The sequence below is a fragment of the Gossypium arboreum genome, chromosome 7 (assembly GCF_025698485.1).
Source record: "Gossypium arboreum isolate Shixiya-1 chromosome 7, ASM2569848v2, whole genome shotgun sequence".
NCBI classification, from domain to species: Eukaryota; Viridiplantae; Streptophyta; class Magnoliopsida; order Malvales; family Malvaceae; genus Gossypium; species Gossypium arboreum.
In genome coordinates, this window is record NC_069076.1 from 41,345,463 (window position 1) to 41,417,551 (window position 72,089).

At 34.5% G+C, this 72,089-nt stretch overlaps 2 protein-coding genes and 3 long non-coding RNA genes across 6 annotated transcripts; all 5 read right to left on the bottom strand.

Moving 5' to 3' along the window:
• Window positions 1-34,048: 34,048 nt before the first annotated feature.
• LOC128295313 (uncharacterized) lies at window positions 34,049-35,700 on the bottom strand. Its single transcript, XR_008285672.1, has 3 exons — window positions 35,610-35,700; window positions 35,434-35,498; window positions 34,049-34,251 (listed from the first exon to the last, which is right to left on the bottom strand). It is a non-coding gene; the product is annotated as an uncharacterized LOC128295313 (long non-coding RNA).
• Window positions 35,701-37,386: 1,686 nt separating this feature from the next.
• Window positions 37,387-39,611, bottom strand: LOC128295285 (uncharacterized). Its single transcript, XR_008285637.1, has 2 exons — window positions 39,494-39,611; window positions 37,387-37,612 (listed from the first exon to the last, which is right to left on the bottom strand). It is a non-coding gene; the product is annotated as an uncharacterized LOC128295285 (long non-coding RNA).
• Window positions 39,612-42,484: 2,873 nt separating this feature from the next.
• LOC108473902 (uncharacterized) lies at window positions 42,485-43,597 on the bottom strand. The gene has a single exon (XM_017775717.2). The coding sequence runs from the start codon at window positions 43,291-43,293 to the stop codon at window positions 42,613-42,615; it is 681 nt and encodes a 226-aa protein (XP_017631206.1). The 5' UTR covers window positions 43,294-43,597; the 3' UTR covers window positions 42,485-42,612.
• Window positions 43,598-46,884: 3,287 nt separating this feature from the next.
• Window positions 46,885-49,939, bottom strand: LOC108483442 (probable LRR receptor-like serine/threonine-protein kinase At5g37450). 2 transcript variants are annotated; one of them, XM_053030412.1, is made up of 10 exons: window positions 49,868-49,939; window positions 49,665-49,764; window positions 49,425-49,572; window positions 49,275-49,346; window positions 49,109-49,183; window positions 48,876-49,019; window positions 48,706-48,777; window positions 48,544-48,615; window positions 48,390-48,464; window positions 46,885-47,990 (listed from the first exon to the last, which is right to left on the bottom strand). In XM_053030412.1, the coding sequence occupies exons 2-10, from the start codon at window positions 49,684-49,686 to the stop codon at window positions 47,954-47,956; spliced, it is 717 nt and encodes a 238-aa protein (XP_052886372.1). In that variant the 5' UTR covers window positions 49,687-49,764; window positions 49,868-49,939; the 3' UTR covers window positions 46,885-47,953. The 2 variants fall into 2 exon arrangements, with proteins under 2 accessions (XP_052886372.1, XP_052886373.1); XM_053030413.1 differs by lacking the exon at window positions 49,868-49,939 and having other exon boundaries at window positions 49,689-49,739.
• A 101-nt stretch (window positions 49,940-50,040) lies between these two features.
• LOC128295150 (uncharacterized) lies at window positions 50,041-50,903 on the bottom strand. Its single transcript, XR_008285472.1, has 4 exons — window positions 50,587-50,903; window positions 50,409-50,466; window positions 50,272-50,316; window positions 50,041-50,120 (listed from the first exon to the last, which is right to left on the bottom strand). It is a non-coding gene; the product is annotated as an uncharacterized LOC128295150 (long non-coding RNA).
• Window positions 50,904-72,089: the final 21,186 nt, after the last annotated feature.

Genomic DNA, 72,089 nt, shown 5'->3' on the forward strand with positions numbered 1-72,089 from the left:
ATCGCAAAGCCAACTCAGAAAATCGTAAGGACGTCAGAGATGGCCTCACACTATCAACGAGTTATCTCAGTATTTTGTGACTAGAAATACTTTAAGTCATGGCACGTATAGGGACTTGGCTATTTTGTGCGTATGTCCTTATGATATGATTAAAGAACGGCATGTGAATACTTGGTAATGATTAGTTTATGATATAGCTAAATAAGAACATGTTTTGATATTATGTATGCCTAAATAAGGTTTGATGCAAAGAAATTATGAAGGAGTAAGAGTTGGCCATGGAACAGTTAGGAAATAGCAACAGTGATGTGGTTTTGAAAAATCACTAAAAATTGTAGAAATGGAATTAATTGGTGAATTAGATATAGAATTAAATTTTTTTGAGTCTATTTCCATTAAAAACAAATGGAAACGTTATCCGAATTTTTTATAATGAGATAATCAATTTTTAGTGAAGAGAGGTCAGGTCCGCTGAACTTCAAAACAGGGGAAACTTTAATGAATAAACTGTACTAATTTGCCAAACCAAAAATTCTGGAAATAATATGGTAAGAAGATATATGAGTCTAGTTTCAGGGAAAATTTACAAATTTAAAATTTGAGTTTCGTAACTCGAGTTATAATTAATTTAGTGACTATTACACAGATGGACAGTTTTATTATGAATGGTGAAATAAATTGTTTTGATTTGTATAAGTAATTGGAAAATTTTTAATGTTCCCAGTTTGGTCTCGAACCTTTCCAATTGCACGATTTAGGGCCTCAAAAGCCCTTTTTAGGGATTCATTGGATGAATGCGAGCGAATTAATTTTTTAACAAAAAAATTGCCCCGAACAAGTAAGATAAGTCTGGTAACACCTCGTGCTCGACTCCGGCGACAGTCTTGGGTAAGGGGTGTTACAACACACCTACAAACCTAAGGGATGCATTGTCCTCAAAGCATGACCAAATATATAAGAGAACAACCAAAAGATAAATTTGTACAACAAACGTCATGGAAAAAGAAATGAAATATAAGGTACATGAAAGAAATAGAAAACTTAGCTGGCTTGGACTAGAATGTAGTTACTTCATTTGCCTAACGAGTGGATTTTCAAACACTTACTTTATACCGTCACTTCATCTTTTAGGGTTAATTTCTTCCTCCTCCTTATTATTTTTTGTGAGATCATCGATCAGACAATCAATGTCACGGTCCTGTGCAGTTACAGAATCTGGTGGTAAAGGTGGAACAGGGTCCTTACCTTTGGTGGTGGTAGTAATGCAGTGTCATCTTTTTCTTTTTCTTTATCCTTCTCAATATTTAGGGATGTCATCTTTTTGGGCTTTTTGGCAGCAATTTGAACGGGCTTATTGGTAGTATCAGAAAATGGGAACCAAGTGGCAGGGAAGACAGGAAATTCTAGCGTTGGCTTTGTAAAATTATTTGGCAGTGATCTCCTGAGAACCAAATCCTTACTCCTCACACAAGTCCAATATTGAACTTGCTGCTGCTAGGCCTGGACCATCTCTTCAGCCATGTAAAACTATTGAATTTCAAAAAGAGACATCCTCTACTCCAACTGCTTTAAGGAGTGCAACATTTACTGTTCAGGGGAGCTACGAGAAATTAAAGGTGCTATCACGGGAGAATGTGCAGTAGTAGAAGTGGTGACCTGACTATGCTGAGTTGCCTTGGCAGCATCAATGCCTTGGATCTTGGAAAAGATGGTCCTAGATAGTCCACCCTTGTTAAGGGTGATATCCTCATCTGCATTGAGAGGGACTCGAGCAGTTCGACATAGAGCAGTACTAAGGGAGGGGAAGTTTAAGTTACCAACATTCTTTTAAGCACATCAGTGTACCTCCTGAAAAATGATCCTATCAACATTAATTCTTCTCCCTTTTATAATGGAGTGTAGTAAAAGCATCCTCTCCTTTGAAATAGTTGTATTGTACATAGACGACATAAGTCGACTCTTTAGAAAATGATACCACACTTTCCAAATAGGCTTCAACAAAGCCCTCTCAATGGTATAACACTCATGACTGGAAACAGTCCATTATGTACCTTCCATACATAAATCATCTAATACCTGGGTTAAACCCTCAGCAGTGACATTGTTAGCAAATGGCGTGTGTTCGTCTTGTACACCAGCGAGACCAAACTATGCATTAATGTGATCTTCATAAAAAGGAATGAAAGTGCCCCTTACGTAGATAAAAGGAGAATTCAGACAATTGGCATAGGCATAAAATTCATGAACAATATTCCCTAAAATGTCATCGGGGTGTAAACAAAAATACATCGGGGTGAAAACAAAAATACTCTAACCTTGCTTTTCTACTATAGAGTCATATCCCATATATGGTTCATTCTTGAACAAGAACCCTTTCTCAAAACAAAAAGGGCGTTTTGCGATGTTGTTATTGTATTTCATGGCCACGACACTGTTAAATAATGTCTTTGGTTGAGTAGCACCAGCCCTTAATGGTTTAGCAGTTTTGAAGGCAATTTTGACGCAAAGCATTGAAAAAGAATGGTAGAAATCTTGAAGAACGTATTGGAAGAAAAGATAGGAGAGATTGAAGAGAAAGAACAGTAAAAATGGAAACTTTAGGAGAAACTAAATAGAGGTGAGCATTTGAGAAGAGGAAAATAAGGGAGATAGTGATGACAATTCAGCAAAAATGAAACTTGCTAAAAAAGCTGTGTGACGTGGAGGAGGAAAGAAAGAATTAAGAAAATTTGGGAGGGGAACGTGAAGTGCCCTAGCCCTCAAACAAAAAGTTTAGCTTGTTTTCCATGTGCTTGTAAACAGAAAAATATATAGGATTTTTCCTATGTCATTTATCACCTTTTTACTAAAAATTGTTGTTAAAACTAAGTAATTGTTTAATAAATTAATGAAATATGTGAAAATATGAAATTAGGACATCGAAATTATTAAAATGTGATTTTATGCTTTATTATATAGTTTTCATGCAATAAATGGCTTAATTTATATTAATTTGAATAAATTATTTTTAAGACATAAAATCGGCCATGCATGATTAAATTAAATAATAAAATATAAAATTATATTTAATAATTCATTTTAATATATTTCATTAATAATTTGGGTTTTAAATTAACTAATTAAATTGGATAAATTTTATTCTTTGGTCCTCTAACTTGTTGATTTATTCTGGACAGATCTGATAGCTTTGCTAGATTATAAAACCGTCCAAATTGGGGACCAAGTCAACCCAAAATTCAGCAGGACATAGCTGTCCATGAACCACTTTTTGGTTTAATTTCACAAAGTCCTCGAAGAGTTCAAGAAATTAGAGATTTAACTGAAGATTTGCACTTGACCGAGTCTCAGTCCTGAGTTGTTGTGGCACTCAAATTGACCAAAAATCAAGCAAAAATTAGCTCAACTTCCTCAATTTATGGTCGGCCACCCATGAAAGATGCTTCAAAAGATGAAAACTTCTATTTTTAGTAAAATATCCCCTTCTCCTCACCTATAAATAAGACCTCATTCTCACATTTTTACTCATCCCTCATCACTCATCCATTATTCCTCATTCATTCTCTTAGCATTCTTCTATTCTCCCCACGCCTACCATCATCTTTTCATAAAGATTTTAGCATTTGAGCCTCTTAAAGAACCCTTGGTCAGCCACCTTGGAGAGCCATCAGCAAAGGAACGAAGGAGCCTCGTCAGTCAGAGTCTTGGGTGATAGCCACTCTGAATTGGGTTTAATCTTTCTTTTCTTTAATTTAATTTAAAGATGTTTGTTGTGACAGCCCTAATTTGACCCTAGTCGGGAAGTGGTTTGCGGACCACAAAATTGAGTCACAAAAATAATTAAATGTTATATTCTGTAATTATTACATGTGAAAGTGCATGTGTGAAAATTTCATACTTTGATTTTATCATTTGTGAGTGAAATTATGAAATAAGACTTATGTGAAAACTTCTGAAAATGCTATAGGCTAATTTGTAGTGGCCACATAAATAGTAGTGCAAAATAGGAGGATTTGCATGTCAAACCTCCCATTTTATGTGTAGTGGCCGGCCAAGGTGATGGGTATTAGATAATATATGTTTTTTAGCATTATAATAGTTATAATGGATGATGGTCATGATGAACAACATGTGCAAATTTTTTTATTGAAGTTATGGCATAAGTATGGCACAAATTAATATATGCCATTTTGTGTCATAAAATGTTTAGGAATAAAGAATAATAAAAATAACAAAAGGGAAGTAAAGGAAGGTTTTGTTCATTCTTGGTTCTTCATAGCGAAAATTGAGAGAGCAAATAGGGAGGAAACCCTTGAATATTCGGTCACTAGGAGGAGGAAAATTGAAGGTAAGTTCTTGGTACTTTGCTTCTATTTTGATGTTCATGGGTGCTTCTTGATTATACCTTAACTCATGAAGCATATTTTGATTTTGGTTGTGTTGTGAGCATTCGGTCATGAATTGAAATGAGGGAAATGGTTGTTGTTTCATGTTCTTTTGATGAATAATGGAAGATAGGTGAAGTTGAGCCAAGCAAATAAGCATGCATGTGCCTTAGATGCTAAGGGGGAAAATCGGCTAACATGTTGTGTGTGAACTTGGATAATATTGAGTAATCTTTGTGCTTTAAAATGATGAAATGGAGTTTATGCTTAAGTGAAATTATAGGTATGTGATGATGGATTTGTGATATGCATGTTTAAATAACATGCATGCAAGGTATGTGTGAAAGAGTGATTTGGTAATAAATCTGCTTGGGACAGCAGCAGTAACGTGATTTTGGAAAATCACCATAAATTTTGGGAGATGATTTAGAAGCATAATAAATTATGTAATTAAATCTTAATGAGTCTAGTTTCTTATAAAAGAAACCGTGTAAACAAAAGAATTTCCGATAATGAGATATTTGAAGTGATGTGCGACAGGGTCAGAATGACTTCTAGATCCTCTGTTCTGCCTTATAAAATCATTATAAATTGTACAAAAATGGTCCTAAGATTAAATTTATATTCTTAGACTCCTTAATGAGTCTAGTTTCAAATGAAATAAACAAGAACATATTTTGAATTCTGTACAATGAGAAATTTGATTCATAGTGAAGAGTGGTCAGATTAGGCAAACAATGAAACAAGGGAAACTTTAAGAAAAATCTGGTATTGATTGGCCAAACCAAAAATTCTGAAAATTTTATGGATAAAATATATATGAGTCTATTTTCAGATAAAATTAACGGTACTTGATTTGGAGTCTCGTAGCTCCAGTTATAAATGCTCAGGAAGACAGCTTGCAGTGGAATTATGATTATGTGGTAAACATTGACAAAAAAAAAATTGTCAATGAGTTGCTTATTGATTTCTTATAAGCTTACTACGATCAGTAGGTGTGAAAGTCGAATGTATATATATATATTTATTATATTTTGAAAGTGATGCTTGAATAGTTGAATAATGACTAGTTTAAAATCCTTGAATTTAAGCTCAAGAGCATAGAGGGGCAAATTCGGATAAGGGAAAAAAGAAAGTAATCGAATAGCCGTTGTAATCATTCGGCAACCTTCAAGGTATGGTCTTAAGTGTTTAAGCTTGATTCCCTTTTATATGCCTAAGAGTTAGATTAATATGGCAAGGAGAATGTAAATTTTATTTGGTTAATGTGCCGAATATGAAATGATTTAAGGCTATAAGCCGATTATGACTATTATGCTTAAGTTGAATTGGATTTGGAAATTTGATGCACTAAATGAGTGTTACAATGAATAAACTATGTCGTATATGTGCTGGTAGAGATATCACGATTTGTGATTATTAAATATCTAAAGGAAACCATGATGTGTATAAAATTATTATTATTAGTCCTTTGTGGTAGCCGAATATGGCTTGGCACTAAAGTGATTAAATGTGAACTTCGATGAGGTAAACTGTTAAGAGTGTGGTGCTATAAGTCTATGGGCTAATACGATATGTGGATTCGTTCCGTAAAGTAAATTATTTAGGTACAAACAACCTAATTAAGTAAATGTGAATTAAATGAATTTGATGATTGGTGTGAATCAAAATGTAAATTATAGTGTTCATATGAAGCTTACATCCGAATGTAGTAAATGACTACTAATGTGATATGTTGAATGAGATGTGTTAATATATGATTAAATATGCATGATATTTGATGTGTATCTGGGCTTAAAGACCATGGGCTATATGCTAGAATTATATCCGGGTTAAATCCATGAGCTTCGTCTTTGGTATTATATCCAGGTTAAATCCTTGAGCCTAGTCTGGTATTATATCTAAGTTTAAAGTCCCGTAGGCTTCGTCTTTGGTGTTATGTTCGGGTTTTATACCTGGCAGGCCAAGTGTTAGTGAATTTGATAAAGTATATGACTACGAGATCCTATGCTAAGATGATAAATTGAACTCGTATTACACATTAAGTGATTCTTGTATGTGATACATATATATATTATATGTGAGATTGATCTGACGGGTGAGAAGCATATGAAAAGATGTTGTAAATTCATATGTATATTTGTATATGTGTGCATTTAGTTATTATGTAAAGTTACAAGATAGTTTTCGATATGCCATTTAACTATGAATGTTGAAAGTAAGTATGGGTAAGAAATGATACACTAGTGAAATTTGAAAGAATTAAAGTTAATCCGGAAGCTTGTAAATACTATGTTTATATGAGTTTGAGTATAAACGGAGTAAAATTATATGTGTTTGTGCATAATTGGCCAAATAGTATTGTACTCGAGAAAGTGTTATGTGATTTGAACATTTGGTTTGTTTTAAGTTCAACTGCTTAAATTGCTTAAGACTTACTAAGCTTATGAAAGCTTACTTTGAATGTTATGTTTCTCTATTTATTTTGTAGATCGTTGACTCTTACTATTAGCTCGGGGATCGTCAAGACTTCGTCACACTATCTACTATTGTAGTAATCATGTGATTTGGACTTAGCTTATGGCATGTATAGGATAGACTATAAGTAGAATGATATTTTGACTATTGTATATAAGCCATGCGAATATGGCATCTTATGGAAGTTTACTTTTATAAGTTTTAAATTCGATCTTTGTTTGTGTCTATTAGTTATATAAATAAATGATCTTTTATTTAAGAAAGGGTTCAAAATTTTACCGTTCGATCCGATTCTAATTTACGTAACGTCTCGTCCAATTAGGTGACGGTTATGGGATAGGGTGTTACATTTTATTGGTATCGAGCTACGGTTTGGTCAATTCTAGGACTAACGTGTACGTGTGAGTCTAGCTATACATGCCATGAAGTGATAAAATGATAGTGTGATGATTTACGAGTTAAAATGTGTTTTTAAGTAATATAATGAATTCGATCCCGATCAAGCTGTAGCAGATAGTATTGAGAGGATTGAAACATGCTTATGATGTGTCAAAATTGAGAAATGTATGAATAGAAGTATGATATATATTTGAAGTATTGAAATGCAAAGTAATTTTGCTGAAAGTGTTATGAAATAAATATAGAAAAGTATATTAGGATAATAGTGATGTATATTGTATGCATGAGAAGTTATATTTTGGTTCAGGATTTTATGTAAATGGGCAAAATATATACATATATATGTCATCTATTAGAGATGGAATTCTTGTGTAGTTTATGCTTTGTTAATGCTATTTATGATGTTATGTTTTAAATATGTGAATGAGAACTTTGAAGAGAAAATAATGTATTTGGAATGAGCCTACATGTAAATGATATCTATGGTATAATGTCAAGGTGTATATGATATGTATATATTGAAACGAAGTAAGTGAATTACAAATATGATATGCTATATGAAATGTACTAAAATGTGAATAAATATGCATGAAACTCGGTGATGTGTATTCGGGCCTTTGTGCCTAGCAGGCTTCGTGCCGGTGATGTGTATTTGGGCCTTCGTGCCTAGCAGGCTTCGTGCCGGTGATGTGTATTTGGGCCTTCGTGCCTAGCAGGCTTCGTGCCGGTGATGTGTATTCGGGTCTTCGCGCCTAGCAGGCTTAATGCCGGTGATTCGAGCAAGGTTTAAGTGTTCATTACTATATGAATTCAAAGTCAAATGAAAGAATACGTTTAAAGTGTACATAAATGATGTTTTATAGACTTGGTTAAGTCATTTCAATGTGTAATAACGAATGAATATGAGCATTATGTGTGCGAATGATTAGAGGCACTGTGTGTGCAAATTCCTTTAACCGAGCACTATGTGTGCGCGATCGGTAATTGAGGCACTGTGTGTGCAAATTCCTTTAACCGAGCACTATGTGTGCGAGATCAGTAATTGAGGCACTGTGTGTGCGAGTTATTCAACCGAGCACTATGTGTGCGAGATCGGTCAGTGGGCACTAAGTGTGTGAAATGAGATTCATGTAAGACCTAAATGCAGGGACGAAGGCATTGATTTGAGATGTTGTGTAAGACCATGTCTAGGACATGGCATCGACTCGATATGTGATAACATGTAAGACCATGGTTGGACTATGGCTTAAAGTAAACGACATACTCGAGACAAGTCGACGCTCTTTAAATTGACAAATGTTAGGAAGTAGAATTGAAGTTAGATGTTGAATTTTAATTAGATAATCGATATTCGGTATTTGAGTTTGAATTGGGGATTAATAGATATAAATTGACGATTGATTATTGTTTTACTGTAATTTTGTTATAAGTGGATATGAAAAAAAAGTGGTGGATATGTTGTTAAGGAATGGATTTATGTTATATGTACACTTAAGTGCTTAGTTGAAAATGTGTTATGGATTTAGTCTATGAGATTCTCGGTATATGAAGTTATATGTGCTATTCTTTGAATGGACACTATTTTGTTAATCTTGTTCAAGAAATTATTTTGATTAAGTTCGACATTGAAAGTTTGTAAGAATTTTTATGAATGCTGATAATTTTGGATATCTGAGTTATGCGCTAGAATAAATCTCATGCCGATGTATTATATTAGGCTTTATGCCTATTCAACTGTATCTGAGTAACGTTAACTATGATTGAATGTGATAAATGAACTAAATGTTCAAATGCGTGGAAGTTGACTTTTCTTTTGGAAATGAGTTAAGTTGAATATTGAGATGTGATAAAGTTATAAAGGATATTCATTGGGATGTTTGAGAATATGTATACTTCGGCCGAGTTACTGACTTATACATGAATGAAAATGTGGGTTATGAATATATGAGTTGATGTTATGTATTATACATGTTAATATGTGATTTATATGTGTTTGAAATGCAAGTATAAATTCAATTAAGTGATTATTGCTTATGAAATCAAGAAAATGCGATGTATGTGTATACTTGTAGAAATGTTTATGTATTTGTTTTTAGATAAGAAAGTGATTTTATAGATCGATGTGAAAGCAGTAATGCATTACAATTGTTATTGATGAGCTAATGTGTATATGGACATAATTCAATAAGAGGACGTTATCCTAACCTAGTCGCTACTAAGATTTTCGGGGACGAAAATCCCTAAGGGGGGAGAGTTGTGACAGCCCTAATTTGACCCTAGTCGGGAAGTGGTTTCGGGACCACAAAATTGAGTCCCAAAAATAATTAAATGTTATATTCTATGATTATTACATGTGAAAGTGCATGTGTGAAAATTTCATGCTTTGATTTTGTCTTTTCTGAGTGAAATTATGAAATAGGACTTATGTGAAAATTTCTGAAAATGCTATAGGCTAATTTGTAGTGGCCACATAAATAGTAGTGCAAAATAGGAGGATTTGCATGTCAAACCTCCCATTTTATGTGTAGTGGCCGGCCAAGGTGATGGGTATTAGATAATATATGTATTTTAGCATTATAATAGTTATAATGGATGATGGTCATGATGAACAACATGTGCAAATTTTTTTATTGAAGTTATGGCATAGGAATGGCACAAATTAATATATGCCATTTTGTGTCATAAAATGTTTAGGAATAAAGAATAATAAGAATAACAAAAGGGAAGTAAAGGAAGGTTTTGTTCATTCTTGGTTCTTCATAATGGCGAGAGAGCAAATAGGGAGGAAACCCTTGAATATTCGGTCACTAGGAGGAGGAAAATTGAAGGTAAGTTCTTGGTACTTTGCTTCTATTTTGATGTTCATGGGTGCTTCTTGATTATACCTTAACTCATGAAGCATATTTTTTATTTTTGGTTGTGTTGTGAGCATTCGGTCATGAATTGAAATGAGGGAAATGGTTGTTGTTTCATGTTTTTTTGATGAATAATGGAAGATAGGTGAAGTTGAGCCAAGCAAATAAGCATGCATGTGCCTTAGATGCTAAGGGGGAAAATCGGCTAACATGTTGTGTGTGAACTTGGATAATATTGAGTAATGTTTGTGCTTTAAAATGATGAAATGGAGTTTATGCTTAAGTAAAATTATAGGTATGTGATGATGGATTTGTGATATGCATGTTTAAATAACATGCATGCAAGGTATGTGTGAAAGAGTGATTTGGTAATAAATCTACTTGGGACAGCAGCAGTAACGTGATTTTGGAAAATCACCATAAATTGTGGGAGATGAGTTATAAGCATAATAAATTATGTAATTAAATATTAATGAGTCTAGTTTCTTATAAAAGAAACCGTGTAAACAAAAGAATTTCCGATAATGAGATATTTGAAGTGATGTGGGATAGGGTCAGAATGACTTCTAGATCCTCTGTTCTGTTTTTATAAAATCATTATAAATTGTAAAAAAATGGTCCTAAGATTAAATTTATATTCTTAGACTCCTTAATGAGTCTAGTTTCGAATGAAATAAACGAGAACATATTTTGAATTCTGTACAATGAGAAATTTAATTCATAGTGAAGAGTGGTCAGATTAGGCAAACAATGAAACAAGGGAAACTTTAAGAAAAATCTGGTATTGATTGGCCAAACCAAAAATTCTGAAAATTTTATGGATAAAATATATATGAGTCTATTTTCAGATAAAGTTAACAGCACTTGATTTGGAGTCTTGTAGATCCAGTTATAAATGCTCAAGAAGACAGCTTGCAGTGGAATTATGATTATGTGGTAAACATTGACAAAAAAAAATTGTTAATGAGTTGCTTATTGATTTCTTATAAGTTTACTACGATCAGTAGGTGTGAAAGTCGAATGTATATATATATTATATTTTGAAAGTGATGCTTGAATAGTTGAATAATGACTAGTTTAAAATCCTTGAATTTAAGCTCAAGAGCATAAAGGGGCAAATTCGGATAAGGGAAAAGAGAAAGTAATCGAATAGCAGTTGTAATCGTTCGGCAACCTTCAAGGTAAGTTCTTAAGTGTTTAAGCTTGATTCCCTTTTATATGCCTAAGAGTTAAATTAATATGGCAAGGAGAATGTAAATTTTATTTGGTTAATGTGCCGAATATGTAATGATTTAAGGCTATAAGCCGATTATGACTATTATGCTTAAGTTGAATTGGATTTGGAAATTTGATGCACTAAATGAGTGTTACAATGAATAAACTATGCCGTATATGTGCTGGTAGAGATATCACGATTTGTGATTATTAAATATCTAAAGGAAACCATGATGTGTATAAAATTATTATTATTATTAGTCCTTTGTGGTAGCCGAATATGGCTTGGCACTAAAGTGATTAAATGTGAACTTCGATGAGGTAAACTGTTAAGAGTGTGGTGCTATAAGACTATGGGCTAATACGATATGTGTATTCGTTCCGTAAAGTAAATTAATCAGGTACGAACAACCTTATTAAGTAAATGTGAATTAAATGAATTTGATGATTGGTGTGAATCGAAATGTAAATGATAGTGTTCATATGAAGCTTATATCCGAATGTAGCAAATGACTACTAAATGTGATATGTTGAATGAGATGTGTTAATATATGATTAAATTTGCATGATATTTGATGTGTATCTAGGCTTAAAGACCCGCAGGCTATATGCTAGAATTATATCCGGGTTAAATCCATGAGCTTCGTCTTTGGTATTATATCCGGTTAAATCCATGAGCCTAGTCTTGGTATTATATCTAAGTTTAAAGTCCCGTAGGCTTCGTCTTTGGTGTTATGTTCGGGTTTTATACTGGCGGGCCAAGTGTTAGTGAATTTGATAAAGTATATGACTACAAGATCCTATGCTAAGATGATAAATTGAACTCGTATTACACATTAAGTGATTCTGGTATGTGATACATATATATTATATGTGAGATTGATCTGACGGGTGAGAAGTATATGAAAAGATGTTGTAAATTCATATGTATATTTGAATATGTGTGCATTCAGTTATTATGTAAAGTTACAAGATAGTTTTCGATATGCCATTTAACTATGAATGTTGAAAGTAAGTGTGGGTAAGAAATGATACACTAGTGAAATTTGAAAGAATTAAAGTTAATCCGGAAGCTTGTAAATACTATGTTTATATGAGTTTGAGTATAAACGGAGTAAAATGATATGTGTTTGTGCATAATTGGCCAAATAGTATTGTACTCAGAAAGTGTTATGTGATTTCGAACATTTGGTTTGTTTTTAAGTTCAACTGTTTAAATTGCTTAAGACTTACTAAGCTTATGAAAGCTTACTTTGAATGTTATGTTTCTCTATTTATTTTTGTAGATCGTTGACTCTTGCTATTAGCTCGGGGATCGTTAGCACTTCGTCACACTATCTACTATTGTAGTAATCATGTGATTTGGACTTAGCTTATGGCATGTATAGGATAGACTATAAGTAGAATGATATTTTGACTATTGTATATAAGCCATGCAAATATGGCATCTTATGGAAGTTTACTTTTATAAGTTTTAAATTCGATCTTTGTTTTTGTCTATTAGTCATATAAATAAATGATCTTTTATTTAAGAAAGGGTTCAAAATTTTACCGTTCTGATCCGATTCCTAATTTCTGGTAACGTCTCGTCCTATTCCGACGACGGTTACGGGATAGGGGTGTTACATTTGCTATGTGTTCTTTGTTCTTGTTTACAACAATGTTAGCTTAATTTTATTTAAGCTAGGATGATTGCTTTGTTTAAATAATATTTATTAGATTCATGCTTATAATGTTTGTGCCTCAATCGATCATGTTTTCAATTAAAATCAAGTTTGTATTTTGTTCATACGTGATTGAAATGCACCTGAATTAGCTGAGCGATCCTAGCCAGACGATGGCTAGTGGACGCATAATTGAAATGTGCATGCTCAATTTAGATCTAACCCAATTAAATTGCAGGTAGCATAACAACCCTAACCGAGCTCTGTTATCTGCATAGTTTTTAGATTTGTGTGATTAAACTGTTTGTCAAACTTAACACGTCTCTGTTACCTCACACGAATACTAAGAAACCCTTAGTAAATAAGGATCAATAAAATGCGTATTTACTAAGTAAAGGATTCCGAAAGGAACTAACGTGGTTTCCAAATTCATGAAAGATAGAGTTGTCATGGAATGTTTTTCTGAATATTATTAAGCATGTTGATAATAAATTGAGTTTAATTAAAGTAATTGTCCTAGTTTATTTATGTTATAATTGTTTCAATTTGTGTTTAATTTTGCTAAAACCTATTTCATTCATATAGTTTATATACTTGGGTTAATTTGCATTAGGGATCATTACATTTAGTCTAATATATTTTAATCATCACTTCTCAATTAAATTGTGTTTTTATTTACCAAATTGTTAATATAATTTTACAAATTAAGTGACTTAGCACAAATACAATCTCTATGGAGACGATAACTTGATACTTACTTATTACTGGATAACGACTGTGTACACTTCCACAAACCTATGCATTACAGTGCTACTAAGTAATAGAATTTTCCCAACTAAAAAGCACAAATCTATCCCTTGGACTTTTCTACCCGGTCAACCCATATTACCTCGTACCACGTTATCCAGCTACCTAGTTTTTCACGATGCTACAACAAACTCCTCTTAATATCACAACTGCTAAGTTCACATTCTTTATTTTGTCTTTAGGAATCATAGAAAACTACTAAAATGAAAAACAGAAATGGAAATAATATTAAATGAATACTAAAAATAAAATTAAAGTAATTAAATAAAAAGAAAGATAAAAGAAATTGTTAGCTCAAACATCTTGGAGGTTAATGGAGTGTTTGTCTCGATCCATATGGGCAACCAGTAGTGCTCTAAGCATTGCCTATTAACTTTAAATGTGACCCTCATTTTTAAGACTTTGATATTAATAGCTCCATGAGGATATACTTGGGCTACTTCAAAAGGACCTAGCCAATGAGATTTTAATTTACCAAGGAACAATTTGAGCCTAGAGTTGAATAACAACATCTGTTGTCCTGATTCAAATTGCCTTGGCATTATTTTTTTATCGTGCCAATGCTTGATCTTTTCCTTGTACAACTTAGTATTCTCATATGCTTATGCTCGAAACTCCTCTATTTCATTCAATTCTAACAACCTTTGATGGCCAGTAGCGACCAAATCCATTTTCAGCTTCTTAATAGCCCAAACTCCTTTGTGATCCAGTTCAACAGGAAGGTGACATGGCTTGCTATAGACAATCTTAAAAGGTGATATCCCTAACAGTGTTTTGTATATGGTACAATAGGCCCACAATGCTTCATCCAATCTAGTAGACCAATCCTTACGAGTAGCATTCACCACTTTTTCTAATTTTTTTTTTAATTTCTCTGTTAGAAATTTAAGTTTGTCCATTTGTTTTGGGGGTGATATGTTGTGGCAATCTTATGTTTCACCCCATATCAATCCAAAGCATTATCTACCAACTTGCAATCAAAATTAGACCCCTCATCATTAATAATGGCTCTAGGTGTACCAAATCTTGTGAAAATGTTCTTGTGTAAAAACTTCATTACTGACCTTGCATCATTAGTAAGAAGGGCAATGACCTTGACCCACTTAGAAAGATAGTCCACTGCTAACAATATGTACAATTTACCCACTAACGGTGGAAATCGACCCATAAAGCTTATTCCCCTTACATCAAACAACTCAATCTCCATTATACTTTGCAATGGCATTTTGCATCTCCTAGATAGATTTCCTATTCTTTCACAACGGTCGCATGACTAATAGAATTCATGAGCATCCATGAATTGAATTGGCCAATAAAATATTAATGGTAGTACTTTTCCAGTAGTTCTCATCCCTCCAAAATGTCCTCTATACGGAGCTGAATGAAAATGTTGCAGAGTGGTATGTATTTCATCATCAGGAACACACTTCCTAATTATTTGATTAGCACAATGTTTAAACAAGAAAGTTTCATCCCAATAATAGTGCTTGACATCATGAAGAAATTTTTTTCTTCTTTGACTGTTGAGATCAGGTAGCAACACACCACTCACTAAAAAGTTCACTATATCGACATACCATGTAACAACCCGTTTTTAGTCAATTCAGAACAATGGTTTCAGGACCACAAATTTGAGGTCAAAATATTTATTTTATTATTATTTTAATGTATACAACATGAAAACATGTTAGTGTGAAAATTTCGTTAAGAAATTTTACCATTTGATTAGTCATTTGATAAAAAGGACTAAATCGCGTAAGGTGCAAAAGTGTTGTTCTATTAGTTAAAAGTGTCTAATAGCTATGTAATCTTAAATTTAAGGTCCTTAAGTGGAAATTAGACCATTTTTATAGTAATTGGACAATATTGGACATTAAATGGATAATTTAAATGATTTATATTAAAGGTTAATTTAGTAATTTGGTTAATTAAATAAGTCAAATAACAAAACCACAAAGTGGTCATCTTTTTCCATGTTTTCATCCACTGAAAATTAAAAGAAGAAGAAGCTATGGAAGCATTCTAGGGTTCGGTCACTTTAAAAGCTAAATTGGTTAGTGAATTTCATCCCGTTCTTAATGATTTCTACGTTTTTGAGATCATTGTAGCTAGGTCTATGTAACACCCCGAACCCGAGACCATCGCCGGTGTCGGACACGAGGGGTTAACAAGCCAAGTTCACATATTTTGCCCACCAATTTGACATTTCCAGTCAGGCTGGAAAACTGCGTCACCGTCGCCTTAAAAATCATATCTCGAGTTTCAAAACTCGGAAACTGGTTTCATAAATTTTCCCTGAATTTAGACTCACGTATCCATCCATGGATTTATTTCTAGAATTTTTGGTCAGGCCAATTGGTACAGTTTATTAGTTAAAGTCACCCATGTTACAGGGATCGACTGCTCTGACCTTCGCGCATTGCAACTTGAATATCTCACTGTACAGGACTTTAATACTGGTGCCGTTTGTTTCTAATGAAACTAGCCTCAAAATGGAATCTGTACATATAAGGCATGACTCCTAATTCTTTCTGGATAATTTATAGCAAATTTTTAAAGTTGCGACAGGGGACCCAGAAACCGTTCTGGCCCTGTCTCACAATAGCTTTAATATCTCTTAACATGTAACTCCTATAACCATTTCGTTTCTTCCATATGAAAATAGACTCATCAAGGTTCATTTACATAACTTATTCACTAATTAATACCATTCCTACAAATTTTGGTGATTTTTCACATTCACGTCACTGCAGCTGGCAGCACCTGTTTTTAAGGTAGGTCTTACCTATTTTGTAGTCTCCATGAACCAACTAGTCTTGCCATACATAGGTTCATATATGATCATTTTAACCATACCAATGGCTGATCATGTGACCAACACTCCCATTTCCAATGCATAATCACATCATGACACCATATATAAACATACAAACCACAAATAGTCTAAGTTCATGCTTCCTTTTACGAGCCATTTTCGCATGGCCGTACACATATACATTACCACATTTTTAAACCAACAAGGGGTAGTCCTATACATGCCATTTCAAAGTTCAACCAAAATTTATACCAAAATAGAGGCGTTGATAGTGTGGATGACTTCGACTTTATTGATCCCGAATCCGATTGCTATCGAGCGAAATCTATAAAACAGAGAGCCAAAGCAGCGGGTAAGCATTTTTATGCTTAGTAAGTCTCAAGGAATATAATCAACTCTAATTACAGCAATACATTCACATAGCCAAATGCATCATTTCATTAATACACATTCTTACTTCACACTTCATCATTATATACTTTCACAAAGCATCAATGAATTCAATAACTGAAATTCATTAGTCAATTGAGCGAATGTTGCTCAAACATGTCGACTTTCAATGCACATATAAACGTACCTTATTCTTTGGGCTTCGAGTGTACTAATTGAATTTATTACAGCAACCAACACTCACCTCCAGCCCAAGATTCTTGAATATAACCGGATATAACCACGTGCACAAATGCCTTGGTCTTAGCCCGGATAGAATGTCTCGCACGAATGCCTTGGTCTTAGCCGGATGTAGCCACTAGCACAATTGCCTTGGTCTTAACCGGATATAATTTCCAGCATAATTGTCTTCGGGCTTAGCCGGATATCATTCAATTTCTCATGCACACATACATCAATAATCATTGGACATACATATTTCATTTTCGTTACTAAGGCTCAAACACAATTATAATCACTAGCATAATCGCCCGGGACTTAGCCGGGTATTATTGAATACTCATACACACATAAATCAATAATCAATACATCCATATTTCATTCCACATAATTCAAGTAAGGTCACTTCTTGAGGACTTACCTCGGATGTTGTCGAACGGCTTTTACGGCTATTCGATCACTTTTTCCTTCCCTTGTCCAATTGTGGCCCTCTTAGCTCTTGAGCTAATTCAAACAAATTCAATTTATTAAAACCTCATTGTGCTAGCTTATGGCGAATATGACAAGGAGTTTAAATGGTCATATGGCCACTCTTTAGCTTGAATACACAATGGTCATGCACATTTTATACTACATCAAGCAATTCAATACAATTTATTCGAGCATCAAGGAAAAGCTAAGGCCTTCAATAGGCTACCCAAGGCCGAATATTCATGTACATGTTGAGGCCAATTATGCACTTAATACCTCACAAAAACAGCATGCATTTTACTAGTTAATGCTTTGCATATTGTAGCTCAAAACTTATAATATAGCATCAAGCACTCATATGTGTGCTAGGCCGAATGTGCTTGCAATTTCACAATCATTCTTCAACATCTTCTTCTTTAAACAACCATATTCATCACTTAGTTCATAACCAAAACATCATGTGCAAACATATATATACATATATGAGCATGGCGAATTTCAAGGTGTCCATAGCCATCCAAAACACAAATTTTAACTAACATGCAAGAAGCATGAACCATGCTCATGAATGCATCATGGCGAATATGACAATCATGCCCTTTTCAACTTCAATCATGATTAAACAAAAGAAAACTCAAAATCTTACTCAAAAGTAGACAATCCATCATTGCATGCATCATCATCAAGCTTCACACTTAGCATGCAATGGCTTTATCACCATAACAACTTTGGCCAAATACCATTTCCATGGCATAACAAAGATTTGAGCCATGGCTAACATGCACATCAAGTTAGCAACCAAAACATGCATGAAACTCCTAACACAACCTCATACATACCTTAATCTTGATGCAAACTTAGCCAAATCTCCTTCTAGATCTCTTCCAAACCAAGCATGAAGCAAAAATCCTCCCCCTTTTTCCTTAGTATTTTCGGCCAAGAAGTGAAAATGGATGAACACAACAATTTTTTTTCTTCCTTCTTTCTCAACTCACGGCAAGGGGGGGGGGAATGCTACTCTCTCACACACATTTTTTTTTTCATTCTTTTCTTACCCATGTTTATTTGTTTATTATTTCTCCCTAATGCCCAACAAAACATGTTTCATGACATGTTTAGCCCATATCTCTTTGTCATGGCCGCCATCACTTGTAAAAGGGAATTTGACATGCAAGTCCATTATTTTGCATGCATGCTTTAATTAGTCATCACACATTTCCCTATCGTACTTTCAAAGTTCACTACTAAGTCCTTTCTAGTGGAATTCACCTTTATAACACTAAATCAATCATCATAAAATGTCATACATGAGCACACACATATTATAGGCATCAAAATAAATTTTAATTATTTTTATGCCTCGGTTTTATGGTCCCGAGACCACATTCCAACTAGGGTCAATTTTGGGCTGTCACAACTCTCCCCACTTAAGAAATTTTCGTCCCGAAAATCTTACCGTAAATAGGTTTGGATATCGCTCTTTCATAGAGTTCTCGGTCTCCCAAGTAGCTTCTTCTATCCGTGCTTGAACCATAACACTTTCACTAGCGGAACACCTTGTTTCGCAACTCTTTCACTTCTCGTGATAGGATACGAATCGGTTCTTCCTCATAACTCATATTAGCTTGAATTTCAATTTCTGATGGACTAATCACGTGCGATGGATCGGATCTATAGCGTCGAAGCATCGAAAGATGAAAGACATCGTGAACCTTTTTGAGTTCGAGGGCAAAATCAAACGATATGCCACTGGACCGACTCGCTCGGATATCTCATATGGCCCAATGAACCTCGGGCTCGGCTTGCCCTTACGGTACCGAATCGAGTATCTTTTTCCAAGCGATACCTTGAGAAACACTTTATCACCCACGATACTCGATATCCTTACGCTTCAGATCCGCGTGCACGACTTTCGACGATCGGAGGCTATCTTCGACTTTCACGGATTACTTTCACTTTACATTCGGCATCTCTAATCAAATCCACCGAAAATCTTGCTTTCACCGAGCTCGGTCAAAACAATGGTGTACGGCATTTACGACCGTACAAGGCCTCGTAGGGTGCCATCTTAATACTTGATTGAAAGTTGTTGTTGTAAGTGAATTCAATCAACGGCAAATACCGTTCCCATGAACCACTAAACTCGAGGACGCAACATCTTAACATATCCTCAAGTATCTGAATTATCCGCTCGGATTGACCATCGGTTTGGGGGTGAAAGGCGGTCTTGAAATGCAACTTGGTACCCAAAGCTTCTTGCAACTTTTTCCAAAATCATGAGGTAAATCTCGGATCTCTATCCGACACGATGGAAATAGGCACCCGTGTAATCTCACAATCGAGAAGCGTACAATTTGGCTAATTTGTCCATTGAAAAATCCGTGCGACGGGACAAAGTGGGCCGACTTAGTCAATCTATCTACCACGACCCAAACCGCATCCTTCTTACTTGCTGACAATGGCAGTCCGGATACAAAGTCCATTGTGACTCGATCCCATTTCCACTCGGGTATCGTGATTGGCTGAAGTAATCCTGAAGGCACCTGATGTTCCGCTTTCACTTGTTGACATATTAAACATCTCGAAACAAAGTCGGAGATGTCTCGCTTCATACCATGCCACCAAAACCGACATTTCAAATCGTTGTACATCTTCGTACTCCCCGGTGGATTGCCATTCGGCTACAATGGGCTTCATTTAGAATTATCGAAATGAGTTCCGAATTCTTTGGAACACACAGACGACCTTTGAACCTCAAACAATCGTCATCATCGATTTGAAACTCCGAGTCCTTGTTCGGAACACACTCAGCCCGTTTTGCAGCCAACTCGTCGTCGACTTTCTGAGCTTCTCAAATTTGATGTGTCAATAAGGGTTTGGCTTTCAATTCAGCCACTAACACACTGTCGGATCGAACAGACAAGTGCACATTCATCGCTCGTAAAGTGAATAATGATTTACGACTCATGGCATCCGCAACCACATTCGCCTTTCCCGGGTGATAGTCAATGACCAGCTCATAATCCTTTAACAGCTCGAGCCAACGTCTTTGTCGCAGATTTAAGTCTCTTTGGGTCATCAAATATTTGAGACTTTTGTGATCCGAGTACACATGGCACCTTTCACCAAATAAGTAATGTCGCCAAATCTTTAAGGCGAATACGATGGCGCCAATTCGAGATCATGGGTCGATAATTTTCTCGTGTGGCTTTAATTGCCTCGACGATAGGCCACAACTTGACCTTCTTGCATCAATACGCAACCTAACCCAAGGAGGAGGCGTCACTATAGATGACAAACTCTTTGCGATTCGGGTTGCACTAAAATTGGGGCTTCGATCAAATAAGTTTTCAGTTGATCGAAACTTTTTGGCATTTCTCAAATCCATTCGAACTTAACATCCTTTTGGAGTAGCCGTCATCGCGTGGCTATCATTGAGAAGCCTTTTACAAATCGTCGGTAATAACAAGCAAGCCCCAAAAGCTTGAACCTCAAGTAATATTTCTGAGGCTTCCAATTAAGTATGGCTGAAATTTTATTCGGTCGACTCGAATACCGTCTGAGATACCACATGACCCAAGAAGCTAACCTCTCTTAACGAACTCACACTTGCTGAACTTAGCATATAATTGCTTATCCGTAAGATTTGCAAGACTAACCGCAGTGTTCAAACATGTTCGGTCTCATTTCTTGAATAGACCAAGATGTCATCAATGAACACGACTACGAATCGATCCAAATATGGTGCGAAGATCCAATTCATTAAATCCATAAATACCGAGGGCATTAGTGAGCCCAAACGGCATCACTAGGAACTCATAGTGACCATATCTCGCTCAAGGCGGTCTTGGGTACGTCCGAATCTCGGATTCGCAATTGATAATAGCCCGATCTCAAATCTATTTTCGAGAACACCGAGGCTCCCTTCATTGATCGAACAAGTCATCAATACGTGGCAACGGATATTTGTTCTTTATTGTCACTTTATTAAGTCGGCGATAGTCGATGCACGTACCGCATGGTTCCATCCTTCTTCTTCACGAACAACACTGGCGCACCCCAAGGCGAAAAACTCGGGCGAGCAAAACCTCTATCCACCAATTCTTGCAACTGAGCTTTCAACTCCTTTAATTCCGTTGGTGCCATACGATACGGAGCTATCGAAATTGGAGTGGTACCAGGTACCAATTCGATGCCAAATTCTATTTCTCGAACAGGTGGTAAACCCGGCAATTCTTCAGGGAAAACATCCGGGTATTCACAAACCATTGACACAGATTCGGGTTTCTTTTCTAATTCCTTGTCATCGAGCACATACGCAAGGTACGCTTCGCACCCTTTTCTTACATATTTTCGGGCCAACATTGCTGATATTACAGCTGGCAACCCCTTTAAGTCCGTAGACTCAACCCGAATTATCTCATTATTCGCGCACCTCAAATCGATAGTCTTGCTTTTGCAATTTACAACCGCATCGTGCATGGTCAACCAATCCAAACCAAGAATAACGTCGAACTCATCGAACGGCAAAAGCATCAAGTCCGCCGGAAAACAAGAACCTCGGAACACTAGGGGACTTTTCTTGCACACTTTGTTGACAAGCACGTAATGACCCAAGGGGTTTGACACCCGAATTACAAACTCAATAGACTCAATAGGCAAAGTCTTACTGGATGCTAAGGTTTCACATATATATGAATGAGTAGAACCAGGGTCAATCAAAGCAATCACATTTGTATTGAAAAGAGTGAAAGTACCGGTAATGACATCTGGAGAGGCAGCATCCTCACGTGCGCGTATGGCATAAGTCCTTGCAGGAACACGAGCCTCAGATCTGATGGTAGCATCTCTAGATCCTCTCTGACCGCCACTGTCATTGCCCATATTTCTAGGTGGCCTACCTCGGCGATGGTAGCACCGGGTTTCCACTCTGACTTACATTCTGTTCATGCATCCTCGGGCAATCCTTCATAAAGTGGTCGGCCGACCCACACTTATAGCAGGAGCGATCACGAAACCAACAGCTCCCCGAATGCCATTTGCCACAATGTGGACACTCCGCCCTCTCGGCGATCATTTCCACCATGGCGATCGAAGTGACTCGTGTGGTCACAGGGGTCGATCGCGTCCTCGTCTAGAAAAGCCCGAACGCCTCTAGACCGGCTCGCATCATCTCGAAATCTCTTGATGCTTGTTGAAGAGACTTTCCGAGGACCTCTTTCGAATTCTCCGGTTCCCACATCAGCTTTTGTTTCTCCTTTCTAAGCTCTTGACTTTACAAGCTCGCTCAACAAGTACTACGAACTCTCGTATCTCGAGAATGCCAACGAACATCCTTATATCATCATTCAGCCCATCCTCAAAGCGTTTTACATAATAGCTTTGGACGAAATGCATTCTCGCGTCTGGCTAGGCCTCACAAATTTTCGTTCGTGAGTGAATCGACATAGAACCTTGCTTAAGGTCAAGGAATTCTCTTCACTTTTGGTCGATGAATCTCGATGATATACTTTTTTGAACTCGGTTTGAAAGAATTCCCAAGTCACTTGCTCTCTAGGTACCACGAAGTCGAGTACTCCACCAATAGTAGGCGGACTCACGTAGCAAGGAGATGGTACACTTTAAGCACTCATCGGTGTGTCAGGATAGCTCATCGAGCACCGGATAGTGTTATCCAACCAAAATTCAGCTCGCTTCGGCATCATCATCATCCGTAGCCTTAAATTCAGTGGCCCCATGTTTTCGAATCCTATCGATCGGGAGCTTACTTGACCTTATTTGGTCATCACGGAGGTATTGTAGGTGCGGGGTTGCATTTGTCGGGAATGGAGGTTGTGGAACAGTAGTGTTAGTTCGAATGTATTGATTAAACCATTCGTTCATCACACTATAAAAGGCTTGCCTAGCCTCGTCATTCGGATTGCTGGCCATAGGTTGAGAGTCCGCCGGCGCTGTCCCTTGCGCGGAGCAGCGCCACACTCTCCACATCATCAGCTATCGCTCGGTTGGGATCGGGATCCATTGCTATAAACAAACACAAAGTCAAATTGTCAGAAATCACCACACTATCGATTCATCATTTAATGGCATGTATAGCTAGACCCCAAACACATCACGGTAGTCCTAGAATCGACTAAACCGTGACTCTGATACCAATAAAATTGTAACACCCCGAACCCGAGACCATCGCCGGTGTCGGACACGAGGGGTTAACAAGCCAAGTTCACATATTTTGCCCACCAATTTGACATTTCCAGTCAGGCTGGAAAACTGCGTCACCGTCGCCTTAAAAATCATATCTCGAGTTTCAAAACTCGGAAACTGGTTTCGTAAATTTTCACTGAATTTAGACTCATGTATCCATCCATGGATTTATTTCTATAATTTATGGTCGGGCCAATTGGTACAGTTTATTAGTTAAAGTCACCCATGTTACAGGGATCGACTGCTCTGACCTTCGCGCGTTGCAACTTGAATATCTCACTGTACAGGACTTTAATACTGGTGCCGTTTGTTTCTAATGAAACTAGCCTCAAAATGGAATCTGTACATATAAGGCATGACTCCTAATTCTTTCTGGATAATTTATAGCAAATTTTTAAAGTTGCGACAGGGGACCCAGAAACCGTTCTGGCCCTGTCTCACAATAGCTTTAATATCTCTTAACATGTAACTCCTATGACCATTTCGTTTCTTCCATATGAAAATAGACTCATCAAGGTTCAATTACATAGCTTATTCACTAATTAATACCATTCCTACAAATTTTGGTGATTTTTCACATTCACGTCACTGCAGCTGGCAGCACCTGTTTTTAAGGTAGGTCTTACCTATTTTGTAGTCTCCATGAACCAACTAGTCTTGCCATACATAGGTTCATATATGATCATTTTAACCATACCAATGGCTGATCATGTGACCAACACTCCCATTTCCAATCCATAATCACATCATGACACCATATATAAACATACAAACCACAAATAGTCTAAGTTCATGCTTCCTTTTACGAGCCATTTTCGCATGGCCGTACACATATACATTACCACATTTTTAAACCAACAAGGGGTAGTCCTATACATGCCATTTCAAAGTTCAACCAAAATTTATACCAAAATAGAGGCGTTGATAGTGTGGATGACTTGACTTTATTGATCCCGAATCCGATTGCTATCGGCGAAATCTATAAAACAGAGAGCCAAAGCAACGGGTAAGCATTTTTATGCTTAGTAAGTCTCAAGGAATATAATCAACTCTAATTACAGCAATACATTCACATAGCCAAATGCATCATTTCATTAATACACATTCTTACTTCACACTTCATCATTATATACTTTCACAAAGTATCAATGAATTCAATAACTGAAATTCATTAGTCGATTGAGCGAATGTTGCTCAAACATGTCGACTTTCAATGCACATATAAAGCGTACCTTATTCTTTGGGCTTCTCGAGTGTACTAATTGAATTTATTACAGCAACCAACACTCACCTCCAGCCCAAGATTCTTTGAATATAACCGGATATAACCACGTGCACAAATGCCTTGGTCTTAGCCGGATAGAATGTCTCGCACGAATGCCTTGGTCTTAGCCGGATGTAGCCACTAGCACAATTGCCTTGGTCTTAACCGGATATAATTTCAGCATAATTGTCTTGGGGCTTAGCCCGGATATCATTCAATTTCTCATGCACACATACATCAATAATCATTGGACATACATATTTCATTTTCGTTACTAAGGCTCAAACACAATTATAATCACTAGCATAATCGCCTTCGGGACTTAGCCGGGTATTATTGAATACTCATACACACATAAATCAATAATCAATACATCCATATTTCATTCCACATAATTCAAGTAAGGTCACTTCTTGAGGACTTACCTCGGATGTTGTCGAGCGGCTTTTACGGCTATTCGATCACTTTTTCCTTCCCTTGTCCAATTGTGGCCCTCTTAGCTCTTGAGCTAATTCAAACAAATTCAATTTATTAAAACCTCATTGTGCTAGCTTATGGCGAATATGACAAGGAGTTTAAATGGTCATATGGCCACTCTTTAGCTTGAATACACAATGGTCATGCACATTTTATACTACATCAAGCAATTCAATACAATTTGTTCGAGCATCAAGGAAAAGCTAAGGCCTTCAATAGGCTACCCAAGGCCGAATATTCATGTACATGTTGAGGCCAATTATGCATAATACCTCACAAAAACAGCATGCATTTTACTAGTTAATGCTTTGCATATTGTAGCTCAAAACTTATAATATAGCATCAAGCACTCATATGTGTGCTAGGCGAATGTGCTTGCAATTTCACAATCATTCTTCAACATCTTCTTCTTTAAACAACCATATTCATCACTTAGTTCAACACAAAACATCATGTGCAAACATATATATACATATATGAGCATGGCGAATTTCAAGGTGTCCATAGCCATCCAAAACACAAATTTTAACTAACATGCAAGAAGCATGAACCATGCTCATGAATGCATCATGGCGAATATGACAATCATGCCCTTTTCAACTTCAATCATGATTAAACAAAAAGAAAACTCAAAATCTTACTCAAGAGTAGACAATCCATCATTGCATGCATCATCATCAAGCTTCACACTTAGCATGCAATGGCTTTATCACCATAACAACTTTGGCCAAATACCATTTCCATGGCATAACAAAGATTTGAGCCATGGCTAACATGCACATCAAGTTAGCAACCAAAACATGCATGAAACTCCTAACACAACCTCATACATACCTTAATCTTGATGCAAACTTAGCCAAATCTCCTTCTAGATCTCTTCCAAACCAAGCATGAAGCAAAAATCCTCCCCCTTTTTCCTTAGTATTTTCGGCCAAGAAGTGAAAATGGATGAACACAACAATTTTTTTTCTTCCTTCTTTCTCAACTCACGGCAAGGGGGGGAATGCTACTCTCTCACACACATTTTTTTTTCATTCTTTTCTTACCCATGCTTATTTGTTTATTATTTCTCCCTAATGCCCAACAAAACATGTTTCATGACATGTTTAGCCCATATCTCTTTGTCATGGCCGGCCATCACTTGTAAAAAGGGGAATTTGACATGCAAGTCCATTATTTTGCATGCATGCTTTAATTAGTCATCACACATTTCCCTATCGTACTTTCAAAGTTCACTACTAAGTCCTTTCTAGTGGAATTCACCTTTATAACACTAAATCAATCATCATAAAATGTCATACATGAGCACACACATATTATAGGCATCAAAATAAATTTTTAATTATTTTTATGCCTCGGTTTTATGGTCCCGAGACCACATTCCGACTAGGGTCAATTTTGGGCTGTCACAGTCTAGCTAGCCCAGGGACTATTTTGCAAAACTGTTAAGGATTTTGAATGATGCCATTGATGAATACATGTGTATTTTGAACTTTCTTGATAGATTATGAATGCTTGTTCATAGATATACAAGTTTTGTTAAGTGATTTTTAGTGAAAATGCAAAATAGGGATTAAATTTAGAAATGTTGAAACTTTGTCGTTAAAATGTGAAATAAATGGAAAATATGGGCTGCTAAGGGTATAATGGTAATTCGGCTAGCATGGGTTCATCTTGAATTTCATGAATTTGTGATTTTGTGTAATAAGGACTAAATAGTAAAAAAGTAAAAGTTTAGAGGCTAATGTGTAAAATAGCTCAAATGCATATTTTGGATTGAATTGAACAATTAAAAGAATAAATAAGCTGATTTTGATTACTTATAGATCAAGAAAAGGGGAATTCAGACTTAGATCGGGGAAAAAGTAAAGTAATTGAATAGTCGGTCCATTTTGTCATTTTTGTACATGAGTAATTGAACTTAAATGTGCATTTATTTAATTGATGGATGTATTGTGATTGTATTTATCTTATTGGTAAAATTTGGAATATTTCGAATTGAATATACGATTTAAGTAAGGCGAGTTGCCTAATAAGACCATAGCTGGGCCATGCCAATCGGAAAATAAGACCATAACTGGGTTATGGCAAGTGAATGTAAGACCACGGTAGGGCCATGAAAACGTATATGTAAGACCATAATTGGACTATGGCATTGGAAAATCGATATCCTTTATTGTAAGCATTTATAAAACTGGAGTGATTTGGCAAGTGAATTGATGAGAAATAGTTATGTATCGGTACAAGTATGTACGAAAACTATTCATGTAACGAATTAAAGGAAGCCGAGAACTTATCCTTAACTATGTGGTTAAACTTTATGTTAACTTAGTGATTGATGCTTTAATGCAATTTATGTTATCTATTTAGATATGTTAATGAATGATAAGATTATTTCATATTTACATACGAACTTACTAAGCTTCAAAGCTTACTTTGTTTACCTTTTCATGTTTTATAGTCTTACAAAGCTGGCTTGGATTTGAGGATCATCAGAGACTTCATCGCACTACAGGACATCTATTTTGGTACTTTTGAAGTTGTGTATATATGGTATATGGCATGTATAGGCTTTGGTCAGTTTTGTATGTTTGATGGAAATGTATTTTGACCATTAGAAGTAGTTTATAAATGTTACGTGGTTTGTTCTAAATATTGCCATATGATATGGTAGATGTTGAATTATGGTATACAAGTGTTTAATATGGTTGAGGTATTTAGTTGGTTGAGATATGTTTGTTGTGGATTGGTTTGGATGATGAGTTAGATGAATTATAGTACATAATTTATATATGTGAGTTATGACTAGTAAAGCAAGTTGATAAGTATTTGAATAGGTAAATGGCATTGAATTGAGTATTGAAATGGTTGAAATAGATATAGTATGATTTGTATATTGGTTGATGTTGTTTGGCTGCATATTTGTGTTTTAAAATGGTACCATTTGAGTTATGTAGGTAGATGAAATTTTGGGAGGCAAATTGGCTTGGTAAATAGCCTATTTTTGTCCACACGAGCATGTGTCTCAGTTGTGTGTGACACACGGTCATGTTACATAGCTGCGTGTCCCCTGGTGTTGAATTTGAAACCAAATCAATATGTTCTACACGGCCTCCCACACGGGTGTGTGACTTGGCCATGTGGCATAAGTCAGTATACGCTACAAGATTGGCACGGCCTAGCACACAGTCTGGCACACAGGCGTGTGTGGCCATTTTTAGGGCACACGGGCGTGTGTGTTGGCTGTGTGACCCAAGTCAGAGAGTTACACGGGGTCGAACACAGGTTACGACACGACCATGTGCTCCCATTTTGAATGTCTACACAGCCTGTAACACGGGCGTGTCTGGTTGCCATTTGAGACACACGGCCTGGCCACACAGGTATGTGTCCCCTGTTTTGTGGAAAATTTTATAAGTTTTTTAAAAGTTTTATAAGTTATCGGTTTAGTTTCGAACCACTTCCAAAGCATGTTTAGGGCCTCGTACGCTCGTATTAAGGACAAATTGATTGAGATTGGATGACGATTGTATGATTTGATGAAATGTATGTGAAAAGTATGTTTAATTATATTGTGAGTCTGGTAATGCTTTGAAACCTTATTCCGGCGATGAATACGAGTGAGGGGTGTTACATACTAAGGTAATGTCATGGCAACGAATAGCTATTCGTATGGAAATTCTTCTTTAATAAGTGTGTAATGACCATCTTCATTTCCAGATTCTAACATCGAAATATAATCATCCACTAGATTCTCATTCCCTTTCCAATCTCTAATTTCCAAGTCAAACTCCTGCAGCAAAAGTATCCACCTAATCAACCTTGACTTAGTGCAAAGCCATCTTATGATTCTGAATTCCCCTCTTGAAGGTTGCATCTTCAGAGAAGGTCCTTGTTCTTTTCTGGCAGTCAGAGTGATGGCTCAAAAGTCACTTTAGTTGCCGCTAAAATCGAATGTTCTTTCTTGCTCATTAGATACTTAATAGTAGAGTCATTTGTGTAGACTATGACCTTTATACCAACTAGATAATAACAAAACTTATCAAACGTGAACACCACAATCAATAATTCCTCTTCTGTGGTGGTGTAATTAAGCTACGCATCCGATAAAGTTCTTCTAGCATAATATATTTGTAACAGCCCAATTTTGATGGTGTCAAAAATAGTGGTTTTGGAACCACGATTCCGACGAGTGAGTTATTATTTTAATATTTATTTAATGTATACGGGATTTTTTTAAGGTCGTATTAAAGTTTCACTAAAAATTTTAAAGTTTAAATGGTTAATTAGGTAAAAAGGACTAAATTGAAAAAAGGTGAAAAAGTTGAATTCTATTAGTTAAAAGGGCTAAATGGCTAAAGAAAGGAAAGTTAATGTACTTAGATGGTAAATATACCAAAATTAAGTTAGAAGATAGGTATGGACAAGGTTTTATTGAAATCTTTGATTAATTTTAAGGTTAAAGCAGTAATTTAGTAAATAAAAGAAGATGTTATCTACTCCATCTTATTTCTAAAATCTAAATTAGCCATTAGAGAAGAAGGAAGGTTTGGCCAAGCAATTTGTTCTTGCATGGTATGTAACACCCCAAACCCGGCTTAGACGATATGGCTGAATCTGGCGGTGTCACATTAAAGTGTTTTTCGAAACCATAATTTCATTGAAAAGCCCGTTATATAATAAAACTTTATTTTATCATTAACAAAAATTTGTAAATCATATTAGATTGTTATTACACTTTAAAACTATGTTTGTTGCGAAAGCTTTAAAATTATATTAAGAAGATGTGGTGTTTTTGAAAAACAGTTATCTTTTGAAAACACGTCTTCTTCCTACAACTAGCAGTTTATATCAAAGCAAGTAAAAATCCCAAATTAAAAGTTAAAACCTTAGAGAGGCCTTATTACATAAATAAATACCCAATTCGAAATTTAATAGTAAATAAAAGTCAAATATAAACCAGGAGCAATAGTGTGGCCACCTCCAAATTCCTCGCAGCACCTATCCGTCTAAGGCTAGGGATTTCCTGTACAGATAAACAGAGGGGTGAGTTTACAAAAACTCAATGTGTAATCCCCTAACAAACAAGCAGTCAATCATTCAGTAGATAGATGCAATTTGGGCCTGAGCAAATTACAGTATCAGTATCAATGTGGGCCTTAGCCCATTACAGTAACAGTATCAGTGCAGAATGCAATCAGAAATCCTACCCAATCCAACCTCTACACACCATTCTGTACCACCAAACACACCATGTGGGGATAAAATTGACCCACCCAGCCAAACACACCAAGATTACTACCGGTTGCAGCACTAAACAGTATTGTAGCAAAGCTGCCAATAATATGAACAGCTTAAAGCCATTAGTAGGTCCATAGTAGTCTTGGGCGACCCGTGCGACCATATCAGTACTGTACACTTCCTCCAAAATAACAATTCCAACCCCATGCAACATGTTATGCATGTATCATAATATCTTACATGGATGCAACATACATATAACATGGCATGCTCAAATACAGTCATACACATTGTAGGGCAAATCAGTCATTTTACCTTACAGGGGTATTACAGTCATTTTACCCTACAAGAGTATTACAGTCATTTACCCTACAGGGGTATTTCAGTTATTTTACCCTATGGGGGTATTTCAGTCATTTTACTTTACAGGGGTATTTCAGTTATTTTACCCTACAGGGGTATTTCGGTCATTTTACCCTACAGGGGTATTTCGGTCATTTTATCCTATGGGGGTATTTCGGTCATTTTACCCTTAGGGGTATTTCGGTCATTTTACCCTACAAGGGTATTTCGATCATTTTACCCTACAAGGGTATTTCGATCATTTTACCTTATAGGGGTATTTCGATCATTTTACCCTATGGGGGGTATTTTGGTCATTTTACCTTATGGGGGTATTTCGATCATTTTACCTTATGGGGTATTTCGATCATTTTACCCTAAAGGGGTATTTCGATCATTTTACCCTATGGAGGTATTTTGGTCATTTTACCCTATGGGGGTATTTCGGCCCAACATAGCCCAAAATGGCCTAAGCCCATGAGATCGCCCATGGTGGCCTCTCGTAATCTAGTACCCTAGTTTATACATTTGGGGTTACCACACAAGCGATCGCACGCCCATGTGGCATCAACGGTACTATTTTTGGCTTTTGCCGATTTACGGTTAAGATAGTGATTACACACCTGATATAATTTTTGATCGCAATGCTGTCCAGACACAACACTCCTAGAACAAACAGCAATTCCATGCCCAAAATTAGTCACCCTTAAAATCCATACCAATTAAACAACTACAGACAAACTTCAGTTATATTGCTTGCCCCTATTGCTCCAAAAGAAACAGCCTACAATTCCACTGGTAAACCGAGTCCATTGCAATATGATGCTGTCATAACAATGTTCAACACAACAAAGGATTAGGAGTATACTACACTTAGGAAAAGAAATCTCCCCCCAAATCAAATGGGGAACAAAACCTCCCTTACCAAAAGACTTACCAACTGATGCAGCCCACGGAGAACAGGAATAACCAACACAGACTTTCCTCTTTTTAGAGAGAAACCTAAAGGCAGGAGAGGGGAGAGAAGAAGTATTCGGCAACAGTACAAAAGAAGAGGGTGACTGCTAATAATTGGTTGAGAGAAGGAAAAGGAACTAGAAGCAATCGGTTAAAGTACAGAAAATCAAGATGTCGACTGTTAGAGATGAGCCAGATAAGAGAACAGTAGAGGAGGGAAAGTATTCAGCCAACACAACAACAGATTGAGGGAGGGGAGAAGGGTATTCGGCTAAACAAAAGGGAGAGCACGGTAGGTTGAAGAGTAGAGGAGAACAAAATCGTAAAGTGTAGAAAAAGATTCTCTAATGGTCCAAGCAATAATTGGCCTCAAACAAGGAAGTGAAAAGAAACCAAAAGAAACTATAGAAAATGATATGGGGAGAAAAAATATTAAGCCAAAGCCGAATTCTTCCAAAACTGAAATCACTAGGTGTCTACAATCCTAATTTGGCACCAACACCTCCTCCACTTCAAATCCCTTTGATTTCTTCCTAAAATCTCTCATCATATCTCTCCTCAACTCCCTCCTATAATCCCTCTATGACCAATTCAAAATCCACTCCCCTCAGCAGTGTTTCGGTCAAACACAACCTCCTCGTATGGCCATCAATAAAAATAATCTCCATTTGCACAAGCATGGATTCGAACCTCAAAGCACACGCACACTCCAGACGCCACTATCCACTAGACCAGCAGGTCCATTCTGTCATGTTTTAATAATTTTTACTTATAACCCTACTAACCAAAGATAGGGGTTTTGTCCTTAAAAAGCAAAGTTTTTGCATAAACCAAGGCTTGAACCCAAGACTTCTCAAACACTTCCAAAACACTTAACCACTGAAGCAGATACATATTTTTGTCACTTTCTTACACAAATAAATATTTATGTGCAATCTCCTAGCTGTTCCCATGCTCAAGACCTAATACTTCTAGGCCTAAATTCAGGGCGTTACAATTCACCCCTCCTTAAAAAAGTTTCATCCTCAAAATTTCCAACTATCAGATCAGTCGCATAACACAAGCTACACCACTACACTCCCGCTGCGCATTCTACTTCCAAAATAGGTATATGGCCAGACGATGAGGACCCAACTTGAGCACCTTTACGACCTATTGTACCTCGTTCGCGTGTACCTTTTGTGCTCATTGTCTATTCGCATTTTATCTTGTATTAATAGTTTTATGCAGATCGATTTACAGTTCTAGTTGTTTATTAATAGGTATCTTATGGAAAAATAGTATCAGTATTTAAGAGTTTGTTTTCGCGGTACAGTGTCTATCAATGTCTACTGGTTTACTACAGTTTTAGTGTACCCTACTAAAGAATTTGTAGTACTACCCACAGTAGTCTCAGTAATCCTACCTATAACAGTTTTAGTCAAAATCAAAATACAGTTTTCAGATAGAACTTACAGGATCAGCGCGGAGACCCGATGTACCACACATTCAGTAAAACCTTTCAAAATACCTCAAATCATTTGAAACAGTTCTTTTTGAAAATTCCAAATTAGAAGAAACCCAAATCCACAGCCCAATTTTACAACCTGGCTCTGATACCACTAAATGTAACACCCCAAACCCAGTCTAGACGTTATGGCCAAATCTAGCGGTGTCATATTGAAGTGTTTTTTGAAACCATTATTTCATTGGAAAGCCCGTTATATAATAAAACTTTATTTTATCATTAACGAAAATTTGTAAATCATATTAGATTACAAATCATATTAGATTGTTATTACACTTTAAAACAATGTTTGTTACGAAAGCTTTAAAATTATATTAAGAAGATGTGGTGTTTTTGAAAAATAGTTATCTTTTGAAAACACTTCTTCTTCCTACAACTAGCAGTTTATATCAAAGTAAGTAAAAATCCCAAATTAAAAGTTAAAACCTTAGAGAGGCCTTATTACATAAATAAATACCCAATTCGAAATTTAATAGTAAATAAAAGTCAAATATAAAGCAGGAGCAGTAGTGTGGCCACTTCCGAATCCCTCGCAGCACCGATCCGTCTAAGGCTGGGGATTTCCTGTATAAATAAACAGAAGGGTGAGTTTACGAAAACTCAGTGTGTAATCCCTTAACAAACAAGCAGTCAATCATTCAGTAGATAGATGCAGTTTGGGTCTAAGCCCGTTACAGTATCAGTATCAATGTGGGTCTTAGCCCATTACAGTAACAGTATCAGTGCAGTAATGTAATCAGAAATCCTACCCAATCCAGGCTCTACACACCACTCCGTCTTGCCAAGCACACCATGTGGGGATAAAATTGACCCACCCAGCCAAACACACCAAAACTAGCACTAGTTGTGGCACTAAACAGTATTACAACAAAGCTGCCAGTAATATGGACGGCTTAAAGCCATCAGTAGGTCCACAGTTGTCTTGGGCAACCCGTACAACCTTAGGTCTATAGTTGCCTTGGGCGACCCGTGCGACTATATTAGTACAATACACTTCCTCCAAAATAACAATCCCAACCCTATGCAACATGTCATGCATGTATCATAATATCTTACATAGATGCAACATACATATAATGTGGCATACTCAAATACAGTCATACACATCGTAGGGAAAATCAATCATTTTACCTTACAAGGTATTACAGTCATTTTACCCTATGGGGTATTTTCGTTATTTTACCCTATAGGGTATTTCGGTCATTTTACCTTACAGGGGTATTTCGGTCATTTTATCCAATGGGGGTATTTCGGTCATTTTACCCTATATAGGGGTATTTCGATCATTTTACCCTCAGGGGTATTTGTTATTTTACCCTACAGGGGTATTTTGGTCATTTTACCCTATGGGGGTATTTCGATCATTTTACCCTACAAAAGTATCTTTCATTTTACCCTACAGGGGTATTTTGGTCATTTTACCCTATGGGGGTATTTTGGTCCTTTTACCCTACAGAGGTATTTCGGTCATTTTACCCTATTGGGGTATTTCGGTTATTCTAGTACCCATGTTTATACGTTTGGGGTTACCACACAAGCGATCGCACGCCCATATGGCATCAACAGTACTATTTTTTGGCTTTTGCCGATTTATGGTTAAGACAGTGATTACACACCTGATATGGTTTTCGATACGCAATGCTCTCCAAACACAACACACCTAGAACAAACAGCAATTCCATGCCCAAAACCTTAAAATCCATACCAATTAAACAACTACAAACGAACTTCAGTTATATTGCTTACCCTTACTACTCCAAAAGAAACAGCCTACGATTCCACTGGTAAACCGAGTCCGTTGCAATATGATGCTGTCATAACAATGTTCAACACAATAGAGGATTAGGAGTATACTACACTTAGGAAAAGAAATCTCCCCCCAAATCAAATAGGGTACAAAACCCCCTTACCAAAAGACTTACCAACTGATGCAGCCCACGGAAAACAGGAATAACCAACACTGACTTTTCCCTTTTTAGAGAGAAACCGAAAGGCAAGAAAGGGGATAGAAGAAGTATTTGGCAACAGTACAAAGGAAAAGGGTGACTGCTAAGAATCAGTTGAGAGTAGGAAAAAGAACTAGAAGCAATCGGTCAAAGCACAGAAAACCGAGATATCGACTGTATGGGAGGGAGTAAAAGTTTTGGGAAGAAAGTGAAGAGGTTTAAGAGCTTGGGGTAATAATGTAAATTATTATAGTTTGATATTCGGTTTATCTAAATTATTTGATTTATTTGAATTTGAAAATCAAACTCAATTCAAACTCGAAATTTGAAAAAAATTTAAGTTGACTCAAATAACTCAATTCGTTTAACTTTAAATTCGAAAAAAAATTTAATTTTTTCGAGTTGAATTGAGTTTTGCTCACCCCTAACCACAGCCAACAAAAACACTTACATAACTAATTTGAACTCGTTATCGAATAAATAAGTGACATCCAAAAATAACCATTAAATTTACCGGTGCCGGAGCTGTAACACCCCTAACCCGTATCTGTCTCCGAAATAGGGTTTTGAGGTATTACCGGATAAGGCACAAAATTTCGAACATTCACATATACACATATGTTAATATTCACATAACTAAAACATAAATCTGTTTAAACATTAAACACATAATTTAAATCATAATACAAATATCAATAAAAATTCAAAGTCATATAAAATATATGCGGCATTGGCTTTTGAAAACATAATCAATATACATTCGTATAATATACCACATCGCCTTATATCATAGTATAATATTCATTATCATAAAAGATAATAGCTAGCAATACAACATGGCCAAATATATTTCTTTTACATTGCAATTTCATGCACATATTATCATATTAATATGGACTATTTTTAACATAATTACCAAATCAAAACATACTAAAATTTATATGCATAATACTAACCATTCAAACATCATCTATTCGGTCATTAATACACATACAAACAATTCATACCATTTCTATATGACTTAATAAACCAAATTTATAAATATTAATGCCAAATCAAAACATGCCGATTTCACAAGTTATACATCATATCAAAATATCATACATACGACCAATTCTTCTCTTATCTATTCAACTAGCAAAATTAACTTATACACATTCATTAATGTTTAATTAACAAATGAATCTATATAGCTATTTCACATACAATATATACTCATTAATTTATCTCTTACTAAGCCAAATTTATAAAACCATACTTGACGTTTCTCACTACCAAAACATATAACCAACACCTCAAACATATATACCTTGAGATAATATAAATATCAAACCAATACATCATATACTTATATATATAAATATATATAAGTACCAAATCATGTTTGAATTACTAATACAATTCATATCAATTTCTTCCATATACCAATACCAAATTCACTAAAATACCAAATCATTAATCCACGCTTTAACCAGCTTATCAAACCAATTTCACCTATAATCATTTATAATATATCACTTTGCCGAAATAATTTTAACCATATCACTATGTACATATCCAACACCTCACATACATATAATATGCGTATCATTCAACTAACATAAGAAATAACCTAACTCAACTAGCATACAAATTTACCTTATAATCAAAACACGTACCTAGCCTTAATAAAACAAGCTAAACATAATACATATATAAATGTATATATATTCTTTATCCAAATCAACCAAACCACATCCAAAATCACCGACCATTGTTAATGCATATGAAAAATATAAACTTGACTAAAATTTCATATACTTACATAACATATTAGCCATTTTGGCATGGCTTAATATATACACAACTTCAAACTTAACCAAATATAATCTAGCCTATACATGCCTTAGGTTCAAGTTCAAATTTATAAAGTACCGAAAATAGTCGATAGTGTGATAGATTTCTCTGACGATCCCCGAGCCCGTTACTAGATCCAAAACCTATAAAACAGAAAGTAAACATACACACAGTAAGCTTTCATAGCTTAGTAAGTCATAAGCAAATATATATCTAAGAATGAATATTAACATTATAATAATAAGGTCAAATCAGCCTATTTTCAATCAAGGGTACATAATTATGCTCGTAACGCATGAATCATCTCATAAATATTCACATTTTATAGTCATAAGGCTGAATATGTTCAATCATATATACATAAAATTCCATTTGCATCATACATAATTTATATCACATTTCAAATAACTATCTTACCTTATTTTCATATAAGCATTTAACAAGCACTTACCTGAACTTTTTAGCTCGATTACACATTCGATCATAACTTATTCTTGCCCGTTGAACCATTCGGAATTAATAGGATACTCGGATAATCACACATATCATACAATGCCAACGTCCCAGACGTGGTCTTACATGTAATCACATATCGATGCCACTGTCCCAGACAATGTCTTACACGTAATCACATATCGATGCCAACGTCCCAAACTGGTCTTAAACATAATTACATATCGATGCAAACGTCCTAGACGTGGTCTTACACATAATTACATATCGATGCCAACGTCCCAGACTTGGTTTTACACATAATTACATATCGATGCCAACGTCCCAGATGTGGTCTTACACATAATTACATATCGATATCACATATACATCCATGTATCAACTTTAACTTGACCAAAATACACATATATTCATTAACAAAGTTATCATTCACTTCCAAGGTCACAATATCATCATATAGCCGAATATATATATATATACATTCATTTATGTATACTCATGATTCACACTTTAATATCACATATATATATCATTTAGCTGAATATAGATTTGCAATCAATATACATATAATCAACATTTTAACATGTGTAATTCATATCATCACTTCAAATACCAAAACTTATTCATTGCTTAATCATCAAACATAAATATTTTTTTTACTAGAATATTAGCCAACTCAAAATATACTATCTCATTTATCATAATTCAAGCCAAAAATTTCTCCTATTTAATACAAATAATTAATAAATAAACATTTTGCTAATTGATAAATCTTCAATATAACATTTGTAATATACATCATCAAATCCTTATAAACCAACCTAACTAATTTATTACATGATCGAATATACCATTATAAAACCATATTATAAGATCATATAACTCACAAATCATACTATAATCACATTTTTCTTTTTCATTACTCAATGCCAATTCATAATTTATTACTAATTATTACAATTATGTATAGATCACAATATTGAAATTTAATAACATTTATTTGCTTATAAACTTACCTTGGACAACGAAATTCGAAACAAGATAATTATTAGTCAACTTTGGTTTTCCCTCGATCCAAATTTGATTTCTTTGGTTTTTGATTTAAACATATTCAAATTAAACTTATTCAAACATAAATTCATTCAATTTCATCCGAAAGCACATAAATGGGAAAATTACCATTTTTCCCTTGACATTCACACTTTTCACAAATTAGTCCCTATTGCACAAAACACAAAATATGCAAAATTTCATTATACCATGCTTAGGCCGAATATTCATCTTCCTTATAAAAGTCCATATATTTTATTTATTTCACATTTAGTCCCTCAATTTATTATTTTTGCAATTTAGTCCTAATTACTCGAAATCATCAAAAATTCAAATACAAAATATGTTAATCTATAACATATCTTTTATTTTCCAGCATCAAACAACAAAAATCACAAGCTTTCAACAATGGAAAAATACAAAATCATCATCAAATTCAAAAATTGAGACATGGGCTTGATAGATAACATATCAACGATCTCAAAAACGTAAAAATTATCAAAAATTGAGCTAAAACTAACCTTGAATCAAGCTTGCTAATGGCCGAATATAGCTTTCTTTTTCTTTTGGTATTTTCGGCTTTTGAAGAATAAAAATGAATGCATGCAACTTTATTTTATGTTTTATTATTATAACATTATTAACATATTACTAAATTACCCTTTTAAAATTAATATAAAACCATGATTTTTAATACCAAAACCGTCCATCCATTTTAACTATGGTCTAATTGCATTATAATGCATCATATTATAAAGACAAATTCAATTAAGCACTCTCACATTTAACTATCAATTTTTCACCTTACGCGATTAAGCCCTTTCTACTAAATCGGCATCCAAACAGTAAAATTAAAACACGAAAAATTAACACATATAAATTCACACGTAATAAACATAGAAAATAATTTTTAAATATTTTTCTGACTCGGATTCGTAGTCCCGAAACTACTGTTCTAAATAGGGTCTAAATTGGACTGTTACAGGAGCTCTACCGGATTATCATTAAACAAAACATACATTCAAACTAAAAAATTTACTAAATAAACATAAACACAAATACAATAAAAAATGCTCCTCATCTCTGTATCATTCATCCTCTAACAAAATATAAGTAAAAAAAAATTCCCTCAACTCATATTGACTGGCATTAGGAGTTACATATACCAATTTGGTCACGCCAAAGAAAATAACTCCACCGAAAAATATTATTTTTAAAATTTTAAATTAAAAATTAAAAATTTGATAATAAAGTGGTGACACCATTTAGAATAGCTCCACCAATAAGAAAACATTTTTTATAGTTTTAAATTAAAAAAAAAAAGTACGGACACATAACAAAAGTGGTGGAGCCAAACTATTTGACTCCACGAAAAAAGGATTATTTTTTCAGGGCCCCTCCAATTTTTCAAAAATAGCAATATTTTTTTAATATTTATACAAGTGACATCATTCTATATAGCTCCACTAAAAAAATAATTTTTTTGTTTGTCGACGTAATATTTTGGTGGAACCAAACTCTTTTACTCCACCAATTTTTATCATAAATTTCAAGTCATTTACATATATAATAAAAAATAAATCATTTTTATAATTAATTAAATTTTTAACGTGATTTTTATAAAAAGCCCATCTAATACTTATTAAGCAATCACTCCTAACAATAATTGACCTCACTATTTACATTTTATTTTATTTTGGAATGTTACTAATTACACTTTATGATGTACCGAAAAAACACACATTTTAATTTAAAACTTGTATTCCAAGAGCCTTCGTTAATGTTCATCATCGCTTTCAGCATATATCTAGCTATAAAGAAATCTTTACTATTATTGACCAAAAGATAATATCTTTATAATTCAAACTCTATTTTATTAAAAAACATATTAAATATGAGCGTCCAGCTTATATTATTATTTTTAAAATATATGTGCATGTAAAAGCATTTCATTTAATTAAACAGAAATTGTATCTGTTAGTATCATATTATAAGTACAAATGTAAGTAAAGTTCGATTGGATTTGAAATTTTTGAAAGAAAATCGAATTTTAAATTATTCGAATTGAATTAATCGATTTAATCGAATCAACTTGAATTTTTTTCAAATCGAGTTGAATTTTCGAATTCAAATAATTCAAACAAATCAAATATCAAACTTTTCCTCCCCCTCAAACCCTCTTTCTTTCCCAAAAAAATTTACTTCTCCCAAACCCCAAATTTTTTTCCTTTTCATTTTCCTCTCAAAACTTCCACTTCACTTAAACCCTCAAAACCTTTTTCCTTTTACTTTTCCACAAAATTTTTACTTCCTCCCAAACCCCTAAAACTTTTTTTCTTTTGCTTTCCCTCAAAACTTTTACTTTGCTCAAACCCAAAAACTTTTTTTTTTCGAATTTATGTGTACTATTTATATTATAGAATTGAATTTCACAGTTTATACTATTTATACTATTTAATTATTTAATTATGTTGAAACTTTATCAATTTCTGTTAAATTTGAATTATTGATGATGCCATACAAATATTCATGTTAACATTTTTGTTAATATCAATTTCACATTTTATTTTAAAAAATCACATTTTTACATTTAATATATTTTTTAATTTCAAAATACATAATGGCAAGAATGAAAAGATAATTTAAGCAACTAAGCAAGAAAAGAAGTTAACCCGTATGTAAAATATTAATAAATAAATTATGAGGGGTGAAAGTTAATAACAAATTTGATTATGGTGTGCAAATTTGATAACGATGGATGACAGTAGCTACAATAACCCAAAATCATTTTTTTAATTTAACTCAATCAAATATATTCGATTTGATTCGAGAAAATTTCATCTCACTCGATTTGATTCCAGAAAATTTCAAATCGAATTAGGATGATAAAACAGAATTTATCAACTCGATTAATGCAAATTTTTTTCATTCGATTAAACGCTCACTCTATATGAATTTCAGTTGGATATTTTGGTCCAAACCGCGACTATTAAGGCCTAGTCCAGTGAGGGCTTTTGTTAGCTTATTGCTCGATGAGTTGCGTAACAAAATCGAACAGAAATATAAAAATGTTGGAGTAAAAGACCACGTTGAATATATATTCAAACATGGATCTTCCAAATAGACGATTAAACTAAAAAAAAAAAAAAGGCATGTTTGTATTGTACCTACACCTAGTCCGGATGAAAATTTCGAACTGTAGTTACTCTACAAGGAGACCAAGGATAGCAGATCAAAAGAAAACATGAAGCAGCGGCTTCTGAATAGCCTTATAACGAACATATATAATGGGCCAGTTTCAGCAAATTAGTTATCTCCAGGGACCCACGAAAATGTTTAAGATGATGATTTATTGTAAAAAAGAAAAAAAGAAGATAAGTGGAGGTCCATCAAATTGGCAATGGCGTGTGATTCTTTCGATAAGAGAAATTAAAGGTCTCTTTTGGTATAAGTGCTTTATGGGGGTATCCAAAGCTTAATTAGGAGCAGAAGCTTCAAAGTTCAAAATAATATTAGAACTTAAATGTGGCACACTGGCAGCTTAGATTTTCTGAATTTGTAAAAGTTACACCAAATCCATGTGTGGATCAAAAAATACTTGATCCACATTAGAGGAAGTATGCAAAAGATGATGATCTTTTTAAGCTTCAATCTCAAAACTTGAACATTTGATGGATCCCATGGAGATGTCAATCTCAATCAGGTTGTCTTCTTCATTCATGTCATTGAGTTCTGCTAATAGCTCCATTAGACTCCGTTGCTGGAAAATGCATTCAGGCTTTGAATCTGTCAGTTTCTGATGCCTAATATACTTAGCAGGCTCTTCTTCTTTGCGACTAACATAATGTCCTTCAGGAAGGGAGATTTCAATGAGGCTATCCTCATCGGATATCGACCCGTCATTGGAGATATCGGGGGTTCGATCCGTGCTGTCTCGAAACGGCCACTCCTCTCCAGAATCTTCTGTTGTGGACTCTTTTTCAGATAAGACATCTGGTGATCTGAGTAAGTAGCCATGAATCTGATATGAACCACTTCCGCCTTCTAAGGCTTCATGGTGTTGTTTTGATGCCAAAATATGTTCCATTTGAGGTGAGGTTCCATGAACCAATTTCTGAATCTCTTCTTTGGCTGATTTCTCCACTAACTTAGGCTTCCTCTTACAAAATACGAACAGAAAGGTTGACAAAATCAAGGCTGCTGATGTGAAGACGATGGATAAGGACCCCAAGATAATAAATGTTGCAAATGCGAGAGGTGGAGCAACAACAATCCATGACACTACTGGGTTCTTTAAGAGATCAAACGAAGGAGTAGCCATGGACTAGAAAAAAGGGATCTGATATGTAATTATAAGCTGACAGAAACAACTTACGAGGAAAAAGAAATGCAAGTGAGATCAAATAGACTATTGAAGCTGAGTAAAAAGATTATACAACTACCTACTGGGAAATGAAGATATGAAAAAGGCTGAAAAGACAATGACAATGAGCATATATTGATGTATTGATAAATTTGAACTAGATTTTCAGTGTTAGATTGCAAGTGAGAATGAAGGGCATTATTCTACAGGGCTTGTCAGTATCTTAAACTTTCACTTTTCTGCTGATTTCTGGCAAAAGGCGCTAATCCAAAAGAAGAAAAGACTTTCATGGATCTAAAAGAAACATAACCAGGAAAGGAAAAGGGGTTTTGTAGGACATACATACATATGATCACACCAATTCAAACAAATAGTAGTAGTACCAAAAAGGCAAGAAGGAAACCAACTTGCCAGTTTCGCCTGTTTTTTTTTTTTGCTTGCAACTGGGGGAAGTAAATTAGTAATACCAGAAGTGGTTTGCAAAGAGGAAGCAAGTTGAATATAAACAAAAAGATTATGGTTTTCTTGCTTGCTACTGTTTTCCCTCTATTGATTTACAGCCTCAAAAGCTTGAAAATGATAGAAATCATGTGCACATATCTGAGCTTACACATGGCACTTTCCCTCCAAAAAAACAAAAACCCGTAACATATATGGGATTATTATATATTATTTCTCAGCCCAATCCCATTTTTTACTTCAACCAACCCCAAGAAAAACCCTATTACCAGAACCACAAAAAGCATACCATTCAAAGCTTTATTTGTTGCAATGACATCAAGTCAATACTATAAGGAAATGCTCTCAAGTCTCAAGCTACTATAAGCAAGTACAAGTAATTAATAAAGAATATATTGATGCAAGACTGTTATAATGATAAAGAAAAGTCTAAAGAGGGGAGAAGAAAAGTTGAGATAGCATGGGCTTTTTCTCCATTTTTAAAGAAAAATAATATCTAAAGCAACAACAACAAAGGAAGAATATTCACTGTATAATGATGACTTCCAATAGTTCAAACTGCTTGAAATATCTGAACTAATTAGTTCAAAGAGCTTGAAATATCTGAACTAATTAAACATGTATGAGTTTGAGTCGAAATAGAAAAGGAATCCCAAAATTCCGTACCAAAAGTTTTTGTTTACTAATACAATATATAGTCACTGCATAGACAATTTGAAGTGCTTCATTGGATAGCTGAATGCTTTATGAGAAAAATACAAGAGCCCCTTTCTTTTTTCCTGGTTTCTTCAATTAATACAGCAAAGCCAAAACCCAGAAGAGAAGAGAAGACCAAAGGAAAAGGAGCTTTCCAACTTTTTAAGTTAATAATAAAAAAATGTATTTAACTATTGTTTCATTGTCCTTGATTTATAATTCAGCTTAGTGCTGTTATCAAGTATTTTGAAATGAATTAAATAAAGATTAGCATTAGAGGTAGGTCATTCAAGTTTCTTATCTAGAGTTTTAGTGAGTTAAAGAAACATATATATTGTTACGCCACTGACATATATGCCCTAGAAATGATTTAGAACTCTAAGAAAGACTTCTTTTTTGGAGATTGATATAGTATTTTAGTGGATTCATGCCTTTAATTGAATTTGTTTTTAAGGCATATGGCTATGGAAATAGGATAAACCTACCAACACTCTTAGCTTAGCAGGCCCACTCTCTCGTTTAAAGCACTGCAACGCCTTGCCGGAGGTCGGCTACTCCATCCCAAATGCTGTACATATATATGATACATATATTTTCTCATTGAATAAGGATTTTATAGATAATAAAAGATAATGTGTAGATATTTGTGTGTATATGCTTATGTAATTCACGCTGGAAAAATCAGCTTATGATGGTCTGAAATTAATTATTCTTTTATATTTTTAATAAATATATGGGTTGAGTTTTAGTATGTTGTTATTATAATAATAATAATAAAAGGTAGATTTAACTATTTTACGCCAAATAATTATAACAATCTATAATTTACTTAAAATATGATATACATAATGTAAATTAATAGAGCATTAATAAAACAGTTAAATAATTCGATGAATATAATATAATTATAAAAGTCCATATTTTTCATTAAATCACATCTTTATTATATATTTTATAACTTTTATAAATAGGTCCCTTTTATATAAACCATGTTTATCAACTTAATCATCGAAACAATTTATATACAGGAAAGTTAGAAAAAAAATATGATGGTGATGGAAAAGAATTATGGAAAGAAGAAAAAATTATTGAACTTGTTTATCAACTTAATTATCATAACAAATTATATCGTTCATAAATATTCCTAGCCTTTTAGAATTTCAAATTTTAACAAAATTAGGTTAGGCAGGCTGTATAGGGTAAATTAATATTATTGGAACAGCATTTGTCTCCAAGAAATCCGACCGACCTGCATGTTACTCAATGTTAAAAACTTTAGGAATGTTTTACGAGGGCAGGGGACCATATCTATTACTTCATCAGTGTTTCTTTGCAATTTGCATTTCTTTTTTGGGGGGATTTTAGGTAATCTTTTGTCTTCAATCCTGGGCTCACATTTTCTGTTTAAAGTTATTTTGTCGGAATTTTTTTTCTGAAAATATTTAAGAGGTAATGTCTAAATGCCTTGTATTCGAATTTAATATTTGAACAAACCAAAATTACATGCATTATATAGATATATATATTTATATCATTAACTCGAATCAAATCCATTTTATTTTCAATATGATTATTAACTTAATTTGAGTCACTGAAAATAATCATATTGAAATTTCAAGCCAAGGGGTTAAAAAATAGAACCCCAAGCAATTTTAGATTAAAGAAAGTTGATTTCATGAAACTAATTCATACTCAGTACTCATAATTTACTTGCACCTAAAGGAGCTGCCTTGATTATGGAATGTTGTAAGCAGAGATGTTTTGGTTTTATCATCTCCCTGTTCCAAAAGCACTGCAACATTTGAATTTTGTCTTCAAGTTGGGAGCTTCCCTTCATTTTTGCTGTGCAGTAAGTTTAAAATTGTAACCTTCAATTCTATGTTGATTTGAATTTTCATTTAGCGCCTTTTTTTAGGCTTTTAGTGGCGCTTTTACAAGCACCACAAAAAACGCCGCTATAGATGGCGCCACAAAAGTTTGTGGCGTTTTTTAAAAAAAAAACGCCGCTAAAAGTCATGGCCTTTAGCGACGCTCTCCCCACAAATGCCGCTAAAAGTCATGAAATTTTAAAAAATATATTATAAAATATTATAAAGGTCATGAAAAATTAAAATTCATTATCAAAATATTGAGGAGAATAATATCCATGATATAAATATAAAAATTTTCTATTAAAATTCATTATCAAATTAAATTTTGTATGAAAATTTTAACTTTAAAACTAAATATAAAATTTGATGAATTCAAATTTAGAATTTAAAATAATAAATTAATAACAAAACTTAGAACTCAAGTTATTAAATATTAAAATAAAAATAAAAATATAGAATCAAAACTAAAATAAATAATAAAAATTAGATTAGATATAAAGATATAAATAAAATACAGCAAGTCTTTTACTAACAGCAAGTCCAAATACAGCATCTTGTTTATTAATAAAAACAACAAAACATCTAAATTGTTTATAGATATCCATGATACATCATGCATGACCGACACATCACGTATTTAACCACCGATCAAATACACAATCAGAGATTCTAAATTTCCACTCCTCACTAAATTCAAAGTATACATCATTAGACACAATTTGTCCAGTCTGATTTGAGATGGACTGATAAAGAAGAGCTTCGGTTCAATATAGAACTAGGTACAATCCTGAACCAAGATGGCATATTATATGACATTCTTTTACTCTCTATCCTTCTTGTTGATATCAGAAAACACATGCTATCAGAACATCAAATTTGAAGTGGACCAAATTTCCAGTTTTTCATGTCAAACGTTGAGTGCATACCAACCATGATTGATAGACAACAAGGATCTAGATAACCAAGGACCATTACACCTACTAGACTACCAGCAAGGCAGCCAATGAGTTGTCAATATATCCAGCCATCAACCATGTTTGACACAGATCCAAAATTCTTGCCAGTATTAAGCTGTCATAGAATTACTTAGCCAAGCATCTCAAGTCTGAGCATCATAGATTAAAACCAATTATTGTAATCATGTCATCGCTTTATACACCAATGAAAGAGGACATTAATAATAAAAACTATGAGGCTGAAAGAAGGGAAGATGGTACAGGAGAGGAAACAGACCAAACTAATCAAATTTAGAACCACACAACCAGATAACTGGCCTTTAAGAATCAATGACGGCATGCAGCCTTAGCTTCAATCCTTTAATATTGTTCTAAAGAATGTCGAAACCCCAAAACACTAATGAAAAGAGAATATTCAATTGGGGAGTTTGAAGGTGACTAATAACTTGAAATGACCCTCATATAGTCCCCCAAGTACCTCTAGAATAAAAGAAAACATAAAAGCAAAAAAAAAAAAATATAACCTTGAAGCTCACACCTCGCAAGATGTGCTTTTCTCCAAATGATTTGTACACGTTTCGGCATTCAATGAGAACATCAGAATCATCTTCATACTTCACTTCCTTGCTCCAATTCTCACTTCCTTGCTCCAATTCCCAGATTTAGATGATTCCTACAAACATATCCATGCAAATCACCATGGTGAGACTAGAAAACTATATATATATATATATATATATATATCTAAAATCACCATTAATCCATTTATCCTGCATTATGCACCATTTTTCCTGTAATACAGTAAGTACATAAAAAACACATCATGGAACAACAAGACAATATAACCCTCAATCACCTTTTCTTTCTTTGACAGCTTGAAAGCCATTGAAACGAGTTATAGCATCAGAAATAAATAGTGCAGGCCATGCAGTAACAACAAAGTTCAATGACCATGAACAATACTATTTCAAAGAAAAAGTATCACATGAATCTGTCTATCAGAAATAAATATTTATATCCTTTTTCCCTTTGAATAAACTGATAGTCAATAGAGAAAGGGAAAGAAGCTGACAATTTCACTAGGTTGGACATGTTGCCATAAGAAGCCGGAATCTCTGTTCCACCAAAATTGGTATTATCAAGTTGGCTGCAATACAAACAAATACTAGTATGAGATGTAATCAAAATTCCATCCAATTCAAGATATTAACTAACGGTAAACTTACAGTATTCTCAATTTAGGCATCTGTGAAAACTCTGGTGGTAGATTCCCCATTAAGTTATTGTTGTCCAGCAGACTGCACATCCATCATGGATATAAGCTATATTAAGGTGATTCATCCATAACAGCCCGGAATTTGTGACAATGGAATTAGTACTGAGCTTACAAATGTATAAGTGCAGGCATGCTGCTGAGCTCTGACGGAATCTGCCCACTGATTGAGTTGTTGTTCATGTGACTGCAGTTAACAAAATGCATAGAAAAATTATTATATTAATGCATTACTTCATAACATAAAAAGCATTTAAATTTAATTTAGTAGTATTATTTACTCACAAGTGCCTGCAGCTGATGAGGTTGACAAAAGATTTGGGCAGTGAACCTGTTATCTGATTCAAATCCACCTGAAACATCAACAAGTTAGGAAGAAAACCGAGCTCGTCGGCCAAAGGTCCTGAAAGCTGATTCCCACTTAAAAGCCTGCAACCATGATCACTAATCTTATAAGGTTTCTGCATTCATTTACTTGAAATTTGCTTTTGTTAGCTTCTGAATATGAGTTTGCTTACAGGAACTTCAATGATTTTATATTGCCTATCTCCTTAGGTATACTTCCTGTAATATTGTGATTCCACATAAAATTCCTGCACCAAGTAAGGAGTCATTGATGGTAAGGCAAGAATTTGGTGAACTTGAGTAAATATCTGAAGTCTCCAAAACATTGGCACCACTTACAGTTCAGTCAAATTAGATAGCTGGCCAAGTTCAGGAGCAAGCTTTCCAGTAAGATTCAAGTTTAGCATCCGCCTGCCCAAAACATTACAACGTATCACTCATTTTAAACAAAATAATGATGGCAACCAATGAATACATGAAAATACATACAGTTCTTGAATATGCAAAAAGCCATCAGGTTGAGGCATGGTGCAGATTACTCCGGTCCAGTTCGAAACGCAAGGATCTCCTTTTCTCCAGTTCCTTAGATTTTTTCTCGGATCTTTGAGCTTACGCCGAATAGCTTGCAGTGCGCCAACTGGAAAATTCAACACAGGCATTTTGAAACTGGTTTAACAATGCAATATGATGAAGTAACAAAGAATATATTATAAACCAAACAAAATCAACCTTCTGGTGGATAAGTAAGCATACTATTTCAATCCTCCTCTTCTTCATCGTCTTCTTCTTCCTCATCATCGTCCTCCTCGTGTTTCAGATGTTGTCCTTTCTGAAGGAGTAAAGCATCATAAATATAAAACAGAAAAACAACATAAACAAATTTAGACCTAATCACGGGTCGAGTAAAGTCCTAATGATTAAAATGAAATTACCTCTTCACTAGCCTCATCCTCTTCATCCTCCTCACCCTCGTGATCATCTCCGATGCCATTAGCAGAATTTTCCTACAAATTATGATTGTCAAAATAAAAAGGGGGGGTTAAAGTAGCTAAGTCAAGCAAATTATTACTCGAAATAAAAGAAATAACCTTGAACTTCGTTTACCTGTTTTTTGTTGTAGGCTTTCATTTGTTTTTCATACTCAACCTTCCTTTGTCCAGATTTGACCTCATAAGGGGCTTTTTCCTTTATAAATACAAGCATTAAAATCATAATGATAATGCATATGCATAAATTCAGAACAGTAAGCCACACAAAATTTCTGTCATTCAAAAATCAATGCCCATCGAAAACTAGAACACATTGCTATCCATATAAAAAGATTTCCAGCACTTACTTCCTCAGACATGGATTTCCACATCTCTTCCGCAGCTTTACCAACCTTCAAGCAAAGAAGTTCAAAGAAACAACCCCCAAAGTCATTTACAAAACATGCATCCAATATCATGCTCAAAGGGGTACTAATTCACTTACAGCTGATACAGCCTTCACATTAGGATTTTCCTTCTTGAAAATACCCCTAAATTCCTCACTGGCATTTAATAAGAAAATAAAGAAGAAATTGAACAAAGAATGCCTGTCAGACTGGAAAAACAAACACAATGGTTAACGCACCAATAAGCCATCAAAGACAAAACATACAAGCACTTACATCTGAAAATGACTTTAAAAAGTTAGAACGGTTGCTTTTCGGGGATGGGGTCAATGCTTTTTGTCGTAGAACATGATTTTCATCTTCTAAATGTGAGAGCTTCTTCCTCGTTCTCCTTCTCTTCAACTTCCATTTGTTTCTCCAAAAACCTTAACAGATCGAGAGAAAAGAAGTAGCTATGGTGGGTGAAGTGAAATGAAAAGGAAAAAGGAAATTTGGGGGCAAATTTTTGAGAGTAGAAGGAAAAAAGAAACTTGAGGGATTTGGTTAACGAGCGGTATTTTGTGTTTTTTTTATAAAAAAATAATGGCCCGGCCTTTTCTAAAAAACCCGTCACTATTTCTTAATTTTAATTTTTTTAGCTCAACTTTTGCGGCGTTCAAAACGCCATTATTTCTTAATTTTAATTTTTTTCATTTTATCATATTTTTTCTATTTTTTCTTTCAAAATTTTTATATTGAGATTATCATTTTTTAAATTTTTTATTTTAAATATTAAACTTTTCAAGTGAAATATGGACTAAATTTTAAATATTAAATCTTTAAGTTTTTATTTTGATTTAATTATAGACATTTTAAAAATAAATACATCAATATATTTTATATTGAATAAATATAAATATTTATGTATGCAATATAAATATAAATATAAATACAAATATAAATATAAATATAAATATAAAATAGTTGTGTTCATAATTTACAAGAACTAGATCAAATTAAAATTTATATATACAATTGCACCCCGATCCCCATATTTATCCTAAACACTAAAAATTAAACCCTAAACTATACACCCTAAATTATAAATCCTAAACTATAATGATAATTAATTCAATATTTTAAAATTAATATTATCTCTTTTATAATTATATAAGAAAATATTTATCATATAAATTAAAAACACTAATTAATTTAAACCCTAAACTCCTAATCTTTAAACCCTAAACCATAAATCCTAAGACATACTTGGCGAATCCTAAGACATATTTGAGACATTCTATTTAATCTAAATATCTTTAAACAAAAAAAATAGATAAAAATACACAATAGCATTATTATTTATACAAAGTTACATAACTTTAATAAAACAATTTCTCTATTGGAACACTCTAGTTATAATGTCCACTCTGTAAGATATTTCTATGTTATATAAAGTTGGAAATTATACATAGTTCAACAAATGCTAATTAATATTTAAGCTTGCCACAATCAAAATCACCCTTTCTTAATAGCATCCCAGGTAAGAATCTGGAAAGGAAATTATCTTTTAAGAAGTTAATAATTGTCCAATTTTAAACTTCAACCCTAACCTTTAAACCCTAAATCATAATCTCTAAACCCACATCATAAACCTTCAAATACTAGTTAACTCTTAAACCTTAAACCCTAAACCGTATATCTTAAACCATAGTTAACTCATAAACCTGCTTAAACCCTAAATCATATATCTTAAACCATAAACCTTAAACTGTAATGATAATTAATTCAATATTTTAAATTCAATACTATCTCTTTTACGATTATATAAAAAATATTTAATATATTGTATAACCATAAATTTTAATAATTATTATTTTAGGGGTTATAGATTAGTGTTTATGATTTTTTTGGGGGTTTAGGGGTTATATGACTTTTAGTAGCGTTTTACTAAAAGCGCCGCTAATGCTTTGGTTTTTAGCGGCGTTTTACCAAAAGCGCCGCTAATGCTCTGGTTTTTAGCGGCGTTTGATGTTGCTCTGTTTTTAGCGGCGTTTTACCAAAAACGCCGCTATTGCTCTGTATTTTAAATTTTTTGTGGCGTTTTTTGATAAAACGCCGCTAAAAATGCCGCTAAAGCCCTATTCTCCTGTAGTGTGTTGATGCAATTTAGAGTATTCATATTTGATATCCACGTTCCACTTAAGTTATAAAACCTTAATAGTTACCCGTATTCGATGGTCGCATCTAAACTTCAATTGCCATGCAATTGAAATTTGGACTAAAGATTCCTACTTCATCCGTCAATTTCCATGGCTAGGAAGCTTATTCTTTGAAGCAGCTTAAGAGCTTTCACCGGGGATCACGGTTGGTTCTACATTCGATTTTCAATTGAATCGGATGCTTAAATCATCAAGAATTTTTTTAAAAAAAACTTAAATATTAAAATATAAAATATCGGAAAAATTATATTCTCAAAATCCAAAGAATAAATTAATTAAAACCTAATTTTATTGTTTTTTAATCGATTTTTTGTTTCTCAATTTTCTTTTGAAACAAATTTAGTTAGTCTACTAAAATTCCAATTCAACTTTTATGTTTGAACCTCTACATCAATTAGTTGAACTAGAAGGTACAATCTTATGTTTGTTGGAAAAATATGATTTTTCTTTTTGAGATCTTTGATGTATATTTTCGATTGGTAAATGAGGAGTTTTGAATCATAAAAAAATGATTTTTTGTTCTACCCCATAAGACCTTTACAACGGGATATCATATGATCAAAATGGTTGAGTGGTAAATAAAAAATTGATGCTCAAAGTAAGCTACTTGTGAATTATGGTGAGGAAAATGAAAAGCATTAGTCCCACATTGATTGGGAATCAAGTGTGGGACTCGTATATATATGTAAACCAACTTAATAACTATTGAATGACTAAACTAATGTTTTCTCTTGTGTGCAAGGGGGTGCAAATCCAAGTCTATTTGGTTTGGACTTGCACGACATGAAATGTCTAACTTTGTTGGGCCCTTTTAGGCTTACGGGTATTTTTAGGCCCAATGCATTTTATTTCTTTTCCTCAACAGCGTATTCAAATTTAGAATTACAAGGTCAGTGTTAATGTCTTTTAATTCAAACGTTAATTTGGATTTAATAACATTAATTCATGATGTTATAATTTCAAATTAGTCAAAGTTTCTAATAATCTCTTTTTATACCAAAAATAATTAGAACAAAGAAACACTGAATTCTGATAATTTCCTCTAAAAAATTTTCTCTCCTAAAAACTATTTTCCCGTGATAGAAAGAAGGCAAGCTTAGTTCGTTGATCACACAGCTGCGCTATTTTGGTGTTCATCTAGTTGTTGTATCCTAAGAGAAAATTGTCCGGGGTTTCTCCAATGCAAAAGGAGCAGTCGAATCTGTCTTAAGGAGACTGTGTTCAATAGGCCTCAACTCTGAATCGATTTCTAACCTGTTTATAGTAAACATTTATTTTAAATAATATTTTACTTGTTATTCATGTTTCGATCTTGTGATTTATTTTATTTAAATTAATATACTTAAATATTTTTTATTACTGTGTATTTGTGCTAAGATTCTGCTATAATGTTTTCCATCCTAAGAAATTAAATAACAAACAAGACAAGTTGTTAAGGCAACATTCTAAGTGCGACTGGGTAGTGTCTATTACCAGCTATCACTGCAATAGTGGAGTAGCACTCATCATATTTGGTGTTGTCAATTTATTGAAAAAAAATCTTTAGGATATTAACTTAGTAGATATTTCAAAGATATAAAAGTCCATATATGCAAACTAATCTGTTACCCTTGAAGATTGGATACAATCCTTGAATTATGGAAATTTGTTCGGATTAAGTTGGTGTTTTTCTAAAAGATTGAAGCTCTATCAAATTGTGTTTTATGAGACTATTACTATATTATCTTTGTTATTTGTAGCTTTTAATTCCAAGAAGTTGCTTTGCATTCAATCACTAGTGTGCTAGTAGCCTAAACTCATATATATATTTTTGAGGCTTGTATAGGTTATGTATGAGAGCATATTGAGAGCACTATATTTGTTTATTGTGGAATTGATCGTGTGAGTGCAATTGAAGTGTAGCGTTTACAATCTAAATTCTTAGGGGGATTTAAAGGTAAGTGTTCTAGTCTTTAGTTACAAAGGTGAGATCTTTATACTTGAGGAGTGATAGAATGTAATAGAAATTTAACAAACAAGTATATTTTTATTCTTATCTTCAACACAAGATCTAAGAGTATTTATACACAAGCTAATCAAGAACTTAATAGACTATAACTAGGCTTCATCTATTTCTGTTATACAGTTATTTATCTAATATTCCCCCTTTAGGTTTTCTTTGAAAAGAACTTGCAAACACAATATTCAAACAATCTCTATATACCGGGTAAAAGCTCCAACAGTTAATAGTTTAGTCAATGCATTAGTAATTTGATCACACCCTGGAACATGATTTACTTGCAATTGACCACTTAACACCTTTTCTTGAACAAAATGTATATCAAGCTCCACATGTTTAACTCAATCATAGAACATAGGATTTGCAGCTAAGGACAAGGCGCTGGAATTATCACATTAAACAACTGGCACTCCTCAAAGTTTGACTCAAATCTCATTTAACAGCATACGATACCAAGTTAACTCCAAAACAATATTTGCTAAGCTTCGATATTCCGCCTCCGAAGTTGAATGAAAGACAACACTTTGTTTCTTTAATGACAGCCAATAATATTTTCACCAAGATACAAGCAAACACGAAAAGTAGACTTGTGATCTTTAAGCAAACTCGTGTAACATCCCTTACCCACATCCTACGTCGGGACAGGGTACGAGACATTGCTGAACTTAAACACATGCATACAAACATTTTCGAGTCATAAAATTTCGCTAAAATTTTAAAACTTCCAAACTTCCTCTTAACTTCCTTAATATGGACCTATGAGGCCCAAATCACGCTTTGGAAATGGTTCGGGAATAAACTAAACATTTTAGAAACTTTGAAAAAATTTCAATGCAAACAGGGGCACACGCCCATGTGGAAGGGCGACACGCCCGTGTCTCCTCTTAACATGGCCATGTTGAATGCCCGTGTAGTTCATACAGCCTGAACATATCGGGACACACCCGTGTCCCTAGCCTGTACGGATTTATTTCTCAATTTGAACTTATAGGGGTTTTCACATGGCCTGACACATGCCCATGCCCATGGCCTATGTCCGTCACACGGCCATGACATGCCCATGTCTCAACCTGTGTACAAAAACCTTAACATTTTGTTTCTGACATCATTAACCTTCTAGGGGCACACGGCCAAGGCACACGCCCGTGTGCTATGCCGTGTCCTCCACACGATTGAGACACACGGTCGTATCTCCGTCCGTATAGTTACTACTAGGCATTTTGTTTTGCCAAATTTAGGTGCAAAGGACACACGACCTGACTACAAGTCCATAAGGCAGACCGTGTGTTGCATACGGTCTAGACACACGCCCGTGTGTCTACCCATGTGGACAAAAATAAGGCTATTTACCAAGCCTTTTTGTCACCCTTACTTACACCCACCTACAAAAACATCAAACAATACCAATACCACATAAACACATGACCATATCAGCCAATACCTAGGCATCTATACATCATTTCCAAGCTATTTCCTATCACATACAACATCTCCTACTTATCAACACAAACCATACAACAAACACATCCTTGAGAATTCTCATCAAATGCATTTAATAATAATCAATATTACCCAACATCAATAGCTTATACAAAATGAATATCACATCCATATGAGCCAACACTTATGGCTAAACCAACATGACACTAAACGAAAAACCAAGTCCCTATACATGACACGCTCAAAACGTTTAAACTAACTATACCAAAAATTTTAGGTGATAGTGTGATCAATGCCTCCGACGTCCCTTGATTCCCGAGCTAGCTTAGTGGCACTATAAGAAAATGGAAAAGAGAGGAAGTAAGCATAAAGCTTAGTAAGTCACAAGTAAATAATTAACATCACTTTACCAAGTAATATCATACTCATAACATATCATACACTTGCACAAGATTCTCGAATGACTATAGACATAACTTACTTATTTTCATCCTTACTACTTATATACACAACCCGAGCTCATTCTTATGAGTTTCGTGTAGGTACTTGTACCACTTGCAACATAATCGTAACTTTTCTCAATCGTGATATAATCTTTAAATCACCCGTTGAATCAGTTGGAATAATAAATGTATACCCAATAAGCCTCATATAAAAAGGTAAGATATCGATGCCATGTCTCAGAATGGTCTTACACTGGCTCTCATATCATGCTAATGTCATGTTCCAAACATGGTCTTACACTAGCTCACATATCGAGGCTGATGCCGTGTCCCAGACATGGTCTTACACTAGCTCTCATATCAATACTGATGCCATGTTCCAAACATGGTCTTACACTAGGTCACATATCGAGACCGGTGCCATGTCCTAGACATGGTCTGTAACGCCTTGTACCCGAGACCGTTGCCGGAGTCGAACACGAGGTGTTAACGGACTTAATTCATTACTTAAACAGCTCATACAATTCATTTTAAAATTTCTAGACAAGCTGGCTAACTGCATCACAGTCGCTTTGAAAATCATATCTCGAGTTACGAAACTCGAAATCCAATTCCGTAATTTTTTCCTGAAAATAAACTCATATATCTATATAGTAATTTTTTTCTAGAATTTTTGGTCCGGCCAATTAGTACAGTTTATTAGTTAAAGTCTCCCATATTTCAGGGTTCGACTACTCTGACCTCTGTGTATTACGAATCTGATATCTCCCTGTACAGAGCTTCAATGACTATGCCGTTTGTCTCTAATAAAACTAGACTCAATAATGAATCTGTACATATAAATCATGACTTTTAATTATCTTTGTAAAGTTTATGGTGAATTTCCAAAGTCAGAACAGGGGATCCAGAAATCGCTCTGGCCCTGTTTCACAAAAATTTAAACATATCATAAAATATAGCTCATATACTTGTTTTGCTTCTTCCATATGAAAATAGACTCATCAAGCTTCGATTCCATAACTTATTCATTATTTAATTCCATTTCTACTATTTTTAGTGATTTTTCAAATTCACGTCACTACTGCTATCTGAATCTATTTTATGGTAAATTTTACCTATTTCATGGTTTCCATGGATTAGCTAGTAATTTGACATACATAACACCAAATATGATCATGATTAGCCATTCCAATGGCTAATCATTACCAAGCATTTCCATACCACTCAATAACCATATCATAAGACCATATATACAAAATGATTATAATGCTATACATGCCATACTCAAAATATACAAGCCATTATGCCAAGATGGTATACGGATAGTGTGAGCGAGCCTCCGACCGTTCTCGATTTCCGAGCTGGCTTGTCAAAACTACAAGGAATGAAAAGGAGGGAGTAGGAATAAATGCTTAATAAGTTCACATGCAAATAGCAAGTAACATAACCATATAAGCAAACATAAAACATCATTTGCATAATCATCACCAAGACATTCATATCACATTTTCATTTATCATCTTACCATATTGTTGTTATATCGATTTTTCAACCCGAGGATTAAGTACATACCTGTTCAAAGTACCCATTTCACAACACTTACCAATCGTCCCTTTCATCTTGAGTATTCCTCCATTTCAAGTAGAACTTTACCGTTGAACACATCGAATATAATTGGATACATGGAAAGTTTGCACATAAGTGCCACATATGTAGCCAAGCTACCATGTAACCCGCCCATAAGCGAACTCGGACTCAACTCAACGAGCTCGGGCGTTCGCATCCATAAGTGAACTCGGACTCAACTCAACGAGCTCGGATGCCTAGTTACATCTCACGAACTCGGACTCAACTCAACGAGTTCGAGGCGCTCGCATCCATAAGTGAACTCGGACTCAACTCAACGAGTTTGGATGCCCAAATATCCCATGACATGTCACTTGTATCCTAATCCATTCTTAAGGTTCAACGGGACATTTTCCCAATCATATGTCTCAACCATCTTCTATGGAATGTCGATGATACTCGGTAGTATTTCACATTTTCCAAGTATATCACATAATTTGACATATTATCAAACAATTGTCACAAGTATGATATTTCATAATAATTATCATATCATTTAAATAACATTAAAACATTTAAAACAATAACTATGTTACCAACATTTACATATGAACTTACCTCGTATGCAAAAATGGCTACTTTTACCATTTCGTCCACAACTTGGTATTTTCCCCATTTTAGCCCGAATTTCAGTTTTCCTTGCTCTATCATTTAAAATATAGTCTAATTAGGACTCACATTATTCAAATTGACCCAAAATCATATTTTGGAAAAATTATAATTTTGCCCCTAAACTTTTGCATATTTACACTTTTGCCCCAAAACTCGTAAATTAAACTTCAGCCTATTTTCTTATGTTTTATGACATGCTGATCATTTTTTCCCTTCTATGGCAACATCAAATTCTCACTCTAACATGTACTTATGACTATTAGGTATTTTTACCGATTAAGCCATTTTGCTCGTTTTCACTTAAAATCGAGTAGCACAAGTTGTCTAACATAATTTAAAACCTCATATTCTATCATAAAACACCAAAATACACAAATTTCACCTATGGGTATTTTTCCAAATATAAACCCTAGGTTAAATTATTGCTAGCATAACCCAAATCGAGCTAGGGACTCCAAAACGTAAAATCATTAAAAATGAGGCTAGAACGGACTTACAATCGAGCTTGGAAGCTTGAAAACCCTATCCATGGTTTCTCCTTGCTATATTCGGCCATGGGGTTGAAGATGAGAAAATTGGCTTTTAATTTTGTATTTTAATTCATTTTATCCTAAATGACCAAAATGCCCTTACTACTAAACTTTCCAAAAATTCCATCCATGTCCAATTTTTGTCCATAGACTTAGAAATTGGTAAAATTCTATTTAAGACCTCCTAATTAATATTTCAAAACAATTTCATACTAGAAACTTCTAGAATGCAAGTTTTGCAAATTATTCGATTTAGTCCCTAATTTCAATTTAAGCACTTTATGCATAAAATTTCTTCACGAAATTTTCACACAATCATGCAATCATATCATAGACCTTAAAATAATCATAAAATAATTATTTCTATCTCGGATTTTGTGGTCATAAACCACTATTCCGACTAGGCCCAAAATTAGGATATTACATGGTCTTACACTAGCTCTCATATCAATGCCGATCTCATGTTCCAAACATGGTCTTACACTGGCTCATATAACCCTAGTATCACGGCATGGATATCCGATCGATTCTTACGGTTCAATCGAGAGTTTTACCACATCAAATCTCGTCATGCATATTCATAACAAAATCGAACATTTCATACAATATCAATTATTTAATACATAATAACAATAGAATTGTGATATTTACGTGCAACTTACCTCAGTATTCAAAATATAGGCGACTAGTTTGATTTAGTCCACTAGCTTGGTTTTCCCCTGGTCTAAGTCCGGATTCCGTATTTCTTTATCTATAATGACAAAATTTATTTATTTAATCATCACATTAATCAAGACATTCCAAAATTCTTACTTTGGAAAAATGACCATTTTGCCCTTAGACTTTCACAAAATTACAATTTTTTCCCTAGGCTCGTAAAATAATTTTCATCGAATTTCCACATTAACCAAGCCTAGTCAAAACTACCTTAAGCTATAGCATCTCATAATTTCAATTATTTCACACATTTGCAACTTATTTTATAAACTTCACAAAATGATCATTTTAGGTGTTTTCATGAAAACCACTTCACAAAAGTTGTTTATTTAACAACCATGATTCATTTTCTTCTGTAAAAATTCAACAAACAACATGAATACTCTCATGGTAAAACGCTAGACTTTCAACCATTTTGCAAAATAGTCCCCTCATTAGCTAGATTAAGCTATAAGGGTTCCAAAAACACAAAAATCAACAAAAATGACCATCAAAATAACTTACTTACAAGGGATAGAAATTGCTGAAATTTTGAGCTCTCAAAACCCCCTTTTTTGCTGAAATTTTCGATGGTCAAAAGAAGGAATAAAAAAGATGATTGCTAGCCTTTAAGTTTATTATTTTATTATCAATTAAGTCACCTTGCATGAATTAAGGCTTCATGTCCAGCCACTAACATTTTATTGGTCTATTTACTCAATAATGACCTCTACTTTAATGTTCCAAAGCTATTTGACACCTTTAGCTAGTAAAACAAATCTTTCGCACTTTATGCGATTTAGTCATTTTTCAAAATTAAGCATGCAATCACTAAAATTAATTCACCAAAAATTTCAAACACTGATATAATCATGCTATAACACATAAAATAATATAAAAATAATTTTTCTAACCTCGAATTTGTGGTTCCAAAACCACTGTTCCGACTAGGCCCAAAATTGGGCTGTTACAACTCGCCTAATCAGCATCAGAAGAACTAATAAGCATGACATCTGATGGTCGAAACACTAAGCTATAATCTATTATGCCTTGAATGTACCGAAGAATTTGTTTCACTATTGTCTAGTAAGTGTCATATAGGGCTTGCATGTATTGGCTGACCTTATTGATATCAAACGAAATATCAGGATGAGTTAGACACAGATACTTTAAACTACTAACAACTTGTCGATACAAGGTTCCATTTGCAAAAGGAAAACCAACCAAGGAAGTGAGAGTCGGAGAGCTAACCATTGGAGTACTCACTGGTTTGGCACTCACCATCTGAGCACGCTCAAGCACGCATACTTTTGTTGAGACATATGTAGACAGTCATTATAACGAACTACCTCAAGTCTAAGAAAATAATTCTGCTCCCCCAAGTCTTTCAAGGCAAACTATTTATAAAGACCTCTAATAACATCATCAAGCTCAGAACAAGAATCATCAGTTATAATTATATCATCCATAGACACAAGAATGAGTACAGTACGCGACGAAGGATGTTTAAAAAATAGAGAAGAGTCAACCTTTGAAATTTGCAATTGCATACTTTGAATAAGGAACCCTCGAAGCTTTTCAAACCAAGCCGCAGAGCCTGTTGAAGGCCATATATGGCCTTGTTGAGCTAACACACCAAAGGAATGCCATTACTGCTACATATCTCAAATCCTGATAACTGTTTCATATAAATGTCTTTAGCCAAATCACTCTTCAAAAAGGCATTAGTGATATCAACTTGACACAACCTCCATTTGCGTAACACTACTAAAGCCAAAATAATACAAACTGTGTTGACCTTCACAACTAGACTGAATGTCTCATGATAATCCAACCCCAACGTTTGTGAAAACCCTTGCACAACAGGTTGAACTTTGTTACAAGCAATACTTCCATCTGTATCTTTCTTGACTTTGAACAGCCATTTATAGCTTACAAGAACTCTATCAACTAGTTCTAGCACTAACTCCCACGTATTATTTTTTATCAATGCTTTTAACACATCATGAACTGCCACTTGCCATGAAGGAACGGTCATGGCTTCATGAATATCAGTAGGTGTTACCTCGCTGATAGCAGTAGTATACGCCTTTGGCTTGTATGTACCAACCTTACTTTGTGTCATCATTGGATGAGTATTAGCATTAATACTAACATGTTGCATAGTAACTAAAGGAGAAACCTATTCCTCAAGACCCTCTTGTGCACTTGCTAACTCATTTTGATCCATAGTTGGACTTGTTACTTGCTGAAGAGTGTCTACAACATCAGTAAGTTGTGTCATTGAAATCCTTGGAGACGAAACACGAACTTTACCAGCCAAAAGAAGAAAAATCAGCAATGTAATGCCATAGCTCGAAGAACTTACTGATGTAAAATGAAAGTAGTAGAAGCCTTGGAATAAGGAAAATGACTCTTATTAAACTGTACATGCCTAGAGATATACACCCGACCAATTCGATCTAAACACTTATACCCCATGTGATCAAGAGCATAACCTAAAAAAGTACACGATGTAGATCGAAACTAAAATTTGTGCTGATTATATGGTCGCACCAACAGATAACAAAGGCACCCAAAGACTCTAAGTTGCCGATACTCCGGTCACCGACTAAAAAGCTTCTCAACCGGAGAGATTCCATACAACACTTTTGTTGGCAGTCTGTTGATGAGATAAACTACTAAATGAAATGCATCCTTCAAAAATTAAAGTGGCAATGAAGCTTGTGCCAACAACACCAAACTAGTTTCCACAATTTGTCGATGTCACTGTTCCACTAACCTGTTCTATTCAAAAGTGTGACGGCAAGATAATCAATGAGCTATACTAAATTGCTAAAGATACAACTTGAAGCTTTAAAACTCCTCACCATCATCAGTTTAAAGTTGCTTAAATGACACTCCTAATTGTAACTCAGCATACGCTTTGAATGCCATATATGCTTGCAACGCATCTGACTTCTTCTGGAAAAAATAAATCCATACATGACTGGAATAAGAATCCACAAATGATACATAATATTGATGACCAGAAGAATAACATGGGGCTAGTCCGCATAAGTCAGCAACCACAAGATCCAAAGGAGCAGAATAAATAGTAGAGATAGATGAAAACGACAATTTACGACTCTTACAAAGAGCACATGCTTGACAAAAAAATAGACTTTATTATGAGGAATATGAATATTACAACCATGAAGAACTGGATTTACAACTGAAAAATATAGATTCCCTAATCATCGATGCCACTGATCAAATGACATGACTGTTGATATTTGAGTGGAGACGATAGAATTGAAGACTTATGTAGAAATAAATAGTATACTTTAAGGTGTGGATGATGCTTTCCAAAGAGTCCCCACACAAAGTTGCTAGAAGGTTAAGACAAAGGTCCTCCCAGGATACAACGAAGTTTTGAATTTCCTTTAATTAGCAAAATCAAGGAATTCCCCAACTCTTACTCTAGTTTCTGAAAATAAGATTGATTGTAATTGTATATTTTGTAGATTGATTGTAATTGTACATTTTATGAGCACCATAATGCCTCTATTTATATGCACTCAACGAATACAATTTTGAAGAGCCACAACCCTTCATATTGGACATACTTCTTAAGAGAAAATTGTCCAATGGAAATGTATCCATTGGATGATAAATCATCAATTTTAATTTGAATAGTGCTTATGAATAATTAAACTTGTAATATGACAAATCATCACTTTTAATTTGAATAGTGCTCATGAATAATTAATTTGCAATCTATAATTTCCAACAATTCCCCACTGGATTGCTAATTCCAAAAAATAAGTACACAACGATTATGTATAAAGAAAGTGTTCGTAGATTGAACCTTCCTTTAGTGCAAACTCTCAAAGTATCAAAAAGTGAATGGTGGCTAGTTGCTTGAACCATCACTCTTAAAGTCAATACCGAAAAAATTTCACACATAATCATAAAGTATTAGAGTAAGAGTTTAATTTACTTTAGCACCGTTATGGCCATATGCTCATCTCGTTTCAAAAATTGTACGAGAGAAAACCATAAAGAAAATCTTATTGAAGCGGCCCCACTTCATGTCCATATAGGTGGATTTCATGACAATTAATGTCCATCCATTAAGAGTAAAACTCATCCTCTTAAAATATAAACATTAAGTCCTGATCTTCAGTGTACGTTGTCATTCGATAACTTGTTATTACCCTTTGAACCTTGAAACTAACTTTTGGCTAGAACAAGGTAGGGTTTCCATTATCAATGACGTGATTAGAATGATTTTAATCCCATCTTAGTGGTCGTAATCTTAACCAAATTCCTTGACAAACCTTTTGTCAATGGATCTGCCAAATTTTCAATTGACTTAACATAGGTAACAATTATCACACCATCACTAATCAATTATCTTACATACTCATGTCTCAAACTTATATGTCTACACTTTCCATTGTGCACCTTATTATATGCTCGAGACATGGTAGATTTACTATCATAATATACAGAAAAGGCGAACCTACATTGTGGCCACAACTTTATATTTAGCAAGCGATCTCTTAGCCATTAGCCATTCTGCTTCCTTACCAGTAACCGCTAGGCTATAAATTCGGCCTCCATAGTTGAATGTGAGATGCAATTTTGTTTCTTGGAGGCCCAATTAATACTCCACCTTTAATTGTAAAAATCCATCCCGATGTGGACTTATTGTCACTTAGACTTGTAATCCAACTTGCATTCGAGTAACCTTCTAGTACTGTGGGATAATCACTATAGAACAATCCCAAATTTTTTGTTTTATTAAGATAGCAAAAAATCCTACAAATGCCTTTCCAATGATCGGTACTAAGACAATTTGTAAATCTTGCCAATTTCCACATAACAAATGTGATATCAGGTCTAGTACAATGCATTACATGCATGTAACACTCCTTACCCGTATTCAATGTTGGAACAGGATCCGAGGCGTTACTGGACTTACCATAAACAATCATACAATTCCGAGCCATACATTTGTGTCCAAATTAAAACCATTTGCAATTAATCATAAAGTCCCTAATACAAGCCTACGAGGCCCTAAACATGCTTTGGGAGTGGTCCAGGACTAAACCGAGAACTTTAGAAATTTTTACAAAACCTAGAAAACTTTTGCACTAAACAAGGGTCACACACCCGTGTGGATATGGGACACGGCTGTGTGGTCACACACGCTTGTGTCCCGACCCTGTGTAACTATCTAACTTGTAACTCATGAACAAATTGGGATCACACGGCCAAGTCACAAGCCCATGTGCTAGACCGTGTAGAAAATTAATTTTCATAAAATAGGTGTAGACTTCACACGACCAGGGTACATGCCCGTGTTTGAGGCCGTGCCGTCCACACGGCTAAGACACACACTCGTGTCTCTGCTGGTGTGCTCAATTCTGAGAATTCTATTTCTCAAAATTAAGGTGCAAGGGACACACAACCAAAACACATGCCCATAGGGCAGGCCGTGTGCCACACATGGCCTAGACAGACGCCCATGTGCCTACTCGTGTGGACAAAATAAAGGCTATCTACCAAGCCATTTGTCACCTTCATTTTCACCTACACATACACAAGATCAATGGCATAATCCATGACATGTTTAAGCAATCAAAACATCCAAAATCAAGGCTAAATCATATCATTCATTACCAACACTTAACATATTTACTATAGCATAATTTACCAAATCAATTTCATACCAAACTCACATTTACAAGTATCAACATGAATACTTTCATCATGCATAATTCTACTTAGGTTTCCTAGCACACCCAAGAACCCATCTCATCCAATTCACAACAAGTTATTTAATCATAATGAACATATAGCAACCCATTACAAATCACAAAAACAAGAAGGCATTAACACATATACTTATATAAATGGGCTTACAACCATTTTAGCCAAAATAAGCCAATTACATGACTAAATACCAAATCACCTTGAACAAATATAAGCCAATACATTTGGCCAAATCAAATGACACATATAACAAAATGACCAAGTCCCTATACATGTCATACTTTCAAAACACTAAGATCATCAATACCCAAAAATAAGAGTTTGATAGTGTGATTCGAATCTCCGACGATCTCTGATCCGAGTTAGCTTGGCAACATTATAAAACATGAAAAAATAAACGGAGTAAGCTATATAGCTTAGTAAGCTCGTATGCAAGAAATAAGCAACCTTACCATGCATATAACATTGAAATATTATAACATAATTAAATGTAAATTTACCATAGTCTCATGATCATTACTCATTCCACCACAAAACTTACCTCATTTTCATTGTTTCAAGCATTTAATAAACATGGGCTTTATGTACATACCTGAACCATCTCGAAATGAATTTACACATATTCTCATCTTTGACATACCCGTAAACCACTCAGAATAATAATGTCGGATACTTGGGATTTTTGCGCACTAAGTGTCACATACATAGCCAATGCCATCTCAATCTCATATCACATAATCGCTCGCTCTCGAGCTATCGACGGGCTTGTTCACACAAGCTGTCAGTCAAGACGTAGCTACGCGGTGCTGCTCACACAAGCTGTCAAGTATCCGCAACATATGTTGGTATACTCAGCCACTGGTAGGACGTACAAGACTAGCACCCGGATCACATAATCACATAACACATAATGACCCTAGTGACATGCCACTTGTATTCTAATCTATTCCTAAGGTTCAACGAGACTTCTCACTTGCCGAATCGTTGTCGAACTTGTTCGTAGAATTATACTCATTCACATAATCAAACATAAAATTCATGAAATATTAAAGCATTTAAGTACCATTATTCTAAAGCTTATTTTTAACATACGAACTTACCTCGGTACAAAATGGCTAATAGTTCGATTTAGTCCACAACCTTGTTCTCTCCCCGGTCTAGGTCAAAAACTCTTCTTTCTTGATCTATAATATCAAATTTAACTCATTCAATCATCATATTATTCAATTTAATCCCAAAAACACCTTATGGAAAATTACATTTTTGCCCCTAACTTTTCAACTTTTTACATTTTAGTCCCTAGGCTCGTAAAATGATTCTCATTCAATTTCATCACACCCAAACCTAGTCAAACCTATTCCTTGCTCATAATAGTCCATATTTTTCATTTATTCACATTTTTACACATATTTTACAACTTTTACAAATAGGTCCCTATTTGACATTTTCATCAAAAATCACTTGGTAAATGTTGTTTATCTAATACCCAACATGCATTTTCTACCATTAAACATCAAAATACACAAATATTCAACATGGGTAAAATTTTAGACTTTGATTTTCTTTCAAATTAGTCCTTGAAATAGCTAGATTAGGTTGAGACAACTTTAAAAACATAAAAATCAATAAAAACAGGACAAAGACGGACTTATAATCGAGCTTGGAAGCTTGGTCAAAACCCTAACTATGGAGACTCTTCAATTTTCGGCTGAGGGGGCTAAATTGAAGAAGATGGACACTTTTATTTGATTTATTTCCTCTTTATTTACCAAATAACCAAAATGCCCTTAATGCTAAACTTCGAAATTTCACCTAACCATGTCCATTTTTGTCCAACTTAGAGTATACTGGTCTAATTACCATTTAAGGACCTCCAATTTAAAATTTCATAGCAATTAGACACCTCTAGCTTCTAGAACACATATTTTGCACCTATTGCAATTTAGTCTTATTAGTCAAATTGGACACTCTATCGATAAAATTTCTTAACGAAATTTTCACACAATTATTTTATTATACTGTAAGCCTTAAAGTAATAATAAAGCTAACATTTCTACTTCAAATTTGTAATGTTGAAACCATTATTCTGATTTGACCCAAAAATGGGCTGTTACAATGCATTAGACTTCTGATTGCACTGGCATACTCAAGTTGCGATATAGCCCTGCCATTATTCTCACTTAACTTGAAGTTCGAATCGTATGGAGTGTTTAAATCCTTGGTATTCAAGTGTTTAAACTTTTCCAATACTTTTTTGATGTAGTGAGATTGACTTAGTGTGAAGCCCTTTTCATGCTTTTTCACCTTTATATCTAGAATTGCATCTACCTCTTGAACATACCCTCGTTACAATATCTTTTTTCCTACATATATATCACCCTTAAGAAAGACAAACTTATCAGATTCCAAGATAATCTTGAACCCCTTGTTACATAGAATACTTGCGGACACTAAACTTTTTCTCACTGCGGAAACATGCAACTCATTAGTCAAAGTCAATTTCTTCCCAAATGTGAAGTTGAGTTCCACTGTCCCTTGACCGAGCACCTTAATCGATTGATAGTTTCCCATAAGCACTTCACAGTTTGCCACTAGTTCATAACTCTTGAATTGTTGTTAGCCATTACACACATGGATAGTATCTCTAGAGTTGAGCCACCAATTACAAGACTTGTCAATCATGGTTATGTTGGGTTCAAAAATCATACCAATCTCCAAATTTTTTATTCCTTTCGTAACCATGGCCATTAAATCCATGCCTTCAACCAGATTGGCTTTCGAAGTTGTGGCATCTTGCTTCTTTTTTAGAAGTCCGCAATCCTTAATATAGTGTCTTTTCTTATTGCAATTATAACAATTGCGAGTTTTTTTGTTCTTTTCTTGCATGTCCTTGGTCTCAGATGTGGCCTTTCGCTTACCATTTCGAGAGTTCTTTGACTCACTCACATGGTTCACTTTAAAACTTTGGGGAAGATACACCACATCATGCTTCCGAGTTTCCTCTTCAATATGCAAATGCCTAAGTATTTTCTCCATAGTGAAGTCCTCTGCCATATGCAAAATTTTCTTTCGATAATTGTTCCAAGACAAGGGCAACTTCAAGATGATAGCCCAACTTGCAACAATTCCGGAATAGCAACTTTCAAGTCACGAAGCCTGCTTACAAGGACTTGTAATTCATAGACTTGATCTATGATCGGGATACTATCGAGTATTTTGAATTTGAAATACTTCATCATTAAAATTTATCAGTACCTTGTCGTTTGGTATTGTGTTTCTTTTCAAGAGCTTTCTGTATTTCCACCAATGATTGCATTGACATGTAAAGATCATACAATCAATCAGACAAGGTGTTGAGGATGTGTCCTCGACATGTGAAATTGTCTTCTTCACACTTCTTCTTAAGTTCAGCCACTTTCGCAATTTCCTCAAAATTTGTATCGGTGGCGAGATCCTACACGGGTTATAGGTTTAGATCCAGAACGTACGCCACATTTAAGACAGTAAGAAGGATCAGCATCTTGCCATTCCAACGATTGAAGTTTGAACTATCAAATCGTTCAAGTTTTACAAATTCTTTATTCATCACTTTGAATGTGGTGTTAGCCTCCATCGCCATCTCCAAAAATAGTTCTCTTTGATTATTGGATATTTGAGTGGAGACGATAGAATCAGAGACTTATATGGAAATAAATAGTACACTTCAAGGCACGAATGATGCTTTCCAAAGATAACTATTTTCCCCCCTACAAAGTTGCTAGAGGGTTAAGAAAAAGGTCCTCTCGGGATACAACGAAGTTTTGAATTTCCTTTAATTAGCAAAATCGAGGAATTCTCTAACTCTTACTCTAGTTTCTAAAAATAAGATTGATTGTAATTGTATATTTTGTGAGCACCATAATGACTCTATTTATATGTACTCAATGAAATTAATCTTGAAGAGCCACAACCCTTCATATTGGACATACTTCTTAAGAGAAACATGTCCCATGGAAACGTGTCCATTGGATGATAAATCATCACTTTTAATTTGAATAGTACTTATGAATAATTAAATTTGTAAGATGATAAATCATCACTTTTAATTTGAATAGTGCTCATGAATAATTAATTTGCAAGCTATAATTTCCAACAATGACACGTACAGAAGACAGTAAATGACGACACATCAACTACACATAGAGCAACAACAGTAGAAGCAACAGACAATGCACTTGTCGAAGCGAAGTAAAAAACAAACAGATACAACCCATATTTCTCAACGTCTTGGACACCACTTGATAAGTCCTCATGTCCTTGACAAAACATCAATCCAAATAAAATTAGAAAAAAATACACAATTATCTTTCACAAACTTTGACACTGGCAAAAGGTTTTTATGTATAGCAGGAACATAAAGAAGATCTTTAAGCTGCAGAGGATTAGAACTGGTAAAAAGACAACCATTACCTATAATCACTTTACCTGACCTACGGTACAGGCGGGATTCTTTGAACTGAGCCGCATCATTAGTCATATAAGCCATAACCCACTGTCAAGATACCAAGTAGCACCACCCACCACAGATGGCATAGCAGTCTGCACAGACATGGATCTAGCCGAACCAGTAGCCTAAAAATAATTAGAGAAGACACCATCAGATCTACGCGAAGAGTGATTAGGGCACGAAGAATCTGAAAGGCATGAATAATTGAGGTAGCCTGAATTAACACTAAGAAAATGAGTCCTAGCCTAAAAATTACAATTTGACTGATGAAATCTAGATCATGTATGACTATCCAGATGAGCATAACACATATATGCTTGATCAAGCTTGCGACCCGCATTAACAACTGCCCATTAATTTAAGAATTCAACCACCTGACACTTGAAGTTGAACTTGCATCTAAATCTTTATTAGAAGTACCGTCATATTTGTAATAACACCGACGAGCACTATACCCAATTTTTTCACAAATCTGACATTGCAGTCGAGATTCACCACTAAACCAACCGCATCCACGGCCACAAAATGACCCAGTTATTTGACAAGAAGAAGACGCTTGAGACGAGGATTGGCTAGAATACGTTGAAAAAGCAGTTGAATTAGCCTTATTAGCATCCACAAAATTAGTCCAGAGTGAGACTCAAGACAAATGTGCTTACTATCGGGCTTCAGCATCAAGCAAGGCACTTGTAATATTATGCAGATTAAACGGTACTCGACTTGTTGTAATAATTGACACAACATGAACGAACTCTGGTGCAATTCCATTGAGTATGGCCGATTTTTATTTTTCTAAAAACACATGATGCCCACATCTAGCCAAAAAATCACACAGATGTTTAATCCCAGCAATGTAACAGCCCAGTTTTAGCTAAATTGAAACAGTGGTTTCGAAACCACAAATCTGATGTTGGAAAATTATTTTAATATTATTTTCGATATTTACAACACGTTATTTGATATGTGTGAAAATTTGTTAAGCTAATTTTATCGATTGGTTGGTTAATTTGTGAAAAAGGATTAAATCGTATAAAATGCAAAAGTTGCATTCTACCTGTTAAAGGTATCTATTAGCTATAAAACCTTAAATTTAAGGTCCTTAAGTGATAATTTACCCAATAGAGAGTTAATGGATGATAATGGTTTGGCATGTAGTGAAATAATTAATATTCATTAAGGTTAATTTGGTAAATTGGTAATTAATGATAATTATAATAGAACAAACTATGTATCATCTTTATTTTTATCTATTGTAATCGAAAATTAGGTCTTAGGAATCCATTTTTGATGCTCAAGCTTTCGGCAAGCTCATCCTTGTCTAATTGGTATGTATTTTGTCTTGTTTTTATTGATTTCTACGTTTTTGAGATCGTTGCAACTAGGTCTAGCTAGCTTAGGGACTATTTTGAAAAATTATTAAATATTTTGAGAGTTTCCATGGTTGAATATATGTGTTCTTTGATGTAATGTTGAAATATGAAATTTTGATGATAGATTTTCATGTTTTGTAAAGTGATTTTTGATGAAAATGCATAATAGGGATTAAATTGTGAAATGTACAAATTGTGTGGTTGAAATGTGAAATAAATAAAATTTTTGGGCTGCTAGGGACCTATAAATAATTCGGCCAAGCTTGGGTTTATTAAAATCATGTGAATTTTGTGTTTTGTGAAATAAGGATTAAATTGTTAAAAGTGTGAAAGTTTAGGGGCTAATGTACAAATAGGCCTAAATGTATGTTTTGGACTAAATTGAATGAATGGTTGATTAAATAAGTTAATTTTCATTATTTATAGATCAAGAAAAGAGGAATTCAGACTTAGATCGGGGAAAAAGTAAAGTAATTGAATAGTCGGTCCGTTCCGTTATTTCCGTATACGAGGTAAGTTCGTATAATTGAACTTAAATGTGTATCTATTTATTTGATGGATGAAATAGAGATAGTATTTATTATAATAGATAAATGTGGAGATATTAAATTTATTG

What these genes read in the sequence shown, in the direction of transcription:
- LOC108473902 (XM_017775717.2), bottom strand. Translation starts at nt 43,293, where the DNA reads ATGGCTACTCCTTCGTTTGATCTCTTAAAGAACCCAGTAGTGTCATGG.
- LOC108483442 (XM_053030412.1), bottom strand. Translation starts at nt 49,686, where the DNA reads ATGCTTACTTATCCACCAGAAG. An exon ending in CTCATCAGCTGCAGGCACTT is followed by an intron (nt 48,778 to 48,875) that starts GTGAGTAAATAA and finishes TGTTAACTGCAG; the next exon opens with TCACATGAACAACAACTCAA. An exon ending in ATGCCTAAATTGAGAATACT is followed by an intron (nt 48,465 to 48,543) that starts GTAAGTTTACCG and finishes TTTGTATTGCAG; the next exon opens with CCAACTTGATAATACCAATT.